A 67,218-nucleotide genomic window follows, 5' to 3' on the forward strand; every position below is an offset into this window, starting at 1 on the left:
TGTCGACATGGGTTTAGGTCGACACAGTGCTAGGTCGACATGGGTTAGGTCGGAAGGTCGACATGTTTTCTTTTACAGTTTTTTGAGCCGACAGGCAGTAGTTCATGCCCTAACATCCACTAGGGCATGGTGGGAGAATAAAATAGTGTGCCCGAGAGGGGCGTGGCTTCGGCGGACATGGAGTAGCTGCTTCCAACCTGAGCTCTCCGTCCCCGATATCCTGTATCTATATCCTGCATGCACTTATACTGCTCCTGGACCACACTGCTGGTGGGGGAATATCCCCAGAACAGATTAAGCCCCATCTCGTTCCTGTACCTGGTGTGCGGCCTGACTTACAGCCGAGGGAGCCTGCCGGAGGTCACGCAGGGAGCCGCGGACGCCATTTTCTTTCCCCTGCCAGGTGCCGCTGTCGTGTGTGCCCTGCGTGTCTTCCTCTTCACGGACAGGAGGCGCGCTACTGCGGAGGGACGCCGCCGGGCTACTGTGTGTGTGCTGCCTGTCCGGGTGAGTCTGTTTGGCCGCCCTCTCTCCCCCGTTTGCTGTGCGCCTGGAAGGGCGCCTCCTGCCACCCCCGTCCTGCCCTCCAGGCTGCTGGGATCTACAGCGCGTCACGGCGCCTGAATTTGCTGGTCAGCCATCTTGGCCGGGGGGGTCCCAGCAGGTCTGCCATCATAATCTACCTCTCCTGTGTTTGAGTCTGGGACTGCCTGCATTTACTGTGAATACATTAACACCGCTTGTAGCAAGTCTTGATTTATAACTGTCACTGCTCTGAGAGTGATATAAAATCTCATACTAGCCAGATCCTTTAGTGCTACAAGGTAATTTAGACAATATCCTGCTGACACCTATGGTACACACTGGTGGTGTGCTAGCCACCACCATTTTGCCATTGCTTTCCATATTGAGTATCATCTAACTTTCTAGGATGTCAGGCTTTGTGCAACAAATCCTCCAGGCCATCAATTCCTCCACTCAGAGGCTACTTGCCAAACTTGATACTATGGTGGGTGCACCTATAACTCCTGAAAATATGACCTCTGTGTCATCTGCGCTAGATTGGCAACAGGACCCTCCTGTCAGGGAGGTAGTGTCTTCTTCATCCACTACTCTCTTTTCAACTCCTGCAGATGAGGAATCTATAAAAATCAGTTCTGCAGCTGCAACAATGGATCCAACCTGCCAAATAGAGGCTTCTAACACTGCCTCTGCTACTGTTACGGTACCAGCTGTTGCGGCCTCTTCGGAGCTCCGTTGTACGACTCTCGCAGTGACACTACAGCTACGAAAACCCCTCTGCACCTACTCCTTACATCTATTTCCATATTTCTGGATTGATGGGACACTCCTGGATCTCTTGTCCATGTACTTTCGGCTCCTATGTGCATGTCCTTGGGTGTACGATGGAGGGACTGTTGTCTTTAAGACTCTGCGGGGGAGGAGGGCCTGGCCCGACTAATATTTTTCATACTCTTACGCTCCAAAATATCTTCGTTGTTAACTGAGGCTTGGCCGGTTTAATACTTTCATCTCCTGTGCTTTTACATGTCTGCTGGTTTAGTGACCGTTTTGTATGTTTCCATGATATATAACTTTCGCAGATTCTACTTTGTTGCCTAATACTGAGACGGGATCATTTTATATTGTAATTATGCTGCAGCATCCTTGCTATACTAGTTAATAATTACAGCCATTGCCCCATTTAGCCCATTCGCCTATTATCCGACCATATGGGGGGGGGGGGGGGAAGGGGTGAATTAGGATTTTAGGCTAGGTTAGCTAATATAAGCTGAAGGCCACTAATTTATCCCCTCTTAGTAATAGTAGTATAGACAGTTAGGAAGAGGAGGGTAGGTTGTTCGGGATCCAGGTATACCTAGGTTGGGGTTAGGTCATACAGGGTGGGGGTATTTTGGGAAGGTTTATTTTGGGTTTTTGGGGGGGTTTTGCTTTGGGTAGGTTAGGTATTATATTCAAGATAGTGGGTTACTTATTTTTACATTTTATTTTACTCCCCTTGTCTGACCAGACCTACAATTCTGCAATAATAATTTCTCCTAGTCTAGTAACTTCTTAGCTGGGAAATATACTGTCCTATCAGACTATATCCGCTCTGTCATACTTTTTATTATATTGTGGTGTGGTATTTCACTCTGTATGTATATGTGTCATATACTCGGTAGTACCTAGAACCCAGATGGCGCCTTTGGGCAATAGGGCTCGATATATCCTGCATTAGAGAGTTTTTTTTTTTTTTTTTTTACTTTCTATGTCCACAAACAATACCCTTATTTTTACCCTTGCTTTCATGCATCATTGCAGTATCAACGTTACCCTAGCTGCACTTTTTTGTATTTAGTATCATGTACTAAACTGGATTTCACTGTCTGTGTCTACAAACTATTGCCTGTAACGGGAGTTTATGTTGCATTACTAAAAATTTCAATAAAAATTATTGAATTAAAAAAAAATAGTGTGCCCGAAGCATCGCAAGGGCTTCGGTTGACTTCCAACTGTGTTCATGTTCACAGTGTCGACATTCGGGTAAAAAACCATGTTGACCTTTCCGACCTGTCGACCCAACGGTGTCGACTTAATGACTGCGCGTCTCTGCACTTCCCCCTTATACAACACTGCTGGTGTCTGCAGATCTGATTGTTACTGGGTTATGGTGAATGTCATATGCTGCAGATCTGATTGTTACTGACGCTTATAGTTTCCAAACCTATAAGCGTTGCCTGAAAACTCATCTCTTCAGGCAAGCTTATCAAATTCCAGAACCAGTCACAGAACCTTGCATTCTGGTGGAATCGAGGCAATAAAGAATACAGTATCTATCCTTATGTATCAATGCCTATTTCCCTATAGATTGTAAGCTTGCGAGCAGGGCCCTCCTACCTTTTGACTGTCTTAAAAGTCCCTGTTTGTTGTATCACTATCTCCTTTTGTAAAGCGCAACGGAATATGCTGCGCTCTATAAGTAACTTAATAAAAATAAAATAAATGAAATACTGGGTATTTATTGTAATGATGATTATGTAATGTAGTGATGTAGTGCAGTGTGTAGCGGGATGTAATGTAGTACAGCATGGAGGGAGATAGTCATGTAGTGCGGCGTGTATATATACAGGGGCGTAGCTATGGTAAGGCAGCCCCAGCCATCGCGGGGGGAGCCGGTGTCACTGGGGCGCAGCAGGGTCACGGCACTCTCAAAGCCGAGCTCTGCTCAGTGCTCTGCTGCTGGGAGGAAGCTGGGTATATACTGTTGAGCCGCCTGTAGGTGGCGCTGCAGCGCACAGCTGAGCTCCTCGGCTGTCAGGAAGAAGCTCCTCTCTCTGTCTCAGGACATGGGGCTGCCTGATACACGGAGCTATGAATAGGTGACATGCTGATTTTACAGGTTTGTGTCCCTTGTTGTGGGTGCCAGTTGCAGGGGCATGGACAGGGGAAGAAAAGTGTGGGCACCATTAATGTAAGCTGGTGGCCCAGTGAGTACTATGTCTTGGTAGCTGCAGTGGGAAGGGGGAGGACTGGGTATATGGAAACTGGGTGCCCTCCATTGCTTGTGGGGGTTATTTGCTTTAGTATTGGTGTTTGTAAGTATGCTGTATGTGTGTATGTATGTATACTTTTTGTGTATGCTCTGTGTGTCTATAGCGTGTGTATGTTTATAAATATGCTGTATGTGTGCATGTTGTATGGTATCTGTGGTCGTATGCCATGTGTGTATGCTGTATGTGTGTGTGTATATGTAAATATGCTGTGTGTGTGCATGTATGGTATCTGTACCAGTATGCCATGTGTGTGTCCGTGTATGTCCTTTGTGTCTAAGGTATGTGTGCTTTAATGTCCTGTGTGTGAATGGTATGTGCGTGTGCGTGTGCGTGTCTGTATGGCATGTCCTGTGTGTATGTATGGCATGCGTGTGATTACTGTAGTGTGCATGTATGTTCTGTTTGTATGTATGTATGGTATGTGCGTGTATATTATGTGTGTCTGTATGGTATATGTGTGTGTTTGTGATGTGTGTCTGTATATATGGTATGTGTGCATGTATGTCCTGTTTGTATATATATATATGTATGGTATGTGCGTGTATGGTATGTGTGTATGGTATGTGTGCATGTATGCCCTGTGTGTCTGCTATCTATTAGCCCCTGGTCCCTGGATGCCAGCATTCAGTATAGCGTCACTAGCATCCCTAATGCCTTTAGAAGAGCGGCCGCTGAACTTGAAATGAGTTAGGATGCCAATGCCGTAATACTGACAGCTAGAATCCTGATTGGTGAGTATGAAGGAAAGAGCGGAGCGAGACAGCGAAACGCTATGGAGAGAGTGGGGGTGTGAAGGAGAGAGAAATAGAGAGACAGTGATGGAAAGAAAAATAAAGTGTCAGAGAGAGAGAGAGAATCGGACCCTTTATATATTTTGCAATGGGACCCACAAGGTTCTAGTTATGCTCCTGCACCCCAATTGTTTGCCCTGAGTTGCTGGCAGCAGCACCAGAGCACCCTGACCTATGATAGTTTCATAGTAGGTAAGGCTGAAAAAAGACTTGCGTCCATCTAGTTCAACCTGGTATAGATATCCATTGCTGATTTGGTAGGTTCTGGTATTTTACAGACAAATTATATTTCTTATTTGTACCCATGGATGTTTTCTCCAGTAAATGATTGTCCAACTTTGCCTTGAACGCATTTAATGAGCCAGCCGTTACCACCTCTCTGGGAAGAGAGTTCCAGAGTTTGACTGTTCTGACCGTAAAGAAATTCTTTCTACTAGCTGAATGAAATCTTTTTTCTTCTAATCTATACTCATGCCCTCGCGTCCTAGATTCCTTTCTAGTAGAAAATAGGGTGTGTGACAGTTCCTTATATTGGCCCTTGATATACTTGTACATATTGAGCATGTCCCCCATCATCCTTTTTCATCTCCCACAGCAGCAGCGTGTCTCCTGGGCAGCAGAACTTGCTGCTGCAGTGCAGACTCCACCCTTCCTGTCCTAGAGACCAACCAAGCTATCACACGCGCAAAGCCCAGGAGGAGCGGCCATCAAAAAGCACCCGTCGTGACCTTCAAGATAATGGTTGTGACCCACTGCCATCCTCGCGCTTCAGTGTCCTCTCCTGGCTGCAGTTCTAGCATCTGGTAAGATGTGTTTTGCTTGGTTTCGGGTCAGAAGATGGGGTAACTGGCGCTCATTTAGGGCACCCTCATATGTTTGTGTGTCAGGATGGTGCTCTCTTCCCAGAGGCTGCCCCGGTTCCTGCTGCTGGCCGTGCATGGGGTATAGAGGTGATGTCAATGGTGCCTGCAGCAGCACTGGAAATAACTTTCAATATGCCAGCTTAAAGTGCAATGTATGTACACTTCTAAACCTAGTAGCTTCTATACCCCTTCCCTACCCCCAGTACTGCCTATCCCTAATCCACCTTGGCCTCTCCCTAACCATACAGGAGCCGCTAGGCCGCAAGGCGGCCAATAGCGGCATTCGGGAGGCGGAGCCGCACGATGTACACAAACACCGTGCGGCTCCCTGCTGTCCGGGCTGGTTTCGCGTGTCGGTTTGTTTTTTTTGCCAAGACCCTTACCTGGACTACGTCGCGCTGGGACAGGTGAGTATGGTTTCCTTCCATAGGTTCCCACATGGATTTCTTCGGACTCCGGACCGCCGACGCCATCGCCGACAGGGATGCCGACAGGGATGCCGACATGGATACAGACACAGACCAGGACATCAGGACCAGGGCTACCTACGGGCTCAAGATAGGTAAGTATCAGTATGTATGTGTTATGGATGTATTAAACTTTTATTTTTCACGTGTGTCAGTGTGTTTATTGTACGATTTCTTTTACTGTGGAACTACAAGACCCAGCGGGCCCTTTAATGCCCCGCAGGCTGGGACTTGTGGTTCTCCAAGTCCCAGCTTGCGGTGGAGGCTTGCTGGGACTCATAGTTCACCAGTAAAAGACAATAGTTTTTATTCTATTTTTTACACCATTCCATCAGCCCGATGCCCACCGCCCAGAGGCATCGGGGATAGCACCAGGCCTTCAGCCTCGTCAGGTAAGTCCTGGAGGGGGGGGGGGCCCCCTTCATTGGGGGGGTCCCCACTCCCCCAGGGCCCCTGGCCAGGCTGACTGGTCGGTAGGGTTAATGCTTTGGCCGCGGGACCTTATATAATAAGTGTCCCCCGGCTGTGGCATTACCCTGCTGGCTGGTTGTGCCTGGGGCTAGTTCTTAAAATACGGGGGACCCCTAGTCATTTTGTCCCCCGTATTTTGGGAAACAGCCCCGGACCTGGAGCCTGGGGCTAGTTGTAAAAAATCAGGGAACCCCTATTTGTCGGGTTTCCTGATTTTTTTAATACCAGCCCCGGCTCCTTCAGCCTGGTGCTGGTTACGGCAGTGGGGGGGGGGACCCCATGCCGTTTTTTTTTTAACGGGTAAAGGGCTACCCCTTTCCCACTGCCAAAAAAATGGCTCTTACACGGTAAAAACACTGCTTTTTACCCAGTTAACAAATACCGGTATTTGTTACCCGTGTAAAGCAACCTGGAGCTTTCCCACTGCAGCTCTAACCGTTTAAAAAGGCTAAAAAAACGGCATTTTACCGCATAAAGCCTGCAGTGGGAAAGGGGCATTAGTTTTGTGTGCGCTTTGGAAAAGGGGTATGGCCACTGGAAAAGGGGGCATGTCTTTCAGTGAAGTGTACCACATCACATACACCACAATAGTAGGACTCCCTATACTATCTAGTACTAGTGCCCTTACACATTGTGCCACACAGTATGAGCCAAAATTCAAGGACAGCAAGGACAAAGGGACAGGGAGAGTGACAGCAGAGAGACAGTGGGAACACAGAGTGACAGCAGGGACACAGAGACGGCCACATATGTACTATATTGGGCATCATGGTACGTGGCATATGTATAATGCCCATTATACATATGCCGAACACTGTGAAGCCCATTCTACATATGCAGTACACCGTGATGCCCATTAAATATATATGCCCCACACCGTGATGGCCATTATACATATGCCGAACACTTTGATGCCCATTATACATATGCTACACACCGTGATGCTCATTACAGATATGCCACACACTGAGATACCCATTACATATTATGGCACATAAGCTTGATGCAAGGGTCTTCATACTCGATGCCAAGGGGGTTTACATGCTCCTAGCCAGGGGGAAGCAGTCTGACAGCCGGGCAGAAAGCGGTGTGCTGCCCGGCTGTCTAAATAGCGGGTCCGCAGTTGCTGCAGTGAAACAGTGTGACTGCCAGGCAGAATTGGTCGGCTGCTTGGCTGTCTTTAGAGCGGGTATGCAGCAGTTTGAAATCTCGCGCTGGGTCACCAGCCAATAGGAGCTGGCAGCCAATCAGGAGTGGCAGTGGTGTCTCATGATTGGCTGCCAGGCCGCAAGCTCCTATAGACTGCCGGACTGGCGCAACATTTCAAACTGCTGCTTAGAACTGAACTTATAAAGGCAGGCGACAGGCAGTCCACCTCTTCTGTCCGGCTGACACTTTTCCCAGCAGCTGCTGCAGACCCGCTCTTTAGACAGCCAGGCAGCACATCCCTCTCTGCCCCTCTCTGCCCAGCTTCAATATGCGTATGCCAAAAAAAAAGAAGCAGTGCTCGAAGAAGGTGCGGGTATACTATACCGGTGAATGTGGCACCCCACAAGCTGGGGCACAAGTGCCAGCAGCATAAAGTAATGGAAACACTGTAAAAAGCATAAAGTAGCTGTGGCACTACAGGTGCCAGCATGACTGTGTATTAAAAAGTACTACTTGAGTTGCACAGAACTGAGCTTATATAGCTTGCAGCACAAAAGGGGTTAACAGCTCAGCTCACAGCAAGGCAGGTCAGTTTGCAAAAAGAAACATTGTTACAGAACTGACAAGTTTGCAGAAAAAGGTGGGAAATCCTGGATGGAATCTCTCCCTGGGAGTCTGACTGAGACAGGAGAGCAGAGTGAGAAGTGTGTAGTTGTTGACTGGTGAATGCTGAAGCTGGCAGAACCCTGAAGGCTGGGGAAAGCAGTGTGCCCTAAAGTGTATGGGGGGGCACAGACTGGCAGCATGCAGAGAGCACTGGTCAGTGAGGACAGCCTGTCAGCCCCATCAGCAAGTGTGCAGCTGCAAGGGTCAGAGAGTGGGCATGGCTGCACATTGCACCCCACACAACACCCCAGCTCCCCTAAAAAGCATTCAGCATGGCTGCACATTGCACCCCAACAACTAATGGGAAGAAAAAAACAACAACTGGCAAATATGCAAAATGACATTTAGGGGTGAGACAAAACCCAAAAGGGGTGCGCAGTGCAGGCATGCCTTTCAGGGAAGCTGGAGTGTGGTGAGGGGGATCCCGACATGCTTTGGGGCGTGACCCAGGGCCCCCATTTCAAAATGGCTGCAGTTTTTTTTTTTATGTCTTTTTTTTTGGGCTGCAGTCATTTTGAAATGGGGACACACAAACACGCCCAAAGAATGAATGGCACCCCACACAACACCCCAGCTCCCCTTAAAAGCATGCAGCATGGCTGCACATTGCACCAAGCACATGTTAAAATAAAAAACTTAAAGCAAACCCCCATAGCAAGTGCAATATTAGTGCATCACAATACTCACCTGCAAAAGAAAAGAAAAAATACACTCTGCTCTCTCCACGGGTGCTTGGGTCCTGGGAGAACCATTAGCATGCAGCACTCCACCCCTGCTGAAAACTAATGGCGAATGTACGCAGCAGGAAACTCGCTGATATGAGCGAGGAAGAGCGGGAATACATGCTCCCGCCCTCCCCCAGTCACCTGATACGCCAGATAGGCTGAGATTCACCGTTGGGGGCGGTGAATCTCAGCCACGTTGAATAGGCTGACTCGTCGAGTCCCGACGAATAGCCATGCTTGGAGAATCGCCGCTAAAAGCCGGCGAATTGTCGGCGAATAAAAAACTTGATTCGCCGTGGCCGGTGATAATTCTCATTGAATACCGCCCTATGTCCACTTGGATGGTAAAGAACTTTCACCTTTTTTTTTTTTTAAATGCGAACAGCTTGTGTCGACCCAAATCGGCATCTTCATGGTGAAAAAAGTCTCAGTCAAACTAGGTGTTTTATAGGGATGCAGTCAATTTACCGACGAACATTTGACCAACTGTTGTTATGTTGTTATACCAATGCCCATTGACCGACAGTCAAAATACCGAAACGGTTATTATACCGACATTAATTATGCCGACATGTTGAAAAGACAGACATGGTTAAAATCTTGATGTTAAATATGCCTACACATGCGTTTTCAAGCACTTTTTCCCCAAAACACTTTTTCATACTTTACCATCCCAATGCTCCTGGATTGGGAGTAGAATAGTGTGCTAAGCACAGTGAGGCACCGTGCCCGGAGCCTCTCCCTGGCTGTGGGGCCAGGTAAGAAACCCCCAGGGCAGCTGAGTAATGAGCCCCGGGGGCAGCTGCTCGGGACTTCCACAGGCAACCCGGCGTGTGACGATGTTTCCTTTTTTTTTTTTTTTTTTCTCAAGGTGCATGGATCACGGAGCATAGCTCTCTCCCCCCTGACACCCAGAAGTCCCAACGACGAGTACTGATTGGCCCACGGGCCATTCAGTCACATATAATGGCTGACCATCGATAGCTAAAACTATCGATGGTTATCCATCAAATAGTTTGCCACTATCAATGGCTGGGTGCAGAATCGCCATCGATGGCAACCATTGATGGCCTCTGTACCGATGGTCATCCCTAGTTACAGGCAGCAGCAGCATCACTCTCCCGAGTCCCTCCTCTTTTTCCTCAGCTGTGTGTTTAGTGCCGCCCACTTTCCTCCCCTTCCTTAGCAACAACCCGATAGTAAGACTTCCTGTGCTCTGCCTCTGCAGTGCTGAGCATTCTGCACACGTGGGTGGCTGTGTGCACTGGAGGAGCACTGCAGCCAGCAATACCAGCTCTCAGGTATGTGATATATGTGCTGGGGAGGGAGTAAGTGACATGTTAATATGTCCAGGGGGTTAATAATGTCATGGTAATGTGTTCTGGGAGGGTGAGGCCCAGGGGAGAGACATTTTAATGTGTTCTGGGAGGGGGGAGGGGGCTGACATGTGTGCAGGTGTTAGTGACATTTTAATGGGTGTTGTGGGGGTGACATGGTAATGTGTGCTAGGGGAGACTACATGTTGATGTGTGCTGGGGGCTGACCTCTCAATGGGTGCTTGGAGGGGCTGACATGTTAATGGGTGCAGGGGGGCTGACATGTTAATGGTTGCTGGGGGGGGGGGCTGACATGTTAATGGTTGCTAGGGGGGGGGGCTGACCGATATGGCTGCCTGCTGGATCCACTGGAGCCCCTCAGGCGCTTTCGGCTGCTTACTAGTAGCTATAGGCCAGATGAACTAGACTGCTGCTACTCCCCAAAAAAACTTCCAGAAATGCAACCATTGCTGTATAAGGGGAAATCAGTCACAGGGGGATACGGTCGCATTGTTGACAGCACTTAGGTTGACAGGTGTCTAGGTCGACATGGGTGAAGGTCGACAGGTATCAAGGTCGACATGGGTTTAGGTCGACACAGTGCTAGGTCGACATGGGTTAGGTCGAAAGGTCGACATGTTTTCTTTTACAGTTTTTTGAGCCGACAGGCAGTAGTTCATGCCCTAACATCCACTAGGGCATGGTGGGAGAATAAAATAGTGTGCCCGAGAGGGGCGTGGCTTCGGCGGACATGGAGTAGCTGCTTCCAACCTGAGCTCTCCGTCCCCGATATCCTGTATCTATATCCTGCATGCACTTATACTGCTCCTGGACCACACTGCTGGTGGGGGAATATCCCCAGAACAGATTAAGCCCCATCTCGTTCCTGTACCTGGTGTGCGGCCTGACTTACAGCCGAGGGAGCCTGCCGGAGGTCACGCAGGGAGCCGTGGACGCCATTTTCTTTCCCCTGCCAGGTGCCGCTGTCGTGTGTGCCCTGCGTGTCTTCCTCTTCACGGACAGGAGGCGCGCTACTGCGGAGGGACGCCGCCGGGCTACTGTGTGTGTGCTGCCTGTCCGGGTGAGTCTGTTTGGCCGCCCTCTCTCCCCCGTTTGCTGTGCGCCTGGAAGGGCGCCTCCTGCCACCCCCGTCCTGCCCTCCAGGCTGCTGGGATCTACAGCGCGTCACGGCGCCTGAATTTGCTGGTCAGCCATCTTGGCCGGGGGGGTCCCAGCAGGTCTGCCATCATAATCTACCTCTCCTGTGTTTGAGTCTGGGACTGCCTGCATTTACTGTGAATACATTAACACCGCTTGTAGCAAGTCTTGATTTATAACTGTCACTGCTCTGAGAGTGATATAAAATCTCATACTAGCCAGATCCTTTAGTGCTACAAGGTAATTTAGACAATATCCTGCTGACACCTATGGTACACACTGGTGGTGTGCTAGCCACCACCATTTTGCCATTGCTTTCCATATTGAGTATCATCTAACTTTCTAGGATGTCAGGCTTTGTGCAACAAATCCTCCAGGCCATCAATTCCTCCACTCAGAGGCTACTTGCCAAACTTGATACTATGGTGGGTGCACCTATAACTCCTGAAAATATGACCTCTGTGTCATCTGCGCTAGATTGGCAACAGGACCCTCCTGTCAGGGAGGTAGTGTCTTCTTCATCCACTACTCTCTTTTCAACTCCTGCAGATGAGGAATCTATAAAAATCAGTTCTGCAGCTGCAACAATGGATCCAACCTGCCAAATAGAGGCTTCTAACACTGCCTCTGCTACTGTTACGGTACCAGCTGTTGCGGCCTCTTCGGAGCTCCGTTGTACGACTCTCGCAGTGACACTACAGCTACGAAAACCCCTCTGCACCTACTCCTTACATCTATTTCCATATTTCTGGATTGATGGGACACTCCTGGATCTCTTGTCCATGTACTTTCGGCTCCTATGTGCATGTCCTTGGGTGTACGATGGAGGGACTGTTGTCTTTAAGACTCTGCGGGGGAGGAGGGCCTGGCCCGACTAATATTTTTCATACTCTTACGCTCCAAAATATCTTCGTTGTTAACTGAGGCTTGGCCGGTTTAATACTTTCATCTCCTGTGCTTTTACATGTCTGCTGGTTTAGTGACCGTTTTGTATGTTTCCATGATATATAACTTTCGCAGATTCTACTTTGTTGCCTAATACTGAGACGGGATCATTTTATATTGTAATTATGCTGCAGCATCCTTGCTATACTAGTTAATAATTACAGCCATTGCCCCATTTAGCCCATTCGCCTATTATCCGACCATATGGGGGGGGGGGGGGGGGGGGGGGGGGAAGGGGTGAATTAGGATTTTAGGCTAGGTTAGCTAATATAAGCTGAAGGCCACTAATTTATCCCCTCTTAGTAATAGTAGTATAGACAGTTAGGAAGAGGAGGGTAGGTTGTTCGGGATCCAGGTATACCTAGGTTGGGGTTAGGTCATACAGGGTGGGGGTATTTTGGGAAGGTTTATTTTGGGTTTTTGGGGGGGTTTTGCTTTGGGTAGGTTAGGTATTATATTCAAGATAGTGGGTTACTTATTTTTACATTTTATTTTACTCCCCTTGTCTGACCAGACCTACAATTCTGCAATAATAATTTCTCCTAGTCTAGTAACTTCTTAGCTGGGAAATATACTGTCCTATCAGACTATATCCGCTCTGTCATACTTTTTATTATATTGTGGTGTGGTATTTCACTCTGTATGTATATGTGTCATATACTCGGTAGTACCTAGAACCCAGATGGCGCCTTTGGGCAATAGGGCTCGATATATCCTGCATTAGAGAGTTTTTTTTTTTTTTTTTTACTTTCTATGTCCACAAACAATACCCTTATTTTTACCCTTGCTTTCATGCATCATTGCAGTATCAACGTTACCCTAGCTGCACTTTTTTGTATTTAGTATCATGTACTAAACTGGATTTCACTGTCTGTGTCTACAAACTATTGCCTGTAACGGGAGTTTATGTTGCATTACTAAAAATTTCAATAAAAATTATTGAATTAAAAAAAAATAGTGTGCCCGAAGCATCGCAAGGGCTTCGGTTGACTTCCAACTGTGTTCATGTTCACAGTGTCGACATTCGGGTAAAAAACCATGTTGACCTTTCCGACCTGTCGACCCAACGGTGTCGACTTAATGACTGCGCGTCTCTGCACTTCCCCCTTATACAACACTGCTGGTGTCTGCAGATCTGATTGTTACTGGGTTATGGTGAATGTCATATGCTGCAGATCTGATTGTTACTGACGCTTATAGTTTCCAAACCTATAAGCGTTGCCTGAAAACTCATCTCTTCAGGCAAGCTTATCAAATTCCAGAACCAGTCACAGAACCTTGCATTCTGGTGGAATCGAGGCAATAAAGAATACAGTATCTATCCTTATGTATCAATGCCTATTTCCCTATAGATTGTAAGCTTGCGAGCAGGGCCCTCCTACCTTTTGACTGTCTTAAAAGTCCCTGTTTGTTGTATCACTATCTCCTTTTGTAAAGCGCAACGGAATATGCTGCGCTCTATAAGTAACTTAATAAAAATAAAATAAATGAAATACTGGGTATTTATTGTAATGATGATTATGTAATGTAGTGATGTAGTGCAGTGTGTAGCGGGATGTAATGTAGTACAGCATGGAGGGAGATAGTCATGTAGTGCGGCGTGTATATATACAGGGGCGTAGCTATGGTAAGGCAGCCCCAGCCATCGCGGGGGGGAGCCGGTGTCACTGGGGCGCAGCAGGGTCACGGCACTCTCAAAGCCGAGCTCTGCTCAGTGCTCTGCTGCTGGGAGGAAGCTGGGTATATACTGTTGAGCCGCCTGTAGGTGGCGCTGCAGCGCACAGCTGAGCTCCTCGGCTGTCAGGAAGAAGCTCCTCTCTCTGTCTCAGGACATGGGGCTGCCTGATACACGGAGCTATGAATAGGTGACATGCTGATTTTACAGGTTTGTGTCCCTTGTTGTGGGTGCCAGTTGCAGGGGCATGGACAGGGGAAGAAAAGTGTGGGCACCATTAATGTAAGCTGGTGGCCCAGTGAGTACTATGTCTTGGTAGCTGCAGTGGGAAGGGGGAGGACTGGGTATATGGAAACTGGGTGCCCTCCATTGCTTGTGGGGGTTATTTGCTTTAGTATTGGTGTTTGTAAGTATGCTGTATGTGTGTATGTATGTATACTTTTTGTGTATGCTCTGTGTGTCTATAGCGTGTGTATGTTTATAAATATGCTGTATGTGTGCATGTTGTATGGTATCTGTGGTCGTATGCCATGTGTGTATGCTGTATGTGTGTGTGTATATGTAAATATGCTGTGTGTGTGCATGTATGGTATCTGTACCAGTATGCCATGTGTGTGTCCGTGTATGTCCTTTGTGTCTAAGGTATGTGTGCTTTAATGTCCTGTGTGTGAATGGTATGTGCGTGTGCGTGTCTGTATGGCATGTCCTGTGTGTATGTATGGCATGCGTGTGATTACTGTAGTGTGCATGTATGTTCTGTTTGTATGTATGTATGGTATGTGCGTGTATATTATGTGTGTCTGTATGGTATATGTGTGTGTTTGTGATGTGTGTCTGTATATATGGTATGTGTGCATGTATGTCCTGTTTGTATATATATATGTATGGTATGTGCGTGTATGGTATGTGTGTATGGTATGTGTGCATGTATGCCCTGTGTGTCTGCTATCTATTAGCCCCTGGTCCCTGGATGCCAGCATTCAGTATAGCGTCACTAGCATCCCTAATGCCTTTAGAAGAGCGGCCGCTGAACTTGAAATGAGTTAGGATGCCAATGCCGTAATACTGACAGCTAGAATCCTGATTGGTGAGTATGAAGGAAAGAGCGGAGCGAGACAGCGAAACGCTATGGAGAGAGTGGGGGTGTGAAGGAGAGAGAAATAGAGAGACAGTGATGGAAAGAAAAATAAAGTGTCAGAGAGAGAGAGAGAATCGGACCCTTTATATATTTTGCAATGGGACCCACAAGGTTCTAGTTATGCTCCTGCACCCCAATTGTTTGCCCTGAGTTTCTGGCAGCAGCACCAGAGCACCCTGACCTATGATAGTTTCATAGTAGGTAAGGCTGAAAAAAGACTTGCGTCCATCTAGTTCAACCTGGTATAGATATCCATTGCTGATTTGGTAGGTTCTGGTATTTTACAGACAAATTATATTTCTTATTTGTACCCATGGATGTTTTCTCCAGTAAATGATTGTCCAACTTTGCCTTGAACGCATTTAATGAGCCAGCCGTTACCACCTCTCTGGGAAGAGAGTTCCAGAGTTTGACTGTTCTGACCGTAAAGAAATTCTTTCTACTAGCTGAATGAAATCTTTTTTCTTCTAATCTATACTCATGCCCTCGCGTCCTAGATTCCTTTCTAGTAGAAAATAGGGTGTGTGACAGTTCCTTATATTGGCCCTTGATATACTTGTACATATTGAGCATGTCCCCCATCATCCTTTTTCATCTCCCACAGCAGCAGCGTGTCTCCTGGGCAGCAGAACTTGCTGCTGCAGTGCAGACTCCACCCTTCCTGTCCTAGAGACCAACCAAGCTATCACACGCGCAAAGCCCAGGAGGAGCGGCCATCAAAAAGCACCCGTCGTGACCTTCAAGATAATGGTTGTGACCCACTGCCATCCTCGCGCTTCAGTGTCCTCTCCTGGCTGCAGTTCTAGCATCTGGTAAGATGTGTTTTGCTTGGTTTCGGGTCAGAAGATGGGGTAACTGGCGCTCATTTAGGGCACCCTCATATGTTTGTGTGTCAGGATGGTGCTCTCTTCCCAGAGGCTGCCCCGGTTCCTGCTGCTGGCCGTGCATGGGGTATAGAGGTGATGTCAATGGTGCCTGCAGCAGCACTGGAAATAACTTTCAATATGCCAGCTTAAAGTGCAATGTATGTACACTTCTAAACCTAGTAGCTTCTATACCCCTTCCCTACCCCCAGTACTGCCTATCCCTAATCCACCTTGGCCTCTCCCTAACCATACAGGAGCCGCTAGGCCGCAAGGCGGCCAATAGCGGCATTCGGGAGGCGGAGCCGCACGATGTACACAAACACCGTGCGGCTCCCTGCTGTCCGGGCTGGTTTCGCGTGTCGGTTTGTTTTTTTTGCCAAGACCCTTACCTGGACTACGTCGCGCTGGGACAGGTGAGTATGGTTTCCTTCCATAGGTTCCCACATGGATTTCTTCGGACTCCGGACCGCCGACGCCATCGCCGACAGGGATGCCGACAGGGATGCCGACATGGATACAGACACAGACCAGGACATCAGGACCAGGGCTACCTACGGGCTCAAGATAGGTAAGTATCAGTATGTATGTGTTATGGATGTATTAAACTTTTATTTTTCACGTGTGTCAGTGTGTTTATTGTACGATTTCTTTTACTGTGGAACTACAAGACCCAGCGGGCCCCTTTAATGCCCCGCAGGCTGGGACTTGTGGTTCTCCAAGTCCCAGCTTGCGGTGGAGGCTTGCTGGGACTCATAGTTCACCAGTAAAAGACAATAGTTTTTATTCTATTTTTTACACCATTCCATCAGCCCGATGCCCACCGCCCAGAGGCATCGGGGATAGCACCAGGCTTCAGCCTCGTCAGGTAAGTCCTGGAGGGGGGGGGGCCCCCTTCATTGGGGGGGTCCCCACTCCCCCAGGGCCCCTGGCCAGGCTGACTGGTCGGTAGGGTTAATGCTTTGGCCGCGGGACCTTATATAATAAGTGTCCCCCGGCTGTGGCATTACCCTGCTGGCTGGTTGTGCCTGGGGCTAGTTCTTAAAATACGGGGACCCCTAGTCATTTTGTCCCCCGTATTTTGGGAAACAGCCCCGGACCTGGAGCCTGGGGCTGGTTGTAAAAAATCAGGGAACCCCTATTTGTCGGGTTTCCTGATTTTTTTAATACCAGCCCCGGCTCCTTCAGCCTGGTGCTGGTTACGGCAGTGGGGGGGGGACCCCATGCCGTTTTTTTTTTAACGGGTAAAGGGCTACCCCTTTCCCACTGCCAAAAAAATGGCTCTTACACGGTAAAAACACTGCTTTTTACCCAGTTAACAAATACCGGTATTTGTTACCCGTGTAAAGCAACCTGGAGCTTTCCCACTGCAGCTCTAACCGTTTAAAAAGGCTAAAAAAACGGCATTTTACCGCATAAAGCCTGCAGTGGGAAAGGGGCATTAGTTTTGTGTGCGCTTTGGAAAAGGGGTATGGCCACTGGAAAAGGGGGCATGTCTTTCAGTGAAGTGTACCACATCACATACACCACAATAGTAGGACTCCCTATACTATCTAGTACTAGTGCCCTTACACATTGTGCCACACAGTATGAGCCAAAATTCAAGGACAGCAAGGACAAAGGGACAGGGAGAGTGACAGCAGAGAGACAGTGGGAACACAGAGTGACAGCAGGGACACAGAGACGGCCACATATGTACTGTATATTGGGCATCATGGTACGTGGCATATGTATAATGCCCATTATACATATGCCGAACACTGTGAAGCCCATTCTACATATGCAGTACACCGTGATGCCCATTAAATATATATGCCCACACCGTGATGGCCATTATACATATGCCGAACACTTTGATGCCCATTATACATATGCTACACACCGTGATGCTCATTACAGATATGCCACACACTGAGATACCCATTACATATTATGGCACATAAGCTTGATGCAAGGGTCTTCATACTCGATGCCAAGGGGGTTTACATGCTCCTAGCCAGGGGGAAGCAGTCTGACAGCCGGGCAGAAAGCGGTGTGCTGCCCGGCTGTCTAAATAGCGGGTCCGCAGTTGCTGCAGTGAAACAGTGTGACTGCCAGGCAGAATTGGTCGGCTGCTTGGCTGTCTTTAGAGCGGGTATGCAGCAGTTTGAAATCTCGCGCTGGGTCACCAGCCAATAGGAGCTGGCAGCCAATCAGGAGTGGCAGTGGTGTCTCATGATTGGCTGCCAGGCCGCAAGCTCCTATAGACTGCCGGACTGGCGCAACATTTCAAACTGCTGCTTAGAACTGAACTTATAAAGGCAGGCGACAGGCAGTCCACCTCTTCTGTCCGGCTGACACTTTTCCCAGCAGCTGCTGCAGACCCGCTCTTTAGACAGCCAGGCAGCACATCCCTCTCTGCCCCTCTCTGCCCAGCTTCAATATGCGTATGCCAAAAAAAAAGAAGCAGTGCTCGAAGAAGGTGCGGGTATACTATACCGGTGAATGTGGCACCCCACAAGCTGGGGCACAAGTGCCAGCAGCATAAAGTAATGGAAACACTGTAAAAAGCATAAAGTAGCTGTGGCACTACAGGTGCCAGCATGACTGTGTATTAAAAAGTACTACTTGAGTTGCACAGAACTGAGCTTATATAGCTTGCAGCACAAAAGGGGTTAACAGCTCAGCTCACAGCAAGGCAGGTCAGTTTGCAAAAAGAAACATTGTTACAGAACTGACAAGTTTGCAGAAAAAGGTGGGAAATCCTGGATGGAATCTCTCCCTGGGAGTCTGACTGAGACAGGAGAGCAGAGTGAGAAGTGTGTAGTTGTTGACTGGTGAATGCTGAAGCTGGCAGAACCCTGAAGGCTGGGGAAAGCAGTGTGCCCTAAAGTGTATGGGGGGGCACAGACTGGCAGCATGCAGAGAGCACTGGTCAGTGAGGACAGCCTGTCAGCCCCATCAGCAAGTGTGCAGCTGCAAGGGTCAGAGAGTGGGCATGGCTGCACATTGCACCCCACACAACACCCCAGCTCCCCTAAAAAGCATTCAGCATGGCTGCACATTGCACCCCAACAACTAATGGGAAGAAAAAAACAACAACTGGCAAATATGCAAAATGACATTTAGGGGTGAGACAAAACCCAAAAGGGGTGCGCAGTGCAGGCATGCCTTTCAGGGAAGCTGGAGTGTGGTGAGGGGGATCCCGACATGCTTTGGGGCGTGACCCAGGGCCCCCATTTCAAAATGGCTGCAGTTTTTTTTTTTTATGTCTTTTTTTTTGGGCTGCAGTCATTTTGAAATGGGGACACACAAACACGCCCAAAGAATGAATGGCACCCCACACAACACCCCAGCTCCCCTTAAAAGCATGCAGCATGGCTGCACATTGCACCAAGCACATGTTAAAATAAAAAACTTAAAGCAAACCCCCATAGCAAGTGCAATATTAGTGCATCACAATACTCACCTGCAAAAGAAAAGAAAAAATACACTCTGCTCTCTCCACGGGTGCTTGGGTCCTGGGAGAACCATTAGCATGCAGCACTCCACCCCTGCTGAAAACTAATGGCGAATGTACGCAGCAGGAAACTCGCTGATATGAGCGAGGAAGAGCGGGAATACATGCTCCCGCCCTCCCCCAGTCACCTGATACGCCAGATAGGCTGAGATTCACCGTTGGGGGCGGTGAATCTCAGCCACGTTGAATAGGCTGACTCGTCGAGTCCCGACGAATAGCCATGCTTGGAGAATCGCCGCTAAAAGCCGGCGAATTGTCGGCGAATAAAAAACTTGATTCGCCGTGGCCGGTGATAATTCTCATTGAATACCGCCCTATGTCCACTTGGATGGTAAAGAACTTTCACCTTTTTTTTTTTTTAAATGCGAACAGCTTGTGTCGACCCAAATCGGCATCTTCATGGTGAAAAAAGTCTCAGTCAAACTAGGTGTTTTATAGGGATGCAGTCAATTTACCGACGAACATTTGACCAACTGTTGTTATGTTGTTATACCAATGCCCATTGACCGACAGTCAAAATACCGAAACGGTTATTATACCGACATTAATTATGCCGACATGTTGAAAAGACAGACATGGTTAAAATCTTGATGTTAAATATGCCTACACATGCGTTTTCAAGCACTTTTTCCCCAAAACACTTTTTCATACTTTACCATCCCAATGCTCCTGGATTGGGAGTAGAATAGTGTGCTAAGCACAGTGAGGCACCGTGCCCGGAGCCTCTCCCTGGCTGTGGGGCCAGGTAAGAAACCCCCAGGGCAGCTGAGTAATGAGCCCCGGGGGCAGCTGCTCGGGACTTCCACAGGCAACCCGGCGTGTGACGATGTTTCCTTTTTTTTTTTTTTTTTTCTCAAGGTGCATGGATCACGGAGCATAGCTCTCTCCCCCCTGACACCCAGAAGTCCCAACGACGAGTACTGATTGGCCCACGGGCCATTCAGTCACATATAATGGCTGACCATCGATAGCTAAAACTATCGATGGTTATCCATCAAATAGTTTGCCACTATCAATGGCTGGGTGCAGAATCGCCATCGATGGCAACCATTGATGGCCTCTGTACCGATGGTCATCCCTAGTTACAGGCAGCAGCAGCATCACTCTCCCGAGTCCCTCCTCTTTTTCCTCAGCTGTGTGTTTAGTGCCGCCCACTTTCCTCCCCTTCCTTAGCAACAACCCGATAGTAAGACTTCCTGTGCTCTGCCTCTGCAGTGCTGAGCATTCTGCACACGTGGGTGGCTGTGTGCACTGGAGGAGCACTGCAGCCAGCAATACCAGCTCTCAGGTATGTGATATATGTGCTGGGGAGGGAGTAAGTGACATGTTAATATGTCCAGGGGGTTAATAATGTCATGGTAATGTGTTCTGGGAGGGTGAGGCCCAGGGGAGAGACATTTTAATGTGTTCTGGGAGGGGGGAGGGGGCTGACATGTGTGCAGGTGTTAGTGACATTTTAATGGGTGTTGTGGGGGTGACATGGTAATGTGTGCTAGGGGAGACTACATGTTGATGTGTGCTGGGGGCTGACCTCTCAATGGGTGCTTGGAGGGGCTGACCTCTCAATGGGTGCTTGGAGGGGCTGACATGTTAATGGGTGCAGGGGGGCTGACATGTTAATGGTTGCTGGGGGGGGGGCTGACATGTTAATGGTTGCTAGGGGGGGGGGGGCTGACCGATATGGCTGCCTGCTGGATCCACTGGAGCCCCTCAGGCGCTTTCGGCTGCTTACTAGTAGCTATAGGCCAGATGAACTAGACTGCTGCTACTCCCCAAAAAAACTTCCAGAAATGCAACCATTGCTGTATAAGGGGAAATCAGTCACAGGGGGATACGGTCGCATTGTTGACAGCACTTAGGTTGACAGGTGTCTAGGTCGACATGGGTGAAGGTCGACAGGTATCAAGGTCGACATGGGTTTAGGTCGACACAGTGCTAGGTCGACATGGGTTAGGTCGGAAGGTCGACATGTTTTCTTTTACAGTTTTTTGAGCCGACAGGCAGTAGTTCATGCCCTAACATCCACTAGGGCATGGTGGGAGAATAAAATAGTGTGCCCGAGAGGGGCGTGGCTTCGGCGGACATGGAGTAGCTGCTTCCAACCTGAGCTCTCCGTCCCCGATATCCTGTATCTATATCCTGCATGCACTTATACTGCTCCTGGACCACACTGCTGGTGGGGGAATATCCCCAGAACAGATTAAGCCCCATCTCGTTCCTGTACCTGGTGTGCGGCCTGACTTACAGCCGAGGGAGCCTGCCGGAGGTCACGCAGGGCGCCGCGGACGCCATTTTCTTTCCCCTGCCAGGTGCCGCTGTCGTGTGTGCCCTGCGTGTCTTCCTCTTCACGGACAGGAGGCGCGCTACTGCGGAGGGACGCCGCCGGGCTACTGTGTGTGTGCTGCCTGTCCGGGTGAGTCTGTTTGGCCGCCCTCTCTCCCCCGTTTGCTGTGCGCCTGGAAGGGCGCCTCCTGCCACCCCCGTCCTGCCCTCCAGGCTGCTGGGATCTACAGCGCGTCACGGCGCCTGAATTTGCTGGTCAGCCATCTTGGCCGGGGGGGTCCCAGCAGGTCTGCCATCATAATCTACCTCTCCTGTGTTTGAGTCTGGGACTGCCTGCATTTACTGTGAATACATTAACACCGCTTGTAGCAAGTCTTGATTTATAACTGTCACTGCTCTGAGAGTGATATAAAATCTCATACTAGCCAGATCCTTTAGTGCTACAAGGTAATTTGGACAATATCCTGCTGACACCTATGGTACACACTGGTGGTGTGCTAGCCACCACCATTTTGCCATTGCTTTCCATATTGAGTATCATCTAACTTTTTAGGATGTCAGGCTTTGTGCAACAAATCCTCCAGGCCATCAATTCCTCCACTCAGAGGCTACTTGCCAAACTTGATACTATGGTGGGTGCACCTATAACTCCTGAAAATATGACCTCTGTGTCATCTGCGCTAGATTGGCAACAGGACCCTCCTGTCAGGGAGGTAGTGTCTTCTTCATCCACTACTCTCTTTTCAACTCCTGCAGATGAGGAATCTATAAAAAATCAGTTCTGCAGCTGCAACAATGGATCCAACCTGCCAAATAGAGGCTTCTAACACTGCCTCTGCTACTGTTACGGTACCAGCTGTTGCGGCCTCTTCGGAGCTCCGTTGTACGACTCTCGCAGTGACACTACAGCTACGAAAACCCCTCTGCACCTACTCCTTACATCTATTTCCATATTTCTGGATTGATGGGACACTCCTGGATCTCTTGTCCATGTACTTTCGGCTCCTATGTGCATGTCCTTGGGTGTACGATGGAGGGACTGTTGTCTTTAAGACTCTGCGGGGGAGGAGGGCCTGGCCCGACTAATATTTTTCATACTCTTACGCTCCAAAATATCTTCGTTGTTAACTGAGGCTTGGCCGGTTTAATACTTTCATCTCCTGTGCTTTTACATGTCTGCTGGTTTAGTGACCGTTTTGTATGTTTCCATGATATATAACTTTCGCAGATTCTACTTTGTTGCCTAATACTGAGACGGGATCATTTTATATTGTAATTATGCTGCAGCATCCTTGCTATACTAGTTAATAATTACAGCCATTGCCCCATTTAGCCCATTCGCCTATTATCCGACCATATGGGGGGGGGGGGGGGGGGAGGATGGGGGGGGGGGGGGGGAAGGGGTGAATTAGGATTTTAGGCTAGGTTAGCTAATATAAGCTGAAGGCCACTAATTTATCCCCTCTTAGTAATAGTAGTATAGACAGTTGGGAAGAGGAGGGTAGGTTGTTCGGGATCCAGGTATACCTAGGTTGGGGTTAGGTCATACAGGGTGGGGGTATTTTGGGAAGGTTTATTTTGGGTTTTTGGGGGGGTTTTGCTTTGGGTAGGTTAGGTATTATATTCAAGATAGTGGGTTACTTATTTTTACATTTTATTTTACTCCCCTTGTCTGACCAGACCTACAATTCTGCAATAATAATTTCTCCTAGTCTAGTAACTTCTTAGCTGGGAAATATACTGTCCTATCAGACTATATCCGCTCTGTCATACTTTTTATTATATTGTGGTGTGGTATTTCACTCTGTATGTATATGTGTCATATACTCGGTAGTACCTAGAACCCAGATGGCGCCTTTGGGCAATAGGGCTCGATATATCCTGCATTAGAGAGTTTTTTTTTTTTTTTTTTTACTTTCTATGTCCACAAACAATACCCTTATTTTTACCCTTGCTTTCATGCATCATTGCAGTATCAACGTTACCCTAGCTGCACTTTTTTGTATTTAGTATCATGTACTAAACTGGATTTCACTGTCTGTGTCTACAAACTATTGCCTGTAACTGGAGTTTATGTTGCATTACTAAAAATTTCAATAAAAATTATTGAATTAAAAAAAAATAGTGTGCCCGAAGCATCGCAAGGGCTTCGGTTGACTTCCAACTGTGTTCATGTTCACAGTGTCGACATTCGGGTAAAAAACCATGTTGACCTTTCCGACCTGTCGACCCAACGGTGTCGACTTAATGACTGCGCGTCTCTGCACTTCCCCCTTATACAACACTGCTGGTGTCTGCAGATCTGATTGTTACTGGGTTATGGTGAATGTCATATGCTGCAGATCTGATTGTTACTGACGCTTATAGTTTCCAAACCTATAAGCGTTGCCTGAAAACTCATCTCTTCAGGCAAGCTTATCAAATTCCAGAACCAGTCACAGAACCTTGCATTCTGGTGGAATCGAGGCAATAAAGAATACAGTATCTATCCTTATGTATCAATGCCTATTTCCCTATAGATTGTAAGCTTGCGAGCAGGGCCCTCCTACCTTTTGACTGTCTTAAAAGTCCCTGTTTGTTGTATCACTATCTCCTTTTGTAAAGCGCAACGGAATATGCTGCGCTCTATAAGTAACTTAATCAAAATAAAATAAATGAAATACTGGGTATTTATTGTAATGATGATTATGTAATGTAGTGATGTAGTGCAGTGTGTAGCGGGATGTAATGTAGTACAGCATGGAGGGAGATAGTCATGTAGTGCGGCGTGTATATATACAGGGGCGTAGCTATGGTAAGGCAGCCCCAGCCATCGCGGGGGGGAGCCGGTGTCACTGGGGCGCAGCAGGGTCACGGCACTCTCAAAGCCGAGCTCTGCTCAGTGCTCTGCTGCTGGGAGGAAGCTGGGTATATACTGTTGAGCCGCCTGTAGGTGGCGCTGCAGCGCACAGCTGAGCTCCTCGGCTGTCAGGAAGAAGCTCCTCTCTCTGTCTCAGGACATGGGGCTGCCTGATACACGGAGCTATGAATAGGTGACATGCTGATTTTACAGGTTTGTGTCCCTTGTTGTGGGTGCCAGTTGCAGGGGCATGGACAGGGGAAGAAAAGTGTGGGCACCATTAATGTAAGCTGGTGGCCCAGTGAGTACTATGTCTTGGTAGCTGCAGTGGGAAGGGGGAGGACTGGGTATATGGAAACTGGGTGCCCTCCATTGCTTGTGGGGGTTATTTGCTTTAGTATTGGTGTTTGTAAGTATGCTGTATGTGTGTATGTATGTATACTTTTTGTGTATGCTCTGTGTGTCTATAGCGTGTGTATGTTTATAAATATGCTGTATGTGTGCATGTTGTATGGTATCTGTGGTCGTATGCCATGTGTGTATGCTGTATGTGTGTGTGTATATGTAAATATGCTGTGTGTGTGCATGTATGGTATCTGTACCAGTATGCCATGTGTGTGTCCGTGTATGTCCTTTGTGTCTAAGGTATGTGTGCTTTAATGTCCTGTGTGTGAATGGTATGTGCGTGTGCGTGTCTGTATGGCATGTCCTGTGTGTATGTATGGCATGCGTGTGATTACTGTAGTGTGCATGTATGTTCTGTTTGTATGTATGTATGGTATGTGCGTGTATATTATGTGTGTCTGTATGGTATATGTGTGTGTTTGTGATGTGTGTCTGTATATATGGTATGTGTGCATGTATGTCCTGTTTGTATATATATATGTATGGTATGTGCGTGTATGGTATGTGTGTATGGTATGTGTGCATGTATGCCCTGTGTGTCTGCTATCTATTAGCCCCTGGTCCCTGGATGCCAGCATTCAGTATAGCGTCACTAGCATCCCTAATGCCTTTAGAAGAGCGGCCGCTGAACTTGAAATGAGTTAGGATGCCAATGCCGTAATACTGACAGCTAGAATCCTGATTGGTGAGTATGAAGGAAAGAGCAGAGCGAGACAGCGAAACGCTATGGAGAGAGTGGGGGTGTGAAGGAGAGAGAAATAGAGAGACAGTGATGGAAAGAAAAATAAAGTGTCAGAGAGAGAGAGAGAATCGGACCCTTTATATATTTTGCAATGGGACCCACAAGGTTCTAGTTATGCTCCTGCACCCCAATTGTTTGCCCTGAGTTGCTGGCAGCAGCACCAGAGCACCCTGACCTATGATAGTTTCATAGTAGGTAAGGCTGAAAAAAGACTTGCGTCCATCTAGTTCAACCTGGTATAGATATCCATTGCTGATTTGGTAGGTTCTGGTATTTTACAGACAAATTATATTTCTTATTTGTACCCATGGATGTTTTCTCCAGTAAATGATTGTCCAACTTTGCCTTGAACGCATTTAATGAGCCAGCCGTTACCACCTCTCTGGGAAGAGAGTTCCAGAGTTTGACTGTTCTGACCGTAAAGAAATTCTTTCTACTAGCTGAATGAAATCTTTTTTCTTCTAATCTATACTCATGCCCTCGCGTCCTAGATTCCTTTCTAGTAGAAAATAGGGTGTGTGACAGTTCCTTATATTGGCCCTTGATATACTTGTACATATTGAGCATGTCCCCCATCATCCTTTTTCATCTCCCACAGCAGCAGCGTGTCTCCTGGGCAGCAGAACTTGCTGCTGCAGTGCAGACTCCACCCTTCCTGTCCTAGAGACCAACCAAGCTATCACACGCGCAAAGCCCAGGAGGAGCGGCCATCAAAAAGCACCCGTCGTGACCTTCAAGATAATGGTTGTGACCCACTGCCATCCTCGCGCTTCAGTGTCCTCTCCTGGCTGCAGTTCTAGCATCTGGTAAGATGTGTTTTGCTTGGTTTCGGGTCAGAAGATGGGGTAACTGGCGCTCATTTAGGGCACCCTCATATGTTTGTGTGTCAGGATGGTGCTCTCTTCCCAGAGGCTGCCCCGGTTCCTGCTGCTGGCCGTGCATGGGGTATAGAGGTGATGTCAATGGTGCCTGCAGCAGCACTGGAAATAACTTTCAATATGCCAGCTTAAAGTGCAATGTATGTACACTTCTAAACCTAGTAGCTTCTATACCCCTTCCCTACCCCCAGTACTGCCTATCCCTAATCCACCTTGGCCTCTCCCTAACCATACAGGAGCCGCTAGGCCGCAAGGCGGCCAATAGCGGCATTCGGGAGGCGGAGCCGCACGATGTACACAAACACCGTGCGGCTCCCTGCTGTCCGGGCTGGTTTCGCGTGTCGGTTTGTTTTTTTTGCCAAGACCCTTACCTGGACTACGTCGCGCTGGGACAGGTGAGTATGGTTTCCTTCCTCATAGGTTCCCACATGGATTTCTTCGGACTCCGGACCGCCGACGCCATCGCCGACAGGGATGCCGACAGGGATGCCGACATGGATACAGACACAGACCAGGACATCAGGACCAGGGCTACCTACGGGCTCAAGATAGGTAAGTATCAGTATGTATGTGTTATGGATGTATTAAACTTTTATTTTTCACGTGTGTCAGTGTGTTTATTGTACGATTTCTTTTACTGTGGAACTACAAGACCCAGCGGGCCCTTTAATGCCCCGCAGGCTGGGACTTGTGGTTCTCCAAGTCCCAGCTTGCGGTGGAGGCTTGCTGGGACTCATAGTTCACCAGTAAAAGACAATAGTTTTTATTCTATTTTTTACACCATTCCATCAGCCCGATGCCCACCGCCCAGAGGCATCGGGGATAGCACCAGGCTTCAGCCTCGTCAGGTAAGTCCTGGAGGGGGGGGGGGGGGGGCCCTTCATTGGGGGGGTTCCCCACTCCCCCAGGGCCCCTGGCCAGGCTGACTGGTCGGTAGGGTTAATGCTTTGGCCGCGGGACCTTATATAATAAGTGTCCCCCGGCTGTGGCATTACCCTGCTGGCTGGTTGTGCCTGGGGCTAGTTCTTAAAATACGGGGGACCCCTAGTCATTTTGTCCCCCGTATTTTGGGAAACAGCCCCGGACCTGGAGCCTGGGGCTGGTTGTAAAAAATCAGGGAACCCCTATTTGTCGGGTTTCCTGATTTTTTTAATACCAGCCCCCGGCTCCTTCAGCCTGGTGCTGGTTACGGCAGTGGGGGGGGGGGACCCCATGCCGTTTTTTTTTTAACGGGTAAAGGGCTACCCCTTTCCCACTGCCAAAAAAATGGCTCTTACACGGTAAAAACACTGCTTTTTACCCAGTTAACAAATACCGGTATTTGTTACCCGTGTAAAGCAACCTGGAGCTTTCCACTGCAGCTCTAACCGTTTAAAAAGGCTAAAAAAACGGCATTTTACCGCATAAAGCCTGCAGTGGGAAAGGGGCATTAGTTTGTGTGCGCTTTGGAAAAGGGGTATGGCCACTGGAAAAGGGGGCATGTCTTTCAGTGAAGTGTACCACATCACATACACCACAATAGTAGGACTCCCTATACTATCTAGTACTAGTGCCCTTACACATTGTGCCACACAGTATGAGCCAAAATTCAAGGACAGCAAGGACAAAGGGACAGGGAGAGTGACAGCAGAGAGACAGTGGGAACACAGAGTGACAGCAGGGACACAGAGACGGCCACATATGTACTGTATATTGGGCATCATGGTACGTGGCATATGTATAATGCCCATTATACATATGCCGAACACTGTGAAGCCCATTCTACATATGCAGTACACCGTGATGCCCATTAAATATATATGCCCCACACCGTGATGGCCATTATACATATGCCGAACACTTTGATGCCCATTATACATATGCTACACACCGTGATGCTCATTACAGATATGCCACACACTGAGATACCCATTACATATTATGGCACATAAGCTTGATGCAAGGGTCTTCATACTCGATGCCAAGGGGGTTTACATGCTCCTAGCCAGGGGGAAGCAGTCTGACAGCCGGGCAGAAAGCGGTGTGCTGCCCGGCTGGTTAAATAGCGGGTCCGCAGTTGCTGCAGTGAAACAGTGTGACTGCCAGGCAGAATTGGTCGGCTGCTTGGCTGTCTTTAGAGCGGGTATGCAGCAGTTTGAAATCTCGCGCTGGGTCACCAGCCAATAGGAGCTGGCAGCCAATCAGGAGTGGCAGTGGTGTCTCATGATTGGCTGCCAGGCCGCAAGCTCCTATAGACTGCCGGACTGGCGCAACATTTCAAACTGCTGCTTAGAACTGAACTTATAAAGGCAGGCGACAGGCAGTCCACCTCTTCTGTCCGGCTGACACTTTTCCCAGCAGCTGCTGCAGACCCGCTCTTTAGACAGCCAGGCAGCACATCCCTCTCTGCCCCTCTCTGCCCAGCTTCAATATGCGTATGCCAAAAAAAGAAGCAGTGCTCGAAGAAGGTGCGGGTATACTATACCGGTGAATGTGGCACCCCACAAGCTGGGGCACAAGTGCCAGCAGCATAAAGTAATGGAAACACTGTAAAAAGCATAAAGTAGCTGTGGCACTACAGGTGCCAGCATGACTGTGTATTAAAAAGTACTACTTGAGTTGCACAGAACTGAGCTTATATAGCTTGCAGCACAAAAGGGGTTAACAGCTCAGCTCACAGCAAGGCAGGTCAGTTTGCAAAAAGAAACATTGTTACAGAACTGACAAGTTTGCAGAAAAAGGTGGGAAATCCTGGATGGAATCTCTCCCTGGGAGTCTGACTGAGACAGGAGAGCAGAGTGAGAAGTGTGTAGTTGTTGACTGGTGAATGCTGAAGCTGGCAGAACCCTGAAGGCTGGGGAAAGCAGTGTGCCCTAAAGTGTATGGGGGGGCACAGACTGGCAGCATGCAGAGAGCACTGGTCAGTGAGGACAGCCTGTCAGCCCCATCAGCAAGTGTGCAGCTGCAAGGGTCAGAGAGTGGGAGAGTGGGCATGGCTGCACATTGCACCCCACACAACACCCCAGCTCCCCTAAAAAGCATTCAGCATGGCTGCACATTGCACCCCAACAACTAATGGGAAGAAAAAAACAACAACTGGCAAATATGCAAAATGACATTTAGGGGTGAGATAAAACCCAAAAGGGGTGCGCAGTGCAGGCATGCCTTTCAGGGAAGCTGGAGTGTGGTGAGGGGGATCCCGACATGCTTTGGGGCGTGACCCAGGGCCCCCATTTCAAAATGGCTGCAGTTTTTTTTTTATGTCTTTTTTTTGGGCTGCAGTCATTTTGAAATGGGGACACACAAACACGCCCAAAGAATGAATGGCACCCCACACAACACCCCAGCTCCCCTTAAAAGCATGCAGCATGGCTGCACATTGCACAAGCACATGTTAAAATAAAAAACTTAAAGCAAACCCCCATAGCAAGTGCAATATTAGTGCATCACAATACTCACCTGCAAAAGAAAAGAAAAAATACACTCTGCTCTCTCCACGGGTGCTTGGGTCCTGGGAGAACCATTAGCATGCAGCACTCCACCCCTGCTGAAAACTAATGGCGAATGTACGCAGCAGGAAACTCGCTGATATGAGCGAGGAAGAGCGGGAATACATGCTCCCGCCCTCCCCCAGTCACCTGATACGCCAGATAGGCTGAGATTCACCGTTGGGGGCGGTGAATCTCAGCCACGTTGAATAGGCTGACTCGTCGAGTCCCGACGAATAGCCATGCTTGGAGAATCGCCGCTAAAAGCCGGCGAATTGTCGGCGAATAAAAAACTTGATTCGCCGTGGCCGGTGATAATTCTCATTGAATACCGCCCTATGTCCACTTGGATGGTAAAGAACTTTCACCTTTTTTTTTTTTTTTAAATGCGAACAGCTTGTGTCGACCCCAAATCGGCATCTTCATGGTGAAAAAAGTCTCAGTCAAACTAGGTGTTTTATAGGGATGCAGTCAATTTACCGACGAACATTTGACCAACTGTTGTTATGTTGTTATACCAATGCCCATTGACCGACAGTCAAAATACCGAAACGGTTATTATACCGACATTAATTATGCCGACATGTTGAAAAGACAGACATGGTTAAAATCTTGATGTTAAATATGCCTACACATGCGTTTTCAAGCACTTTTTCCCCAAAACACTTTTTCATACTTTACCTTCCCAATGCTCCTGGATTGGGAGTAGAATAGTGTGCTAAGCACAGTGAGGCACCGTGCCCGGAGCCTCTCCCTGGCTGTGGGGCCAGGTAAGAAACCCCCAGGGCAGCTGAGTAATGAGCCCCGGGGGCAGCTGCTCGGGACTCCCACAGGCAACCCGGCGTGTGACGATGTTTCCTTTTTTTTTTTTTTTCAAGGTGCATGGATCACGGAGCATAGCTCTCTCCCCCTGACACCCAGAAGTCCCAACGACGAGTACTGATTGGCCCACGGGCCATTCAGTCACATATAATGGCTGACCATCGATAGCTAAAACTATCGATGGTTATCCATCAAATAGTTTGCCACTATCAATGGCTGGGTGCAGAATCGCCATCGATGGCAACCATTGATGGCCTCTGTACCGATGGTCATCCCTAGTTACAGGCAGCAGCAGCATCACTCTCCCGAGTCCCTCCTCTTTTTCCTCAGCTGTGTGTTTAGTGCCGCCCACTTTCCTCCCCTTCCTTAGCAACAACCCGACAGTAAGACTTCCTGTGCTCTGCCTCTGCAGTGCTGAGCATTCTGCACACGTGGGTGGCTGTGTGCACTGGAGGAGCACTGCAGCCAGCAATACCAGCTCTCAGGTATGTGATATATGTGCTGGGGAGGGAGTAAGTGACATGTTAATATGTCCAGGGGGTTAATAATGTCATGGTAATGTGTTCTGGGAGGGTGAGGCCCAGGGGAGAGACATTTTAATGTGTTCTGGGAGGGGGGAGGGGGCTGACATGTGTGCAGGTGTTAGTGACATTTTAATGGGTGTTGTGGGGGTGACATGGTAATGTGTGCTAGGGGAGACTACATGTTGATGTGTGCTGGGGGCTGACCTCTCAATGGGTGCTTGGAGGGGCTGACATGTTAATGGGTGCAGGGGGGCTGACATGTTAATGGTTGCTGGGGGGGGGGGGGCTGACATGTTAATGGTTGCTAGGGGGGGGGGGGGGGGGCTGACCGATATGGCTGCCTGCTGGATCCACTGGAGCCCCTCAGGCGCTTTCGGCTGCTTACTAGTAGCTATAGGCCAGATGAACTAGACTGCTGCTACTCCCCAAAAAAACTTCCAGAAATGCAACCATTGCTGTATAAGGGGAAATCAGTCACAGGGGGATACGGTCGCATTGTTGACAGCACTTAGGTTGACAGGTGTCTAGGTCGACATGGGTGAAGGTCGACAGGTATCAAGGTCGACATGGGTTTAGGTCGACACAGTGCTAGGTCGACATGGGTTAGGTCGGAAGGTCGACATGTTTTCTTTTACAGTTTTTTGAGCCGACAGGCAGTAGTTCATGCCCTAACATCCACTAGGGCATGGTGGGAGAATAAAATAGTGTGCCCGAGAGGGGCGTGGCTTCGGCGGACATGGAGTAGCTGCTTCCAACCTGAGCTCTCCGTCCCCGATATCCTGTATCTATATCCTGCATGCACTTATACTGCTCCTGGACCACACTGCTGGTGGGGGAATATCCCCAGAACAGATTAAGCCCCATCTCGTTCCTGTACCTGGTGTGCGGCCTGACTTACAGCCGAGGGAGCCTGCCGGAGGTCACGCAGGGAGCCGCGGACGCCATTTTCTTTCCCCTGCCAGGTGCCGCTGTCGTGTGTGCCCTGCGTGTCTTCCTCTTCACGGACAGGAGGCGCGCTACTGCGGAGGGACGCCGCCGGGCTACTGTGTGTGTGCTGCCTGTCCGGGTGAGTCTGTTTGGCCGCCCTCTCTCCCCCGTTTGCTGTGCGCCTGGAAGGGCGCCTCCTGCCACCCCCGTCCTGCCCTCCAGGCTGCTGGGATCTACAGCGCGTCACGGCGCCTGAATTTGCTGGTCAGCCATCTTGGCCGGGGGGGTCCCAGCAGGTCTGCCATCATAATCTACCTCTCCTGTGTTTGAGTCTGGGACTGCCTGCATTTACTGTGAATACATTAACACCGCTTGTAGCAAGTCTTGATTTATAACTGTCACTGCTCTGAGAGTGATATAAAATCTCATACTAGCCAGATCCTTTAGTGCTACAAGGTAATTTGGACAATATCCTGCTGACACCTATGGTACACACTGGTGGTGTGCTAGCCACCACCATTTTGCCATTGCTTTCCATATTGAGTATCATCTAACTTTCTAGGATGTCAGGCTTTGTGCAACAAATCCTCCAGGCCATCAATTCCTCCACTCAGAGGCTACTTGCCAAACTTGATACTATGGTGGGTGCACCTATAACTCCTGAAAATATGACCTCTGTGTCATCTGCGCTAGATTGGCAACAGGACCCTCCTGTCAGGGAGGTAGTGTCTTCTTCATCCACTACTCTCTTTTCAACTCCTGCAGATGAGGAATCTATAAAAATCAGTTCTGCAGCTGCAACAATGGATCCAACCTGCCAAATAGAGGCTTCTAACACTGCCTCTGCTACTGTTACGGTACCAGCTGTTGCGGCCTCTTCGGAGCTCCGTTGTACGACTCTCGCAGTGACACTACAGCTACGAAAACCCCTCTGCACCTACTCCTTACATCTATTTCCATATTTCTGGATTGATGGGACACTCCTGGATCTCTTGTCCATGTACTTTCGGCTCCTATGTGCATGTCCTTGGGTGTACGATGGAGGGACTGTTGTCTTTAAGACTCTGCGGGGGAGGAGGGCCTGGCCCGACTAATATTTTTCATACTCTTACGCTCCAAAATATCTTCGTTGTTAACTGAGGCTTGGCCGGTTTAATACTTTCATCTCCTGTGCTTTTACATGTCTGCTGGTTTAGTGACCGTTTTGTATGTTTCCATGATATATAACTTTCGCAGATTCTACTTTGTTGCCTAATACTGAGACGGGATCATTTTATATTGTAATTATGCTGCAGCATCCTTGCTATACTAGTTAATAATTACAGCCATTGCCCCATTTAGCCCATTCGCCTATTATCCGACCATATGGGGGGGGGGGGGGGGGAGGATGGGGGGGGGGGGGGGAAGGGGTGAATTAGGATTTTAGGCTAGGTTAGCTAATATAAGCTGAAGGCCACTAATTTATCCCCTCTTAGTAATAGTAGTATAGACAGTTAGGAAGAGGAGGGTAGGTTGTTCGGGATCCAGGTATACCTAGGTTGGGGTTAGGTCATACAGGGTGGGGGTATTTTGGGAAGGTTTATTTTGGGTTTTTGGGGGGGTTTTGCTTTGGGTAGGTTAGGTATTATATTCAAGATAGTGGGTTACTTATTTTTACATTTTATTTTACTCCCCTTGTCTGACCAGACCTACAATTCTGCAATAATAATTTCTCCTAGTCTAGTAACTTCTTAGCTGGGAAATATACTGTCCTATCAGACTATATCCGCTCTGTCATACTTTTTATTATATTGTGGTGTGGTATTTCACTCTGTATGTATATGTGTCATATACTCGGTAGTACCTAGAACCCAGATGGCGCCTTTGGGCAATAGGGCTCGATATATCCTGCATTAGAGAGTTTTTTTTTTTTTTTTTTTTACTTTCTATGTCCACAAACAATACCCTTATTTTTACCCTTGCTTTCATGCATCATTGCAGTATCAACGTTACCCTAGCTGCACTTTTTTGTATTTAGTATCATGTACTAAACTGGATTTCACTGTCTGTGTCTACAAACTATTGCCTGTAACGGGAGTTTATGTTGCATTACTAAAAATTTCAATAAAAATTATTGAATTAAAAAAAAATAGTGTGCCCGAAGCATCGCAAGGGCTTCGGTTGACTTCCAACTGTGTTCATGTTCACAGTGTCGACATTCGGGTAAAAAACCATGTTGACCTTTCCGACCTGTCGACCCAACGGTGTCGACTTAATGACTGCGCGTCTCTGCACTTCCCCCTTATACAACACTGCTGGTGTCTGCAGATCTGATTGTTACTGGGTTATGGTGAATGTCATATGCTGCAGATCTGATTGTTACTGACGCTTATAGTTTCCAAACCTATAAGCGTTGCCTGAAAACTCATCTCTTCAGGCAAGCTTATCAAATTCCAGAACCAGTCACAGAACCTTGCATTCTGGTGGAATCGAGGCAATAAAGAATACAGTATCTATCCTTATGTATCAATGCCTATTTCCCTATAGATTGTAAGCTTGCGAGCAGGGCCCTCCTACCTTTTGACTGTCTTAAAAGTCCCTGTTTGTTGTATCACTATCTCCTTTTGTAAAGCGCAACGGAATATGCTGCGCTCTATAAGTAACTTAATAAAAATAAAATAAATGAAATACTGGGTATTTATTGTAATGATGATTATGTAATGTAGTGATGTAGTGCAGTGTGTAGCGGGATGTAATGTAGTACAGCATGGAGGGAGATAGTCATGTAGTGCGGCGTGTATATATACAGGGGCGTAGCTATGGTAAGGCAGCCCCAGCCATCGCGGGGGGGAGCCGGTGTCACTGGGGCGCAGCAGGGTCACGGCACTCTCAAAGCCGAGCTCTGCTCAGTGCTCTGCTGCTGGGAGGAAGCTGGGTATATACTGTTGAGCCGCCTGTAGGTGGCGCTGCAGCGCACAGCTGAGCTCCTCGGCTGTCAGGAAGAAGCTCCTCTCTCTGTCTCAGGACATGGGGCTGCCTGATACACGGAGCTATGAATAGGTGACATGCTGATTTTACAGGTTTGTGTCCCTTGTTGTGGGTGCCAGTTGCAGGGGCATGGACAGGGGAAGAAAAGTGTGGGCACCATTAATGTAAGCTGGTGGCCCAGTGAGTACTATGTCTTGGTAGCTGCAGTGGGAAGGGGGAGGACTGGGTATATGGAAACTGGGTGCCCTCCATTGCTTGTGGGGGTTATTTGCTTTAGTATTGGTGTTTGTAAGTATGCTGTATGTGTGTATGTATGTATACTTTTTGTGTATGCTCTGTGTGTCTATAGCGTGTGTATGTTTATAAATATGCTGTATGTGTGCATGTTGTATGGTATCTGTGGTCGTATGCCATGTGTGTATGCTGTATGTGTGTGTGTATATGTAAATATGCTGTGTGTGTGCATGTATGGTATCTGTACCAGTATGCCATGTGTGTGTCCGTGTATGTCCTTTGTGTCTAAGGTATGTGTGCTTTAATGTCCTGTGTGTGAATGGTATGTGCGTGTGCGTGTCTGTATGGCATGTCCTGTGTGTATGTATGGCATGCGTGTGATTACTGTAGTGTGCATGTATGTTCTGTTTGTATGTATGTATGGTATGTGCGTGTATATTATGTGTGTCTGTATGGTATATGTGTGTGTTTGTGATGTGTGTCTGTATATATGGTATGTGTGCATGTATGTCCTGTTTGTGTATATATATATGTATGGTATGTGCGTGTATGGTATGTGTGTATGGTATGTGTGCATGTATGCCCTGTGTGTCTGCTATCTATTAGCCCCTGGTCCCTGGATGCCAGCATTCAGTATAGCGTCACTAGCATCCCTAATGCCTTTAGAAGAGCGGCCGCTGAACTTGAAATGAGTTAGGATGCCAATGCCGTAATACTGACAGCTAGAATCCTGATTGGTGAGTATGAAGGAAAGAGCGGAGCGAGACAGCGAAACGCTATGGAGAGAGTGGGGGTGTGAAGGAGAGAGAAATAGAGAGACAGTGATGGAAAGAAAAATAAAGTGTCAGAGAGAGAGAGAGAATCGGACCCTTTATATATTTTGCAATGGGACCCACAAGGTTCTAGTTATGCTCCTGCACCCCAATTGTTTGCCCTGAGTTGCTGGCAGCAGCACCAGAGCACCCTGACCTATGATAGTTTCATAGTAGGTAAGGCTGAAAAAAGACTTGCGTCCATCTAGTTCAACCTGGTATAGATATCCATTGCTGATTTGGTAGGTTCTGGTATTTTACAGACAAATTATATTTCTTATTTGTACCCATGGATGTTTTCTCCAGTAAATGATTGTCCAACTTTGCCTTGAACGCATTTAATGAGCCAGCCGTTACCACCTCTCTGGGAAGAGAGTTCCAGAGTTTGACTGTTCTGACCGTAAAGAAATTCTTTCTACTAGCTGAATGAAATCTTTTTTCTTCTAATCTATACTCATGCCCTCGCGTCCTAGATTCCTTTCTAGTAGAAAATAGGGTGTGTGACAGTTCCTTATATTGGCCCTTGATATACTTGTACATATTGAGCATGTCCCCCATCATCCTTTTTCATCTCCCACAGCAGCAGCGTGTCTCCTGGGCAGCAGAACTTGCTGCTGCAGTGCAGACTCCACCCTTCCTGTCCTAGAGACCAACCAAGCTATCACACGCGCAAAGCCCAGGAGGAGCGGCCATCAAAAAGCACCCGTCGTGACCTTCAAGATAATGGTTGTGACCCACTGCCATCCTCGCGCTTCAGTGTCCTCTCCTGGCTGCAGTTCTAGCATCTGGTAAGATGTGTTTTGCTTGGTTTCGGGTCAGAAGATGGGGTAACTGGCGCTCATTTAGGGCACCCTCATATGTTTGTGTGTCAGGATGGTGCTCTCTTCCCAGAGGCTGCCCCGGTTCCTGCTGCTGGCCGTGCATGGGGTATAGAGGTGATGTCAATGGTGCCTGCAGCAGCACTGGAAATAACTTTCAATATGCCAGCTTAAAGTGCAATGTATGTACACTTCTAAACCTAGTAGCTTCTATACCCCTTCCCTACCCCCAGTACTGCCTATCCCTAATCCACCTTGGCCTCTCCCTAACCATACAGGAGCCGCTAGGCCGCAAGGCGGCCAATAGCGGCATTCGGGAGGCGGAGCCGCACGATGTACACAAACACCGTGCGGCTCCCTGCTGTCCGGGCTGGTTTCGCGTGTCGGTTTTTTTTTTTTTTTGCCAAGACCCTTACCTGGACTACGTCGCGCTGGGACAGGTGAGTATGGTTTCCTTCCATAGGTTCCCACATGGATTTCTTCGGACTCCGGACCGCCGACGCCATCGCCGACAGGGATGCCGACATGGATACAGACACAGACCAGGACATCAGGACCAGGGCTACCTACGGGCTCAAGATAGGTAAGTATCAGTATGTATGTGTTATGGATGTATTAAACTTTTATTTTTCACGTGTGTCAGTGTGTTTATTGTACGATTTCTTTTACTGTGGAACTACAAGACCCAGCGGGCCCTTTAATGCCCCGCAGGCTGGGACTTGTGGTTCTCCAAGTCCCAGCTTGCGGTGGAGGCTTGCTGGGACTCATAGTTCACCAGTAAAAGACAATAGTTTTTATTCTATTTTTTACACCATTCCATCAGCCCGATGCCCACCGCCCAGAGGCATCGGGGATAGCACCAGGCTTCAGCCTCGTCAGGTAAGTCCTGGAGGGGGGGGGGGCCCCCTTCATTGGGGGGGTCCCCACTCCCCCAGGGCCCCTGGCCAGGCTGACTGGTCGGTAGGGTTAATGCTTTGGCCGCGGGACCTTATATAATAAGTGTCCCCCGGCTGTGGCATTACCCTGCTGGCTGGTTGTGCCTGGGGCTAGTTCTTAAAATACGGGGGACCCCTAGTCATTTTGTCCCCCGTATTTTGGGAAACAGCCCCGGACCTGGAGCCTGGGGCTGGTTGTAAAAAATCAGGGAACCCCTATTTGTCGGGTTTCCTGATTTTTTTAATACCAGCCCCGGCTCCTTCAGCCTGGTGCTGGTTACAGCAGTGGGGGGGGGGACCCCATGCCGGTTTTTTTTTAACGGGTAAAGGGCTACCCCTTTCCCACTGCCAAAAAAATGGCTCTTACACGGTAAAAACACTGCTTTTTACCCAGTTAACAAATACCGGTATTTGTTACCCGTGTAAAGCAACCTGGAGCTTTCCCACTGCAGCTCTAACCGTTTAAAAAGGCTAAAAAAACGGCATTTTACTGCATAAAGCCTGCAGTGGGAAAGGGGCATTAGTTTTGTGTGCGCTTTGGAAAAGGGGTATGGCCACTGGAAAAGGGGGCATGTCTTTCAGTGAAGTGTACCACATCACATACACCACAATAGTAGGACTCCCTATACTATCTAGTACTAGTGCCCTTACACATTGTGCCACACAGTATGAGCCAAAATTCAAGGACAGCAAGGACAAAGGGACAGGGAGAGTGACAGCAGAGAGACAGTGGGAACACAGAGTGACAGCAGGGACACAGAGACGGCCACATATGTACTGTATATTGGGCATCATGGTACGTGGCATATGTATAATGCCCATTATACATATGCCGAACACTGTGAAGCCCATTCTACATATGCAGTACACCGTGATGCCCATTAAATATATATGCCCCACACCGTGATGGCCATTATACATATGCCGAACACTTTGATGCCCATTATACATATGCTACACACCGTGATGCTCATTACAGATATGCCACACACTGAGATACCCATTACATATTATGGCACATAAGCTTGATGCAAGGGTCTTCATACTCGATGCCAAGGGGGTTTACATGCTCCTAGCCAGGGGGAAGCAGTCTGACAGCCGGGCAGAAAGCGGTGTGCTGCCCGGCTGTCTAAATAGCGGGTCCGCAGTTGCTGCAGTGAAACAGTGTGACTGCCAGGCAGAATTGGTCGGCTGCTTGGCTGTCTTTAGAGCGGGTATGCAGCAGTTTGAAATCTCGCGCTGGGTCACCAGCCAATAGGAGCTGGCAGCCAATCAGGAGTGGCAGTGGTGTCTCATGATTGGCTGCCAGGCCGCAAGCTCCTATAGACTGCCGGACTGGCGCAACATTTCAAACTGCTGCTTAGAACTGAACTTATAAAGGCAGGCGACAGGCAGTCCACCTCTTCTGTCCGGCTGACACTTTTCCCAGCAGCTGCTGCAGACCCGCTCTTTAGACAGCCAGGCAGCACATCCCTCTCTGCCCCTCTCTGCCCAGCTTCAATATGCGTATGCCAAAAAAAAGAAGCAGTGCTCGAAGAAGGTGCGGGTATACTATACCGGTGAATGTGGCACCCCACAAGCTGGGGCACAAGTGCCAGCAGCATAAAGTAATGGAAACACTGTAAAAAGCATAAAGTAGCTGTGGCACTACAGGTGCCAGCATGACTGTGTATTAAAAAGTACTACTTGAGTTGCACAGAACTGAGCTTATATAGCTTGCAGCACAAAAGGGGTTAACAGCTCAGCTCACAGCAAGGCAGGTCAGTTTGCAAAAAGAAACATTGTTACAGAACTGACAAGTTTGCAGAAAAAGGTGGGAAATCCTGGATGGAATCTCTCCCTGGGAGTCTGACTGAGACAGGAGAGCAGAGTGAGAAGTGTGTAGTTGTTGACTGGTGAATGCTGAAGCTGGCAGAACCCTGAAGGCTGGGGAAAGCAGTGTGCCCTAAAGTGTATGGGGGGGTACAGACTGGCAGCATGCAGAGAGCACTGGTCAGTGAGGACAGCCTGTCAGCCCCATCAGCAAGTGTGCAGCTGCAAGGGTCAGAGAGTGGGAGAGTGGGCATGGCTGCACATTGCACCCCACACAACACCCCAGCTCCCCTAAAAAGCATTCAGCATGGCTGCACATTGCACCCCAACAACTAATGGGAAGAAAAAAACAACAACTGGCAAATATGCAAAATGACATTTAGGGGTGAGACAAAACCCAAAAGGGGTGCGCAGTGCAGGCATGCCTTTCAGGGAAGCTGGAGTGTGGTGAGGGGGATCCCGACATGCTTTGGGGCGTGACCCAGGGCCCCCATTTCAAAATGGCTGCAGTTTTTTTTTTTTATGTCTTTTTTTTTGGGCTGCAGTCATTTTGAAATGGGGACACACAAACACGCCCAAAGAATGAATGGCACCCCACACAACACCCCAGCTCCCCTTAAAAGCATGCAGCATGGCTGCACATTGCACCAAGCACATGTTAAAATAAAAAACTTAAAGCAAACCCCCATAGCAAGTGCAATATTAGTGCATCACAATACTCACCTGCAAAAGAAAAGAAAAAATACACTCTGCTCTCTCCACGGGTGCTTGGGTCCTGGGAGAACCATTAGCATGCAGCACTCCACCCCTGCTGAAAACTAATGGCGAATGTACGCAGCAGGAAACTCGCTGATATGAGCGAGGAAGAGCGGGAATACATGCTCCCGCCCTCCCCCAGTCACCTGATACGCCAGATAGGCTGAGATTCACCGTTGGGGGCGGTGAATCTCAGCCACGTTGAATAGGCTGACTCGTCGAGTCCCGACGAATAGCCATGCTTGGAGAATCGCCGCTAAAAGCCGGCGAATTGTCGGCGAATAAAAAACTTGATTCGCCGTGGCCGGTGATAATTCTCATTGAATACCGCCCTATGTCCACTTGGATGGTAAAGAACTTTCACCTTTTTTTTTTTTTTAAATGCGAACAGCTTGTGTCGACCCAAATCGGCATCTTCATGGTGAAAAAAGTCTCAGTCAAACTAGGTGTTTTATAGGGATGCAGTCAATTTACCGACGAACATTTGACCAACTGTTGTTATGTTGTTATACCAATGCCCATTGACCGACAGTCAAAATACCGAAACGGTTATTATACCGACATTAATTATGCCGACATGTTGAAAAGACAGACATGGTTAAAATCTTGATGTTAAATATGCCTACACATGCGTTTTCAAGCACTTTTTCCCCAAAACACTTTTTCATACTTTACCATCCCAATGCTCCTGGATTGGGAGTAGAATAGTGTGCTAAGCACAGTGAGGCACCGTGCCCGGAGCCTCTCCCTGGCTGTGGGGCCAGGTAAGAAACCCCCAGGGCAGCTGAGTAATGAGCCCCGGGGGCAGCTGCTCGGGACTCCCACAGGCAACCCGGCGTGTGACGATGTTTCCTTTTTTTTTTTTTTTTTCTCAAGGTGCATGGATCACGGAGCATAGCTCTCTCCCCCCTGACACCCAGAAGTCCCAACGACGAGTACTGATTGGCCCACGGGCCATTCAGTCACATATAATGGCTGACCATCGATAGCTAAAACTATCGATGGTTATCCATCAAATAGTTTGCCACTATCAATGGCTGGGTGCAGAATCGCCATCGATGGCAACCATTGATGGCCTCTGTACCGATGGTCATCCCTAGTTACAGGCAGCAGCAGCATCACTCTCCCGAGTCCCTCCTCTTTTTCCTCAGCTGTGTGTTTAGTGCCGCCCACTTTCCTCCCCTTCCTTAGCAACAACCCGACAGTAAGACTTCCTGTGCTCTGCCTCTGCAGTGCTGAGCATTCTGCACACGTGGGTGGCTGTGTGCACTGGAGGAGCACTGCAGCCAGCAATACCAGCTCTCAGGTATGTGATATATGTGCTGGGGAGGGAGTAAGTGACATGTTAATATGTCCAGGGGGTTAATAATGTCATGGTAATGTGTTCTGGGAGGGTGAGGCCCAGGGGAGAGACATTTTAATGTGTTCTGGGAGGGGGGAGGGGGCTGACATGTGTGCAGGTGTTAGTGACATTTTAATGGGTGTTGTGGGGGTGACATGGTAATGTGTGCTAGGGGAGACTACATGTTGATGTGTGCTGGGGGCTGACCTCTCAATGGGTGCTTGGAGGGGCTGACATGTTAATGGGTGCAGGGGGGCTGACATGTTAATGGTTGCTGGGGGGGGGGGGGCTGACATGTTAATGGTTGCTAGGGGGGGGGCTGACCGATATGGCTGCCTGCTGGATCCACTGGAGCCCCTCAGGCGCTTTCGGCTGCTTACTAGTAGCTATAGGCCAGATGAACTAGACTGCTGCTACTCCCCAAAAAAACTTCCAGAAATGCAACCATTGCTGTATAAGGGGAAATCAGTCACAGGGGGATACGGTCGCATTGTTGACAGCACTTAGGTTGACAGGTGTCTAGGTCGACATGGGTGAAGGTCGACAGGTATCAAGGTCGACATGGGTTTAGGTCGACACAGTGCTAGGTCGACATGGGTTAGGTCGGAAGGTCGACATGTTTTCTTTTACAGTTTTTTGAGCCGACAGGCAGTAGTTCATGCCCTAACATCCACTAGGGCATGGTGGGAGAATAAAATAGTGTGCCCGAGAGGGGCGTGGCTTCGGCGGACATGGAGTAGCTGCTTCCAACCTGAGCTCTCCGTCCCCGATATCCTGTATCTATATCCTGCATGCACTTATACTGCTCCTGGACCACACTGCTGGTGGGGGAATATCCCCAGAACAGATTAAGCCCCATCTCGTTCCTGTACCTGGTGTGCGGCCTGACTTACAGCCGAGGGAGCCTGCCGGAGGTCACGCAGGGAGCCGCGGACGCCATTTTCTTTCCCCTGCCAGGTGCCGCTGTCGTGTGTGCCCTGCGTGTCTTCCTCTTCACGGACAGGAGGCGCGCTACTGCGGAGGGACGCCGCCGGGCTACTGTGTGTGTGCTGCCTGTCCGGGTGAGTCTGTTTGGCCGCCCTCTCTCCCCCGTTTGCTGTGCGCCTGGAAGGGCGCCTCCTGCCACCCCCGTCCTGCCCTCCAGGCTGCTGGGATCTACAGCGCGTCACGGCGCCTGAATTTGCTGGTCAGCCATCTTGGCCGGGGGGGTCCCAGCAGGTCTGCCATCATAATCTACCTCTCCTGTGTTTGAGTCTGGGACTGCCTGCATTTACTGTGAATACATTAACACCGCTTGTAGCAAGTCTTGATTTATAACTGTCACTGCTCTGAGAGTGATATAAAATCTCATACTAGCCAGATCCTTTAGTGCTACAAGGTAATTTGGACAATATCCTGCTGACACCTATGGTACACACTGGTGGTGTGCTAGCCACCACCATTTTGCCATTGCTTTCCATATTGAGTATCATCTAACTTTCTAGGATGTCAGGCTTTGTGCAACAAATCCTCCAGGCCATCAATTCCTCCACTCAGAGGCTACTTGCCAAACTTGATACTATGGTGGGTGCACCTATAACTCCTGAAAATATGACCTCTGTGTCATCTGCGCTAGATTGGCAACAGGACCCTCCTGTCAGGGAGGTAGTGTCTTCTTCATCCACTACTCTCTTTTCAACTCCTGCAGATGAGGAATCTATAAAAATCAGTTCTGCAGCTGCAACAATGGATCCAACCTGCCAAATAGATGCTTCTAACACTGCCTCTGCTACTGTTACGGTACCAGCTGTTGCGGCCTCTTCGGAGCTCCGTTGTACGACTCTCGCAGTGACACTACAGCTACGAAAACCCCTCTGCACCTACTCCTTACATCTATTTCCATATTTCTGGATTGATGGGACACTCCTGGATCTCTTGTCCATGTACTTTCGGCTCCTATGTGCATGTCCTTGGGTGTACGATGGAGGGACTGTTGTCTTTAAGACTCTGCGGGGGAGGAGGGCCTGGCCCGACTAATATTTTTCATACTCTTACGCTCCAAAATATCTTCGTTGTTAACTGAGGCTTGGCCGGTTTAATACTTTCATCTCCTGTGCTTTTACATGTCTGCTGGTTTAGTGACCGTTTTGTATGTTTCCATGATATATAACTTTCGCAGATTCTACTTTGTTGCCTAATACTGAGACGGGATCATTTTATATTGTAATTATGCTGCAGCATCCTTGCTATACTAGTTAATAATTACAGCCATTGCCCCATTTAGCCCATTCGCCTATTATCCGACCATATGGGGGGGGGGGGGGGGGAGGATGGGGGGGTGGGGGGAAGGGGTGAATTAGGATTTTAGGCTAGGTTAGCTAATATAAGCTGAAGGCCACTAATTTATCCCCTCTTAGTAATAGTAGTATAGACAGTTGGGAAGAGGAGGGTAGGTTGTTCGGGATCCAGGTATACCTAGGTTGGGGTTAGGTCATACAGGGTGGGGGTATTTTGGGAAGGTTTATTTGGGGTTTTTGGGGGGGTTTTGCTTTGGGTAGGTTAGGTATTATATTCAAGATAGTGGGTTACTTATTTTTACATTTTATTTTACTCCCCTTGTCTGACCAGACCTACAATTCTGCAATAATAATTTCTCCTAGTCTAGTAACTTCTTAGCTGGGAAATATACTGTCCTATCAGACTATATCCGCTCTGTCATACTTTTTATTATATTGTGGTGTGGTATTTCACTCTGTATGTATATGTGTCATATACTCGGTAGTACCTAGAACCCAGATGGCGCCTTTGGGCAATAGGGCTCGATATATCCTGCATTAGAGAGTTTTTTTTTTTTTTTTTTTTACTTTCTATGTCCACAAACAATACCCTTATTTTTACCCTTGCTTTCATGCATCATTGCAGTATCAACGTTACCCTAGCTGCACTTTTTTGTATTTAGTATCATGTACTAAACTGGATTTCACTGTCTGTGTCTACAAACTATTGCCTGTAACGGGAGTTTATGTTGCATTACTAAAAATTTCAATAAAAATTATTGAATTAAAAAAAAATAGTGTGCCCGAAGCATCGCAAGGGCTTCGGTTGACTTCCAACTGTGTTCATGTTCACAGTGTCGACATTCGGGTAAAAAACCATGTTGACCTTTCCGACCTGTCGACCCAACGGTGTCGACTTAATGACTGCGCGTCTCTGCACTTCCCCCTTATACAACACTGCTGGTGTCTGCAGATCTGATTGTTACTGGGTTATGGTGAATGTCATATGCTGCAGATCTGATTGTTACTGACGCTTATAGTTTCCAAACCTATAAGCGTTGCCTGAAAACTCATCTCTTCAGGCAAGCTTATCAAATTCCAGAACCAGTCACAGAACCTTGCATTCTGGTGGAATCGAGGCAATAAAGAATACAGTATCTATCCTTATGTATCAATGCCTATTTCCCTATAGATTGTAAGCTTGCGAGCAGGGCCCTCCTACCTTTTGACTGTCTTAAAAGTCCCTGTTTGTTGTATCACTATCTCCTTTTGTAAAGCGCAACGGAATATGCTGCGCTCTATAAGTAACTTAATCAAAATAAAATAAATGAAATACTGGGTATTTATTGTAATGATGATTATGTAATGTAGTGATGTAGTGCAGTGTGTAGCGGGATGTAATGTAGTACAGCATGGAGGGAGATAGTCATGTAGTGCGGCGTGTATATATACAGGGGCGTAGCTATGGTAAGGCAGCCCCAGCCATCGCGGGGGGGAGCCGGTGTCACTGGGGCGCAGCAGGGTCACGGCACTCTCAAAGCCGAGCTCTGCTCAGTGCTCTGCTGCTGGGAGGAAGCTGGGTATATACTGTTGAGCCGCCTGTAGGTGGCGCTGCAGCGCACAGCTGAGCTCCTCGGCTGTCAGGAAGAAGCTCCTCTCTCTGTCTCAGGACATGGGGCTGCCTGATACACGGAGCTATGAATAGGTGACATGCTGATTTTACAGGTTTGTGTCCCTTGTTGTGGGTGCCAGTTGCAGGGGCATGGACAGGGGAAGAAAAGTGTGGGCACCATTAATGTAAGCTGGTGGCCCAGTGAGTACTATGTCTTGGTAGCTGCAGTGGGAAGGGGGAGGACTGGGTATATGGAAACTGGGTGCCCTCCATTGCTTGTGGGGGTTATTTGCTTTAGTATTGGTGTTTGTAAGTATGCTGTATGTGTGTATGTATGTATACTTTTTGTGTATGCTCTGTGTGTCTATAGCGTGTGTATGTTTATAAATATGCTGTATGTGTGCATGTTGTATGGTATCTGTGGTCGTATGCCATGTGTGTATGCTGTATGTGTGTGTGTATATGTAAATATGCTGTGTGTGTGCATGTATGGTATCTGTACCAGTATGCCATGTGTGTGTCCGTGTATGTCCTTTGTGTCTAAGGTATGTGTGCTTTAATGTCCTGTGTGTGAATGGTATGTGCGTGTGCGTGTCTGTATGGCATGTCCTGTGTGTATGTATGGCATGCGTGTGATTACTGTAGTGTGCATGTATGTTCTGTTTGTATGTATGTATGGTATGTGCGTGTATATTATGTGTGTCTGTATGGTATATGTGTGTGTTTGTGATGTGTGTCTGTATATATGGTATGTGTGCATGTATGTCCTGTTTGTATATATATATGTATGGTATGTGCGTGTATGGTATGTGTGTATGGTATGTGTGCATGTATGCCCTGTGTGTCTGCTATCTATTAGCCCCTGGTCCCTGGATGCCAGCATTCAGTATAGCGTCACTAGCATCCCTAATGCCTTTAGAAGAGCGGCCGCTGAACTTGAAATGAGTTAGGATGCCAATGCCGTAATACTGACAGCTAGAATCCTGATTGGTGAGTATGAAGGAAAGAGCGGAGCGAGACAGCGAAACGCTATGGAGAGAGTGGGGGTGTGAAGGAGAGAGAAATAGAGAGACAGTGATGGAAAGAAAAATAAAGTGTCAGAGAGAGAGAGAGAATCGGACCCTTTATATATTTTGCAATGGGACCCACAAGGTTCTAGTTATGCTCCTGCACCCCAATTGTTTGCCCTGAGTTGCTGGCAGCAGCACCAGAGCACCCTGACCTATGATAGTTTCATAGTAGGTAAGGCTGAAAAAAGACTTGCGACCATCTAGTTCAACCTGGTATAGATATCCATTGCTGATTTGGTAGGTTCTGGTATTTTACAGACAAATTATATTTCTTATTTGTACCCATGGATGTTTTCTCCAGTAAATGATTGTCCAACTTTGCCTTGAACGCATTTAATGAGCCAGCCGTTACCACCTCTCTGGGAAGAGAGTTCCAGAGTTTGACTGTTCTGACCGTAAAGAAATTCTTTCTACTAGCTGAATGAAATCTTTTTTCTTCTAATCTATACTCATGCCCTCGCGTCCTAGATTCCTTTCTAGTAGAAAATAGGGTGTGTGACAGTTCCTTATATTGGCCCTTGATATACTTGTACATATTGAGCATGTCCCCCATCATCCTTTTTCATCTCCCACAGCAGCAGCGTGTCTCCTGGGCAGCAGAACTTGCTGCTGCAGTGCAGACTCCACCCTTCCTGTCCTAGAGACCAACCAAGCTATCACACGCGCAAAGCCTAGGAGGAGCGGCCATCAAAAAGCACCCGTCGTGACCTTCAAGATAATGGTTGTGACCCACTGCCATCCTCGCGCTTCAGTGTCCTCTCCTGGCTGCAGTTCTAGCATCTGGTAAGATGTGTTTTGCTTGGTTTCGGGTCAGAAGATGGGGTAACTGGCGCTCATTTAGGGCACCCTCATATGTTTGTGTGTCAGGATGGTGCTCTCTTCCCAGAGGCTGCCCCGGTTCCTGCTGCTGGCCGTGCATGGGGTATAGAGGTGATGTCAATGGTGCCTGCAGCAGCACTGGAAATAACTTTCAATATGCCAGCTTAAAGTGCAATGTATGTACACTTCTAAACCTAGTAGCTTCTATACCCCTTCCCTACCCCCAGTACTGCCTATCCCTAATCCACCTTGGCCTCTCCCTAACCATACAGGAGCCGCTAGGCCGCAAGGCGGCCAATAGCGGCATTCGGGAGGCGGAGCCGCACGATGTACACAAACACCGTGCGGCTCCCTGCTGTCCGGGCTGGTTTCGCGTGTCGGTTTGTTTTTTTTGCCAAGACCCTTACCTGGACTACGTCGCGCTGGGACAGGTGAGTATGGTTTCCTTCCATAGGTTCCCACATGGATTTCTTCGGACTCCGGACCGCCGACGCCATCGCCGACAGGGATGCCGACAGGGATGCCGACATGGATACAGACACAGACCAGGACATCAGGACCAGGGCTACCTACGGGCTCAAGATAGGTAAGTATCAGTATGTATGTGTTATGGATGTATTAAACTTTTATTTTTCACGTGTGTCAGTGTGTTTATTGTACGATTTCTTTTACTGTGGAACTACAAGACCCAGCGGGCCCTTTAATGCCCCGCAGGCTGGGACTTGTGGTTCTCCAAGTCCCAGCTTGCGGTGGAGGCTTGCTGGGACTCATAGTTCACCAGTAAAAGACAATAGTTTTTATTCTATTTTTTACACCATTCCATCAGCCCGATGCCCACCGCCCAGAGGCATCGGGGATAGCACCAGGCTTCAGCCTCGTCAGGTAAGTCCTGGAGGGGGGGGGGGGCCCCTTCATTGGGGGGGTCCCCACTCCCCCAGGGCCCCTGGCCAGGCTGACTGGTCGGTAGGGTTAATGCTTTGGCCGCGGGACCTTATATAATAAGTGTCCCCCGGCTGTGGCATTACCCTGCTGGCTGGTTGTGCCTGGGGCTAGTTCTTAAAATACGGGGGACCCCTAGTCATTTTGTCCCCCGTATTTTGGGAAACAGCCCCGGACCTGGAGCCTGGGGCTGGTTGTAAAAAATCAGGGAACCCCTATTTGTCGGGTTTCCTGATTTTTTTAATACCAGCCCCGGCTCCTTCAGCCTGGTGCTGGTTACGGCAGTGGGGGGGGGGGACCCCATGCCGTTTTTTTTTTAACGGGTAAAGGGCTACCCCTTTCCCACTGCCAAAAAAATGGCTCTTACACGGTAAAAACACTGCTTTTTACCCAGTTAACAAATACCGGTATTTGTTACCCGTGTAAAGCAACCTGGAGCTTTCCCACTGCAGCTCTAACCGTTTAAAAAGGCTAAAAAAACAGCATTTTACCGCATAAAGCCTGCAGTGGGAAAGGGGCATTAGTTTTGTGTGCGCTTTGGAAAAGGGGTATGGCCACTGGAAAAGGGGGCATGTCTTTCAGTGAAGTGTACCACATCACATACACCACAATAGTAGGACTCCCTATACTATCTAGTACTAGTGCCCTTACACATTGTGCCACACAGTATGAGCCAAAATTCAAGGACAGCAAGGACAAAGGGACAGGGAGAGTGACAGCAGAGAGACAGTGGGAACACAGAGTGACAGCAGGGACACAGAGACGGCCACATATGTACTGTATATTGGGCATCATGGTACGTGGCATATGTATAATGCCCATTATACATATGCCGAACACTGTGAAGCCCATTCTACATATGCAGTACACCGTGATGCCCATTAAATATATATGCCCCACACCGTGATGGCCATTATACATATGCCGAACACTTTGATGCCCATTATACATATGCTACACACCGTGATGCTCATTACAGATATGCCACACACTGAGATACCCATTACATATTATGGCACATAAGCTTGATGCAAGGGTCTTCATACTCGATGCCAAGGGGGTTTACATGCTCCTAGCCAGGGGGAAGCAGTCTGACAGCCGGGCAGAAAGCGGTGTGCTGCCCGGCTGGTTAAATAGCGGGTCCGCAGTTGCTGCAGTGAAACAGTGTGACTGCCAGGCAGAATTGGTCGGCTGCTTGGCTGTCTTTAGAGCGGGTATGCAGCAGTTTGAAATCTCGCGCTGGGTCACCAGCCAATAGGAGCTGGCAGCCAATCAGGAGTGGCAGTGGTGTCTCATGATTGGCTGCCAGGCCGCAAGCTCCTATAGACTGCCGGACTGGCGCAACATTTCAAACTGCTGCTTAGAACTGAACTTATAAAGGCAGGCGACAGGCAGTCCACCTCTTCTGTCCGGCTGACACTTTTCCCAGCAGCTGCTGCAGACCCGCTCTTTAGACAGCCAGGCAGCACATCCCTCTCTGCCCCTCTCTGCCCAGCTTCAATATGCGTATGCCAAAAAAAAGAAGCAGTGCTCGAAGAAGGTGCGGGTATACTATACCGGTGAATGTGGCACCCCACAAGCTGGGGCACAAGTGCCAGCAGCATAAAGTAATGGAAACACTGTAAAAAGCATAAAGTAGCTGTGGCACTACAGGTGCCAGCATGACTGTGTATTAAAAAGTACTACTTGAGTTGCACAGAACTGAGCTTATATAGCTTGCAGCACAAAAGGGGTTAACAGCTCAGCTTACAGCAAGGCAGGTCAGTTTGCAAAAAGAAACATTGTTACAGAACTGACAAGTTTGCAGAAAAAGGTGGGAAATCCTGGATGGAATCTCTCCCTGGGAGTCTGACTGAGACAGGAGAGCAGAGTGAGAAGTGTGTAGTTGTTGACTGGTGAATGCTGAAGCTGGCAGAACCCTGAAGGCTGGGGAAAGCAGTGTGCCCTAAAGTGTATGGGGGGGCACAGACTGGCAGCATGCAGAGAGCACTGGTCAGTGAGGACAGCCTGTCAGCCCCATCAGCAAGTGTGCAGCTGCAAGGGTCAGAGAGTGGGAGAGTGGGCATGGCTGCACATTGCACCCCACACAACACCCCAGCTCCCCTAAAAAGCATTCAGCATGGCTGCACATTGCACCCCAACAACTAATGGGAAGAAAAAATCAACAACTGGCAAATATGCAAAATGACATTTAGGGGTGAGACAAAACCCAAAAGGGGTGCGCAGTGCAGGCATGCCTTTCAGGGAAGCTGGAGTGTGGTGAGGGGGATCCCGACATGCTTTGGGGCGTGACCCAGGGCCCCCATTTCAAAATGGCTGCAGTTTTTTTTTTTTATGTCTTTTTTTTTGGGCTGCAGTCATTTTGAAATGGGGACACACAAACACGCCCAAAGAATGAATGGCACCCCACACAACACCCCAGCTCCCCTTAAAAGCATGCAGCATGGCTGCACATTGCACCAAGCACATGTTAAAATAAAAAACTTAAAGCAAACCCCCATAGCAAGTGCAATATTAGTGCATCACAATACTCACCTGCAAAAGAAAAGAAAAAATACACTCTGCTCTCTCCACGGGTGCTTGGGTCCTGGGAGAACCATTAGCATGCAGCACTCCACCCCTGCTGAAAACTAATGGCGAATGTACGCAGCAGGAAACTCGCTGATATGAGCGAGGAAGAGCGGGAATACATGCTCCCGCCCTCCCCCAGTCACCTGATACGCCAGATAGGCTGAGATTCACCGTTGGGGGCGGTGAATCTCAGCCACGTTGAATAGGCTGACTCGTCGAGTCCCGACGAATAGCCATGCTTGGAGAATCGCCGCTAAAAGCCGGCGAATTGTCGGCGAATAAAAAACTTGATTCGCCGTGGCCGGTGATAATTCTCATTGAATACCGCCCTATGTCCACTTGGATGGTAAAGAACTTTCACCTTTTTTTTTTTTTAAATGCGAACAGCTTGTGTCGACCCAAATCGGCATCTTCATGGTGAAAAAAGTCTCAGTCAAACTAGGTGTTTTATAGGGATGCAGTCAATTTACCGACGAACATTTGACCAACTGTTGTTATGTTGTTATACCAATGCCCATTGACCGACAGTCAAAATACCGAAACGGTTATTATACCGACATTAATTATGCCGACATGTTGAAAAGACAGACATGGTTAAAATCTTGATGTTAAATATGCCTACACATGCGTTTTCAAGCACTTTTTCCCCAAAACACTTTTTCATACTTTACCTTCCCAATGCTCCTGGATTGGGAGTAGAATAGTGTGCTAAGCACAGTGAGGCACCGTGCCCGGAGCCTCTCCCTGGCTGTGGGGCCAGGTAAGAAACCCCCAGGGCAGCTGAGTAATGAGCCCCGGGGGCAGCTGCTCGGGACTCCCACAGGCAACCCGGCGTGTGACGATGTTTCCTTTTTTTTTTTTTTTTTTTTTCAAGGTGCATGGATCACGGAGCATAGCTCTCTCCCCCCTGACACCCAGAAGTCCCAACGACGAGTACTGATTGGCCCACGGGCCATTCAGTCACATATAATGGCTGACCATCGATAGCTAAAACTATCGATGGTTATCCATCAAATAGTTTGCCACTATCAATGGCTGGGTGCAGAATCGCCATCGATGGCAACCATTGATGGCCTCTGTACCGATGGTCATCCCTAGTTACAGGCAGCAGCAGCATCACTCTCCCGAGTCCCTCCTCTTTTTCCTCAGCTGTGTGTTTAGTGCCGCCCACTTTCCTCCCCTTCCTTAGCAACAACCCGACAGTAAGACTTCCTGTGCTCTGCCTCTGCAGTGCTGAGCATTCTGCACACGTGGGTGGCTGTGTGCACTGGAGGAGCACTGCAGCCAGCAATACCAGCTCTCAGGTATGTGATATATGTGCTGGGGAGGGAGTAAGTGACATGTTAATATGTCCAGGGGGTTAATAATGTCATGGTAATGTGTTCTGGGAGGGTGAGGCCCAGGGGAGAGACATTTTAATGTGTTCTGGGAGGGGGGAGGGGGCTGACATGTGTGCAGGTGTTAGTGACATTTTAATGGGTGTTGTGGGGGTGACATGGTAATGTGTGCTAGGGGAGACTACATGTTGATGTGTGCTGGGGGCTGACCTCTCAATGGGTGCTTGGAGGGGCTGACATGTTAATGGGTGCAGGGGGGCTGACATGTTAATGGTTGCTGGGGGGGGGGGCTGACATGTTAATGGTTGCTAGGGGGGGGGGGGGGCTGACCGATATGGCTGCCTGCTGGATCCACTGGAGCCCCTCAGGCGCTTTCGGCTGCTTACTAGTAGCTATAGGCCAGATGAACTAGACTGCTGCTACTCCCCAAAAAAACTTCCAGAAATGCAACCATTGCTGTATAAGGGGAAATCAGTCACAGGGGGATACGGTCGCATTGTTGACAGCACTTAGGTTGACAGGTGTCTAGGTCGACATGGGTGAAGGTCGACAGGTATCAAGGTCGACATGGGTTTAGGTCGACACAGTGCTAGGTCGACATGGGTTAGGTCGAAAGGTCGACATGTTTTCTTTTACAGTTTTTTGAGCCGACAGGCAGTAGTTCATGCCCTAACATCCACTAGGGCATGGTGGGAGAATAAAATAGTGTGCCCGAGAGGGGCGTGGCTTCGGCGGACATGGAGTAGCTGCTTCCAACCTGAGCTCTCCGTCCCCGATATCCTGTATCTATATCCTGCATGCACTTATACTGCTCCTGGACCACACTGCTGGTGGGGGAATATCCCCAGAACAGATTAAGCCCCATCTCGTTCCTGTACCTGGTGTGCGGCCTGACTTACAGCCGAGGGAGCCTGCCGGAGGTCACGCAGGGAGCCGCGGACGCCATTTTCTTTCCCCTGCCAGGTGCCGCTGTCGTGTGTGCCCTGCGTGTCTTCCTCTTCACGGACAGGAGGCGCGCTACTGCGGAGGGACGCCGCCGGGCTACTGTGTGTGTGCTGCCTGTCCGGGTGAGTCTGTTTGGCCGCCCTCTCTCCCCCGTTTGCTGTGCGCCTGGAAGGGCGCCTCCTGCCACCCCCGTCCTGCCCTCCAGGCTGCTGGGATCTACAGCGCGTCACGGCGCCTGAATTTGCTGGTCAGCCATCTTGGCCGGGGGGGTCCCAGCAGGTCTGCCATCATAATCTACCTCTCCTGTGTTTGAGTCTGGGACTGCCTGCATTTACTGTGAATACATTAACACCGCTTGTAGCAAGTCTTGATTTATAACTGTCACTGCTCTGAGAGTGATATAAAATCTCATACTAGCCAGATCCTTTAGTGCTACAAGGTAATTTGGACAATATCCTGCTGACACCTATGGTACACACTGGTGGTGTGCTAGCCACCACCATTTTGCCATTGCTTTCCATATTGAGTATTATCTAACTTTCTAGGATGTCAGGCTTTGTGCAACAAATCCTCCAGGCCATCAATTCCTCCACTCAGAGGCTACTTGCCAAACTTGATACTATGGTGGGTGCACCTATAACTCCTGAAAATATGACCTCTGTGTCATCTGCGCTAGATTGGCAACAGGACCCTCCTGTCAGGGAGGTAGTGTCTTCTTCATCCACTACTCTCTTTTCAACTCCTGCAGATGAGGAATCTATAAAAATCAGTTCTGCAGCTGCAACAATGGATCCAACCTGCCAAATAGAGGCTTCTAACACTGCCTCTGCTACTGTTACGGTACCAGCTGTTGCGGCCTCTTCGGAGCTCCGTTGTACGACTCTCGCAGTGACACTACAGCTACGAAAACCCCTCTGCACCTACTCCTTACATCTATTTCCATATTTCTGGATTGATGGGACACTCCTGGATCTCTTGTCCATGTACTTTCGGCTCCTATGTGCATGTCCTTGGGTGTACGATGGAGGGACTGTTGTCTTTAAGACTCTGCGGGGGAGGAGGGCCTGGCCCGACTAATATTTTTCATACTCTTACGCTCCAAAATATCTTCGTTGTTAACTGAGGCTTGGCCGGTTTAATACTTTCATCTCCTGTGCTTTTACATGTCTGCTGGTTTAGTGACCGTTTTGTATGTTTCCATGATATATAACTTTCGCAGATTCTACTTTGTTGCCTAATACTGAGACGGGATCATTTTATATTGTAATTATGCTGCAGCATCCTTGCTATACTAGTTAATAATTACAGCCATTGCCCCATTTAGCCCATTCGCCTATTATCCGACCATATGGGGGGGGGGGGGGGGGGGGGAGGATGGGGGGGGGGGGGGGAAGGGGTGAATTAGGATTTTAGGCTAGGTTAGCTAATATAAGCTGAAGGCCACTAATTTATCCCCTCTTAGTAATAGTAGTATAGACAGTTAGGAAGAGGAGGGTAGGTTGTTCGGGATCCAGGTATACCTAGGTTGGGGTTAGGTCATACAGGGTGGGGGTATTTTGGGAAGGTTTATTTTGGGTTTTTGGGGGGGTTTTGCTTTGGGTAGGTTAGGTATTATATTCAAGATAGTGGGTTACTTATTTTTACATTTTATTTTACTCCCCTTGTCTGACCAGACCTACAATTCTGCAATAATAATTTCTCCTAGTCTAGTAACTTCTTAGCTGGGAAATATACTGTCCTATCAGACTATATCCGCTCTGTCATACTTTTTATTATATTGTGGTGTGGTATTTCACTCTGTATGTATATGTGTCATATACTCGGTAGTACCTAGAACCCAGATGGCGCCTTTGGGCAATAGGGCTCGATATATCCTGCATTAGAGAGTTTTTTTTTTTTTTTTTTTACTTTCTATGTCCACAAACAATACCCTTATTTTTACCCTTGCTTTCATGCATCATTGCAGTATCAACGTTACCCTAGCTGCACTTTTTTGTATTTAGTATCATGTACTAAACTGGATTTCACTGTCTGTGTCTACAAACTATTGCCTGTAACGGGAGTTTATGTTGCATTACTAAAAATTTCAATAAAAATTATTGAATTAAAAAAAAATAGTGTGCCCGAAGCATCGCAAGGGCTTCGGTTGACTTCCAACTGTGTTCATGTTCACAGTGTCGACATTCGGGTAAAAAACCATGTTGACCTTTCCGACCTGTCGACCCAACGGTGTCGACTTAATGACTGCGCGTCTCTGCACTTCCCCCTTATACAACACTGCTGGTGTCTGCAGATCTGATTGTTACTGGGTTATGGTGAATGTCATATGCTGCAGATCTGATTGTTACTGACGCTTATAGTTTCCAAACCTATAAGCGTTGCCTGAAAACTCATCTCTTCAGGCAAGCTTATCAAATTCCAGAACCAGTCACAGAACCTTGCATTCTGGTGGAATCGAGGCAATAAAGAATACAGTATCTATCCTTATGTATCAATGCCTATTTCCCTATAGATTGTAAGCTTGCGAGCAGGGCCCTCCTACCTTTTGACTGTCTTAAAAGTCCCTGTTTGTTGTATCACTATCTCCTTTTGTAAAGCGCAACGGAATATGCTGCGCTCTATAAGTAACTTAATCAAAATAAAATAAATGAAATACTGGGTATTTATTGTAATGATGATTATGTAATGTAGTGATGTAGTGCAGTGTGTAGCGGGATGTAATGTAGTACAGCATGGAGGGAGATAGTCATGTAGTGCGGCGTGTATATATACAGGGGCGTAGCTATGGTAAGGCAGCCCCAGCCATCGCGGGGGGGAGCCGGTGTCACTGGGGCGCAGCAGGGTCACGGCACTCTCAAAGCCGAGCTCTGCTCAGTGCTCTGCTGCTGGGAGGAAGCTGGGTATATACTGTTGAGCCGCCTGTAGGTGGCGCTGCAGCGCACAGCTGAGCTCCTCGGCTGTCAGGAAGAAGCTCCTCTCTCTGTCTCAGGACATGGGGCTGCCTGATACACGGAGCTATGAATAGGTGACATGCTGATTTTACAGGTTTGTGTCCCTTGTTGTGGGTGCCAGTTGCAGGGGCATGGACAGGGGAAGAAAAGTGTGGGCACCATTAATGTAAGCTGGTGGCCCAGTGAGTACTATGTCTTGGTAGCTGCAGTGGGAAGGGGGAGGACTGGGTATATGGAAACTGGGTGCCCTCCATTGCTTGTGGGGGTTATTTGCTTTAGTATTGGTGTTTGTAAGTATGCTGTATGTGTGTATGTATGTATACTTTTTGTGTATGCTCTGTGTGTCTATAGCGTGTGTATGTTTATAAATATGCTGTATGTGTGCATGTTGTATGGTATCTGTGGTCGTATGCCATGTGTGTATGCTGTATGTGTGTGTGTATATGTAAATATGCTGTGTGTGTGCATGTATGGTATCTGTACCAGTATGCCATGTGTGTGTCCGTGTATGTCCTTTGTGTCTAAGGTATGTGTGCTTTAATGTCCTGTGTGTGAATGGTATGTGCGTGTGCGTGTCTGTATGGCATGTCCTGTGTGTATGTATGGCATGCGTGTGATTACTGTAGTGTGCATGTATGTTCTGTTTGTATGTATGTATGGTATGTGCGTGTATATTATGTGTGTCTGTATGGTATATGTGTGTGTTTGTGATGTGTGTCTGTATATATGGTATGTGTGCATGTATGTCCTGTTTGTATATATATATGTATGGTATGTGCGTGTATGGTATGTGTGTATGGTATGTGTGCATGTATGCCCTGTGTGTCTGCTATCTATTAGCCCCTGGTCCCTGGATGCCAGCATTCAGTATAGCGTCACTAGCATCCCTAATGCCTTTAGAAGAGCGGCCGCTGAACTTGAAATGAGTTAGGATGCCAATGCCGTAATACTGACAGCTAGAATCCTGATTGGTGAGTATGAAGGAAAGAGCGGAGCGAGACAGCGAAACGCTATGGAGAGAGTGGGGGTGTGAAGGAGAGAGAAATAGAGAGACAGTGATGGAAAGAAAAATAAAGTGTCAGAGAGAGAGAGAGAATCGGACCCTTTATATATTTTGCAATGGGACCCACAAGGTTCTAGTTATGCTCCTGCACCCCAATTGTTTGCCCTGAGTTGCTGGCAGCAGCACCAGAGCACCCTGACCTATGATAGTTTCATAGTAGGTAAGGCTGAAAAAAGACTTGCGTCCATCTAGTTCAACCTGGTATAGATATCCATTGCTGATTTGGTAGGTTCTGGTATTTTACAGACAAATTATATTTCTTATTTGTACCCATGGATGTTTTCTCCAGTAAATGATTGTCCAACTTTGCCTTGAACGCATTTAATGAGCCAGCCGTTACCACCTCTCTGGGAAGAGAGTTCCAGAGTTTGACTGTTCTGACCGTAAAGAAATTCTTTCTACTAGCTGAATGAAATCTTTTTTCTTCTAATCTATACTCATGCCCTCGCGTCCTAGATTCCTTTCTAGTAGAAAATAGGGTGTGTGACAGTTCCTTATATTGGCCCTTGATATACTTGTACATATTGAGCATGTCCCCCATCATCCTTTTTCATCTCCCACAGCAGCAGCGTGTCTCCTGGGCAGCAGAACTTGCTGCTGCAGTGCAGACTCCACCCTTCCTGTCCTAGAGACCAACCAAGCTATCACACGCGCAAAGCCCAGGAGGAGCGGCCATCAAAAAGCACCCGTCGTGACCTTCAAGATAATGGTTGTGACCCACTGCCATCCTCGCGCTTCAGTGTCCTCTCCTGGCTGCAGTTCTAGCATCTGGTAAGATGTGTTTTGCTTGGTTTCGGGTCAGAAGATGGGGTAACTGGCGCTCATTTAGGGCACCCTCATATGTTTGTGTGTCAGGATGGTGCTCTCTTCCCAGAGGCTGCCCCGGTTCCTGCTGCTGGCCGTGCATGGGGTATAGAGGTGATGTCAATGGTGCCTGCAGCAGCACTGGAAATAACTTTCAATATGCCAGCTTAAAGTGCAATGTATGTACACTTCTAAACCTAGTAGCTTCTATACCCCTTCCCTACCCCCAGTACTGCCTATCCCTAATCCACCTTGGCCTCTCCCTAACCATACAGGAGCCGCTAGGCCGCAAGGCGGCCAATAGCGGCATTCGGGAGGCGGAGCCGCACGATGTACACAAACACCGTGCGGCTCCCTGCTGTCCGGGCTGGTTTCGCGTGTCGGTTTGTTTTTTTTGCCAAGACCCTTACCTGGACTACGTCGCGCTGGGACAGGTGAGTATGGTTTCCTTCCATAGGTTCCCACATGGATTTCTTCGGACTCCGGACCGCCGACGCCATCGCCGACAGGGATGCCGACAGGGATGCCGACATGGATACAGACACAGACCAGGACATCAGGACCAGGGCTACCTACGGGCTCAAGATAGGTAAGTATCAGTATGTATGTGTTATGGATGTATTAAACTTTTATTTTTCACGTGTGTCAGTGTGTTTATTGTACGATTTCTTTTACTGTGGAACTACAAGACCCAGCGGGCCCTTTAATGCCCCGCAGGCTGGGACTTGTGGTTCTCCAAGTCCCAGCTTGCGGTGGAGGCTTGCTGGGACTCATAGTTCACCAGTAAAAGACAATAGTTTTTATTCTATTTTTTACACCATTCCATCAGCCCGATGCCCACCGCCCAGAGGCATCGGGGATAGCACCAGGCTTCAGCCTCGTCAGGTAAGTCCTGGAGGGGGGGGGGGCCCCCTTCATTGGGGGGGTCCCCACTCCCCCAGGGCCCCTGGCCAGGCTGACTGGTCGGTAGGGTTAATGCTTTGGCCGCGGGACCTTATATAATAAGTGTCCCCCGGCTGTGGCATTACCCTGCTGGCTGGTTGTGCCTGGGGCTAGTTCTTAAAATACGGGGGACCCCTAGTCATTTTGTCCCCCGTATTTTGGGAAACAGCCCCGGACCTGGAGCCTGGGGCTGGTTGTAAAAAATCAGGGAACCCCTATTTGTCGGGTTTCCTGATTTTTTTTAATACCAGCCCCGGCTCCTTCAGCCTGGTGCTGGTTACGGCAGTGGGGGGGGGGACCCCATGCCGTTTTTTTTTTAACGGGTAAAGGGCTACCCCTTTCCCACTGCCAAAAAAATGGCTCTTACACGGTAAAAACACTGCTTTTTACCCAGTTAACAAATACCGGTATTTGTTACCCGTGTAAAGCAACCTGGAGCTTTCCCACTGCAGCTCTAACCGTTTAAAAAGGCTAAAAAAACGGCATTTTACCGCATAAAGCCTGCAGTGGGAAAGGGGCATTAGTTTTGTGTGCGCTTTGGAAAAGGGGTATGGCCACTGGAAAAGGGGGCATGTCTTTCAGTGAAGTGTACCACATCACATACACCACAATAGTAGGACTCCCTATACTATCTAGTACTAGTGCCCTTACACATTGTGCCACACAGTATGAGCCAAAATTCAAGGACAGCAAGGACAAAGGGACAGGGAGAGTGACAGCAGAGAGACAGTGGGAACACAGAGTGACAGCAGGGACACAGAGACGGCCACATTTAACATCAAGATTTTAACCATGTCTGTCTTTTCAACATGTCGGCATAATTAATGTCGGTATAATAACCGTTTCGGTATTTTGACTGTCGGTCAATGGGCATTGGTATAACAACATAACAACAGTTGGTCAAATGTTCGTCGGTAAATTGACTGCATCCCTATAAAACACCTAGTTTGACTGAGACTTTTTTCACCATGAAGATGCCGATTTGGGTCGACACAAGCTGTTCGCATTTAAAAAAAAAAAAAGGTGAAAGTTCTTTACCATCCAAGTGGACATAGGGCGGTATTCAATGAGAATTATCACCGGCCACGGCGAATCAAGTTTTTTATTCGCCGACAATTCGCCGGCTTTTAGCGGCGATTCTCCAAGCATGGCTATTCGTCGGGACTCGACGAGTCAGCCTATTCAACGTGGCTGAGATTCACCGCCCCCAACGGTGAATCTCAGCCTATCTGGCGTATCAGGTGACTGGGGGAGGGCGGGAGCATGTATTCCCGCTCTTCCTCGCTCATATCAGCGAGTTTCCTGCTGCGTACATTCGCCATTAGTTTTCAGCAGGGGTGGAGTGCTGCATGCTAATGGTTCTCCCAGGACCCAAGCACCCGTGGAGAGAGCAGAGTGTATTTTTTCTTTTCTTTTGCAGGTGAGTATTGTGATGCACTAATATTGCACTTGCTATGGGGGTTTGCTTTAAGTTTTTTATTTTAACATGTGCTTGGTGCAATGTGCAGCCATGCTGCATGCTTTTAAGGGGAGCTGGGGTGTTGTGTGGGGTGCCATTCATTCTTTGGGCGTGTTTGTGTGTCCCCATTTCAAAATGACTGCAGCCCAAAAAAAAAGACATAAAAAAAAAAAACTGCAGCCATTTTGAAATGGGGGCCCTGGGTCACGCCCCAAAGCATGTCGGGATCCCCCTCACCACACTCCAGCTTCCCTGAAAGGCATGCCTGCACTGCGCACCCCTTTTGGGTTTTGTCTCACCCCTAAATGTCATTTTGCATATTTGCCAGTTGTTGATTTTTTCTTCCCATTAGTTGTTGGGGTGCAATGTGCAGCCATGCTGAATGCTTTTTAGGGGAGCTGGGGTGTTGTGTGGGGTGCAATGTGCAGCCATGCCCACTCTCCCACTCTCTGACCCTTGCAGCTGCACACTTGCTGATGGGGCTGACAGGCTGTCCTCACTGACCAGTGCTCTCTGCATGCTGCCAGTCTGTGCCCCCCCATACACTTTAGGGCACACTGCTTTCCCAGCCTTCAGGGTTCTGCCAGCTTCAGCATTCACCAGTCAACAACTACACACTTCTCACTCTGCTCTCCTGTCTCAGTCAGACTCCCAGGGAGAGATTCCATCCAGGATTTCCCACCTTTTTCTGCAAACTTGTCAGTTCTGTAACAATGTTTCTTTTTGCAAACTGACCTGCCTTGCTGTGAGCTGAGCTGTTAACCCCTTTTGTGCTGCAAGCTATATAAGCTCAGTTCTGTGCAACTCAAGTAGTACTTTTTAATACAGTCATGCTGGCACCTGTAGTGCCACAGCTACTTTATGCTTTTTACAGTGTTTCCATTACTTTATGCTGCTGGCACTTGTGCCCCAGCTTGTGGGGTGCCACATTCACCGGTATAGTATACCCGCACCTTCTTCGAGCACTGCTTCTTTTTTTTGGCATACGCATATTGAAGCTGGGCAGAGAGGGGCAGAGAGGGATGTGCTGCCTGGCTGTCTAAAGAGCGGGTCTGCAGCAGCTGCTGGGAAAAGTGTCAGCCGGACAGAAGAGGTGGACTGCCTGTCGCCTGCCTTTATAAGTTCAGTTCTAAGCAGCAGTTTGAAATGTTGCGCCAGTCCGGCAGTCTATAGGAGCTTGCGGCCTGGCAGCCAATCATGAGACACCACTGCCACTCCTGATTGGCTGCCAGCTCCTATTGGCTGGTGACCCAGCGCGAGATTTCAAACTGCTGCATACCCGCTCTAAAGACAGCCAAGCAGCCGACCAATTCTGCCTGGCAGTCACACTGTTTCACTGCAGCAACTGCGGACCCGCTATTTAACCAGCCGGGCAGCACACCGCTTTCTGCCCGGCTGTCAGACTGCTTCCCCCTGGCTAGGAGCATGTAAACCCCCTTGGCATCGAGTATGAAGACCCTTGCATCAAGCTTATGTGCCATAATATGTAATGGGTATCTCAGTGTGTGGCATATCTGTAATGAGCATCACGGTGTGTAGCATATGTATAATGGGCATCAAAGTGTTCGGCATATGTATAATGGCCATCACGGTGTGGGGCATATATATTTAATGGGCATCACGGTGTACTGCATATGTAGAATGGGCTTCACAGTGTTCGGCATATGTATAATGGGCATTATACATATGCCACGTACCATGATGCCCAATATACAGTACATATGTGGCCGTCTCTGTGTCCCTGCTGTCACTCCGTGTTCCCACTGTCTCTCTGCTGTCACTCTCCCTGTCCCTTTGTCCTTGCTGTCCTTGAATTTTGGCTCATACTGTGTGGCACAATGTGTAAGGGCACTAGTACTAGATAGTATAGGGAGTCCTACTATTGTGGTGTATGTGATGTGGTACACTTCACTGAAAGACATGCCCCCTTTTCCAGTGGCCATACCCCTTTTCCAAAGCGCACACAAAACTAATGCCCCTTTCCCACTGCAGGCTTTATGCGGTAAAATGCCGTTTTTTTAGCCTTTTTAAACGGTTAGAGCTGCAGTGGGAAAGCTCCAGTTGCTTTACACGGGTAACAAATACCGGTATTTGTTAACTGGGTAAAAAGCAGTGTTTTTACCGTGTAAGAGCCATTTTTTTGGCAGTGGGAAAGGGGTAGCCCTTTACCCGTTAAAAAAAAACGGCATGGGGTCCCCCCCCCCCCCACTGCCGTAACCAGCACCAGGCTGAAGGAGCCGGGGCTGGTATTAAAAAAATCAGGAAACCCGACAAATAGGGGTTCCCTGATTTTTTACAACCAGCCCCAGGCTCCAGGTCCGGGGCTGTTTCCCAAAATACGGGGGACAAAATGACTAGGGGTCCCCCGTATTTTAAGAACTAGCCCCAGGCACAACCAGCCAGCAGGGTAATGCCACAGCCGGGGGACACTTATTATATAAGGTCCCGCGGCCAAAGCATTAACCCTACCGACCAGTCAGCCTGGCCAGGGGCCCTGGGGGAGTGGGGACCCCCCCAATGAAGGGCCCCCCCCCCCCTCCAGGACTTACCTGACGAGGCTGAAGCCTGGTGCTATCCCCGATGCCTCTGGGCGGTGGGCATCGGGCTGATGGAATGGTGTAAAAAATAGAATAAAAACTATTGTCTTTTACTGGTGAACTATGAGTCCCAGCAAGCCTCCACCGCAAGCTGGGACTTGGAGAACCACAAGTCCCAGCCTGCGGGGCATTAAAGGGCCCGCTGGGTCTTGTAGTTCCACAGTAAAAGAAATCGTACAATAAACACACTGACACACGTGAAAAATAAAAGTTTAATACATCCATAACACATACATACTGATACTTACCTATCTTGAGCCCGTAGGTAGCCCTGGTCCTGATGTCCTGGTCTGTGTCTGTATCCATGTCGGCATCCCTGTCGGCATCCCTGTCGGCGATGGCGTCGGCGGTCCGGAGTCCGAAGAAATCCATGTGGGAACCTATGGAAGGAAACCATAGTCCAGGTAAGGGTCTTGGCAAAAAAAACAAACCGACACGCGAAACCAGCCGGACAGCAGGGAGCCGCACGGTGTTTGTGTACATCGTGCGGCTCCGCCTCCCGAATGCCGCTATTGGCCGCCTTGCGGCCTAGCGGCTCCTGTATGGTTAGGGAGAGGCCAAGGTGGATTAGGGATAGGCAGTACTGGGGGTAGGGAAGGGGTATAGAAGCTACTAGGTTTAGAAGTGTACATACATTGCACTGGGCTTAAGTTATTTCCAGTGCTGCAGTGCTGGCACCATTGACATCACCTCTATACCCCATGCACGGCCAGCAGCAGGAACCGGGGCAGCCTCTGGGAAGAGAGCACCATCCTGACACACAAACATATGAGGGTGCCCTAAATGAGCGCCAGTTACCCCATCTTCTGACCCGAAACCAAGCAAAACACATCTTACCAGATGCTAGAACTGCAGCCAGGAGAGGACACTGAAGCGCGAGGATGGCAGTGGGTCACAACCATTATCTTGAAGGTCACGACGGGTGCTTTTTGATGGCCGCTCCTCCTGGGCTTTGCGCGTGTGATAGCTTGGTTGGTCTCTAGGACAGGAAGGGTGGAGTCTGCACTGCAGCAGCAAGTTCTGCTGCCCAGGAGACACGCTGCTGCTGTGGGAGATGAAAAAGGATGATGGGGGACATGCTCAATATGTACAAGTATATCAAGGGCCAATATAAGGAACTGTCACACACCCTATTTTCTACTAGAAAGGAATCTAGGACGCGAGGGCATGAGTATAGATTAGAAGAAAAAAGATTTCATTCAGCTAGTAGAAAGAATTTCTTTACGGTCAGAACAGTCAAACTCTGGAACTCTCTTCCCAGAGAGGTGGTAACGGCTGGCTCATTAAATGCGTTCAAGGCAAAGTTGGACAATCATTTACTGGAGAAAACATCCATGGGTACAAATAAGAAATATAATTTGTCTGTAAAATACCAGAACCTACCAAATCAGCAATGGATATCTATACCAGGTTGAACTAGATGGACGCAAGTCTTTTTTCAGCCTTACCTACTATGAAACTATCATAGGTCAGGGTGCTCTGGTGCTGCTGCCAGCAACTCAGGGCAAACAATTGGGGTGCAGGAGCATAACTAGAACCTTGTGGGTCCCATTGCAAAATATATAAAGGGTCCGATTCTCTCTCTCTCTCTGACACTTTATTTTTCTTTCCATCACTGTCTCTCTATTTCTCTCTCCTTCACACCCCCACTCTCTCCATAGCGTTTCGCTGTCTCGCTCCGCTCTTTCCTTCATACTCACCAATCAGGATTCTAGCTGTCAGTATTACGGCATTGGCATCCTAACTCATTTCAAGTTCAGCGGCCGCTCTTCTAAAGGCATTAGGGATGCTAGTGACGCTATACTGAATGCTGGCATCCAGGGACCAGGGGCTAATAGATAGCAGACACACAGGGCATACATGCACACATACCATACACACATACCATACACGCACATACCATACATATATATATACAAACAGGACATACATGCACACATACCATATATACAGACACACATCACAAACACACACATATACCATACAGACACACATAATATACACGCACATACCATACATACATACAAACAGAACATACATGCACACTACAGTAATCACACGCATGCCATACATACACACAGGACATGCCATACAGACACGCACACGCACATACCATTCACACACAGGACATTAAAGCACACATACCTTAGACACAAAGGACATACACGGACACACACATGGCATACTGGTACAGATACCATACATGCACACACACAGCATATTTACATATACACACACACATACAGCATACACACATGGCATACGACCACAGATACCATACAACATGCACACATACTGCATATTTATAAACATACACACGCTATAGACACACAGAGCATACTCAAAAAGTATACATACATACACACATACAGCATACTTACAAACACCAATACTAAAGCAAATAACCCCCACAAGCAATGGAGGGCACCCAGTTTCCATATACCCAGTCCTCCCCCTTCCCACTGCAGCTACCAAGACATAGTACTCACTGGGCCACCAGCTTACATTAATGGTGCCCACACTTTTCTTCCCCTGTCCATGCCCCTGCAACTGGCACCCACAACAAGGGACACAAACCTGTAAAATCAGCATGTCACCTATTCATAGCTCCGTGTATCAGGCAGCCCCATGTCCTGAGACAGAGAGAGGAGCTTCTTCCTGACAGCCGAGGAGCTCAGCTGTGCGCTGCAGCGCCACCTACAGGCGGCTCAACAGTATATACCCAGCTTCCTCCCAGCAGCAGAGCACTGAGCAGAGCTCGGCTTTGAGAGTGCCGTGACCCTGCTGCGCCCCAGTGACACCGGCTCCCCCCGCGATGGCTGGGGCTGCCTTACCATAGCTACGCCCCTGTATATATACACGCCGCACTACATGACTATCTCCCTCCATGCTGTACTACATTACATCCCGCTACACACTGCACTACATCACTACATTACATAATCATCATTACAATAAATACCCAGTATTTCATTTATTTTATTTTTATTAAGTTACTTATAGAGCGCAGCATATTCCGTTGCGCTTTACAAAAGGAGATAGTGATACAACAAACAGGGACTTTTAAGACAGTCAAAAGGTAGGAGGGCCCTGCTCGCAAGCTTACAATCTATAGGGAAATAGGCATTGATACATAAGGATAGATACTGTATTCTTTATTGCCTCGATTCCACCAGAATGCAAGGTTCTGTGACTGGTTCTGGAATTTGATAAGCTTGCCTGAAGAGATGAGTTTTCAGGCAACGCTTATAGGTTTGGAAACTATAAGCGTCAGTAACAATCAGATCTGCAGCATATGACATTCACCATAACCCAGTAACAATCAGATCTGCAGACACCAGCAGTGTTGTATAAGGGGGAAGTGCAGAGACGCGCAGTCATTAAGTCGACACCGTTGGGTCGACAGGTCGGAAAGGTCAACATGGTTTTTTACCCGAATGTCGACACTGTGAACATGAACACAGTTGGAAGTCAACCGAAGCCCTTGCGATGCTTCGGGCACACTATTTTTTTTTAATTCAATAATTTTTATTGAAATTTTTAGTAATGCAACATAAACTCCCGTTACAGGCAATAGTTTGTAGACACAGACAGTGAAATCCAGTTTAGTACATGATACTAAATACAAAAAAGTGCAGCTAGGGTAACGTTGATACTGCAATGATGCATGAAAGCAAGGGTAAAAATAAGGGTATTGTTTGTGGACATAGAAAGTAAAAAAAAAAAAAAAAAAACTCTCTAATGCAGGATATATCGAGCCCTATTGCCCAAAGGCGCCATCTGGGTTCTAGGTACTACCGAGTATATGACACATATACATACAGAGTGAAATACCACACCACAATATAATAAAAAGTATGACAGAGCGGATATAGTCTGATAGGACAGTATATTTCCCAGCTAAGAAGTTACTAGACTAGGAGAAATTATTATTGCAGAATTGTAGGTCTGGTCAGACAAGGGGAGTAAAATAAAATGTAAAAATAAGTAACCCACTATCTTGAATAA

At 48.4% G+C, this 67,218-nt stretch overlaps 1 long non-coding RNA gene across 1 annotated transcript; it reads left to right on the forward strand.

The window, feature by feature from the left end:
* The first annotated feature begins 4,904 nt into the window (after nt 1-4,904).
* On the forward strand, nt 4,905-58,584 carry LOC146055690 (uncharacterized). Its single transcript, XR_014468853.1, has 6 exons — nt 4,905-5,151; nt 15,526-15,733; nt 26,151-26,358; nt 36,764-36,971; nt 47,359-47,566; nt 57,972-58,584. It is a non-coding gene; the product is annotated as an uncharacterized LOC146055690 (long non-coding RNA).
* Nucleotides 58,585-67,218: the final 8,634 nt, after the last annotated feature.

The sequence above is a fragment of the Crinia signifera genome, unplaced genomic scaffold, assembly GCF_055691185.1.
Source record: "Crinia signifera unplaced genomic scaffold, ASM5569118v1 HAP2_SCAFFOLD_542, whole genome shotgun sequence".
Taxonomy (NCBI): Eukaryota; Metazoa; Chordata; class Amphibia; order Anura; family Myobatrachidae; genus Crinia; species Crinia signifera.